This window comes from Salmo salar, chromosome 17, assembly GCF_965601325.2.
Source record: "Salmo salar chromosome 17, fSalSal1, whole genome shotgun sequence".
Taxonomy (NCBI): domain Eukaryota; kingdom Metazoa; phylum Chordata; class Actinopteri; order Salmoniformes; family Salmonidae; genus Salmo; species Salmo salar.
The window spans coordinates 72,523,480-72,592,865 of record NC_138307.1 but is presented as its reverse complement, the minus strand read 5'-3'; the positions used below and the strand labels follow the sequence as shown (position 1 = coordinate 72,592,865).

Here is a 69,386-nt window from a genome sequence, read left to right as displayed (position 1 = left end):
TACAAGAAACAACACTTCTGTAGCTTGTCAACTATGTGTCTGTCTATCCCTGTTCTCTCCCCTCTGCACAGGCCATACAAACGCTTCACACCGCGTGGCCGCTGCCACTCTAACCTGGTGGTCCCAGCGCGCACGACCCACGTGGAGTTCCAGGTCTCCGGCAGCCTCTGGAACTGCTGGTCTGCGGCCAACAAGGCAGAGTTCATCTCAGCCTATGCTACCCTCCAGTCCCTAGACTTCCTGGCGCTGACGGAAACATGGATTACCACAGATAACACTGCTACTCCTACTGCTCTCTCTTCGTCTGCCCACGTGTTCTCGCATACCCCTAGAGCATCGAGCCAGCGGGGTGGTGGCACTGGAATCCTCATCTCTCCCAAGTGGACATTCTCTCTTTCTCCCCTGACCCATCTGTCTATCTCCTCATTTGAATTCCATGCTGTCACAGTTACCAGCCCTTTCAAGCTTAACATCCTTATCATTTATCGCCCTCCAGGTTCCCTTGGAGAGTTCATCAATGAGCTTGACGCCTTGATAAGTTCCTTTCCTGAGGATGGCTCACCTCTCACAGTTCTGGGTGACTTTAACCTGTTGGGTCTAGGGGGCAGCATTTGCACGTCTGGATAAAAAAAATGTACCCGATTTAATCTGGTTACTAATCCTACCCAGTAACTAGAATATGCATATACTTATTATATATGGATAGAAAACACTCTAAAGTTTCCAAAACTGTTTGAATGGTGTCTGTGAGTATAACAGAACTCATTTGGCAGGCAAAACCCTGAGACATTTTCTGACAGGAAGTGGATACCTGATGTGTTGTATTGACTTTAAACCTATCCCATTGAAAAACACAGGGGTTTAGGAATATTTTGGCACTTCCTATTGCTTCCACTAGATGTCACCAGCCTTTACAAAGTGTTTTGAGTCTTCTGGAGGGAGATCTGACCGAACAAGAGCCATGGAACGGTGATGTCCCATTAGACACCTGGCGCGCTACTTCATGTTGGGTACCCTCGTTCCAATATGTTATAAAAGAGTATGCATTCGTCCACCTTGAATATTATTCATGTTCTGGTTAAAAAAGGCCCTAATGATTTATGCTATACAACGTTTGACATGTTTGAACGAACGGAAATATATTTTTTCCCCTCGTTCATGACGAGAAGTCCGGCTGGCTTACATCATGTGCTAACGAGACGGAGATTTTTGGACATAAATGATGAGCTTTTTTGAACAAAACTACATTCGTTATGGACCTGTGATACCTGGAAGTGACATCTGATGAAGAGAATCAAAGGTAATGGATTATTTACATAGTATTTTCGATTTTAGATCTCCCCAACATGACGTCTAGTCTGTATCGCAACGCGTATTTTTCTGGGCGCAGTGCTCAGATTATTGCAAAGTGTGATTTCCCAGTAAGGTTATTTTTAAATCTGGCAAGTTGATTGCGTTCAAGAGATGTAAATCTATAATTCTTTAAATGACAATATAATATTTTACCAATGTTTTCTAATTTTAATTATTTAATTTCTGACGCTGACTTGACTGCCGGTTATTGGAGGGAAACGATTTCCTCAACATCAATGCCATAGTAAAACGCTGTTTTTGTATATAAATATGAACTTGATAGAACTAAAAATGCATGCATTGTCTAACATAATGTCCTAGGAGTGTCATCTGATGGAGATTGTAAAAGGTTAGTGCATCATTTTAGCTGGTTTTATGGTTTTGGTGACCCTGTCTTTGACTTGACAAAACATTACACACAACTCTTGTAAATGTACTGTCCTAACATACTCTAAATTTATGCTTTCGCCGTAAAACCTTTTTGAAATCGTAAAACGTGGTTAGATTAAGGAGATGTTTATCTTTCAAATGGTGTAACATAGTTGTATTTTTGAAAAATTTGAATTTTGACATTTATTTGGATTCAAATTTGCCGCTCTTGAAATGCACCTGCTGTTGATGGAGTGCACCACGGGTGGCACGCTAGCGTCCCACCTAGCCCCAAGAGGTTAACCTCCCCACGTCTACCTTTGACTCATTCCTCTCTGCCTCCTTCTTTCCACTCCTCTCCTCTTTTGACCTCACCCTCTCACCTTCCCCCCCTACTCACAAGGCAGGCAATACGCTTGACCTCATCTTTACTAGATGCTGTTCTTCCACTAATCTCATTGCAACTCCCCTCCAAATCTCCGACCACTACCTTGTATCCTTTTCCCTCTTGCTCTCATCCAACACTTCTCACTCTGCCCCTACTCGGATGGTATTGCGCCGTCCCAAACTTCGCTCTCTCTCTCCCGCTACTCTCTCCTCTTCCATCCTATCATCTCTTCCCTCTGCTCAAACCTTCTCCAACCTATCTCCTGATTCTGCCTCCTCAACCCTCCTCTCCTCCCTTTCTGCATCCTTTGATTTTCTCTGTCCCCAATCCTCCAGGCCGGCTCGGTCCTCCCCTCCTGCTCCGTGGCTCGACGACTCACTACGAGCTCACAGAACAGGGCTCCGGGCAGCCGAGCGGAAATGGAGGAAAACTCGCCTCCCTGCGGACCTGGCATCCTTTCACTCCCTCCTCTCTACATTCTCCTCTTCTGTCTCTGCTGCTAAAGCCACTTTCTACCACTCTAAATTCCAAGCATCTGCCTCTAACCCTAGGAAGCTCTTTGCTACCTTCTCCTCCCTTCTGAATCCTCCTCCCCCTCCCCCCCCTCCTCCCTCTCTGCGGAAGACTTCGTCAACCATTTTGAAAAGAAGGTTGACGATATCCGATCCTCGTTTGCTAAGTCAAACGACACCGCTGGTCCTGCTCACACTGCCCTACCCTGTGCTTTGACCTCTTTCTCCCCTCTCTCTCCAGATGAAATCTCGCGTCTTGTGACGGCCGGCCGCCCAACAACCTGCCCACTTGACCCTATCCCCTCCTCTCTTCTCCAGACCAATTCCGGAGACCTTCTCCCCTACCTCACCTCGCTCATCAACTCATCCTTGACCGCTGGCTACGTCCCTTCCGTCTTCAAGAGAGCGAGAGTTGCACCCCTTCTGAAAAAACCTACACTCGATCCTTCCGATGTCAACAACTACAGACCAGTATCCCTTCTTTCTTTTCTCACCAAAACTCTTGAACGTGCCGTCCTTGGCCAGCTCTCCTGCTATCTCTCTCAGAATGACCTTCTTGATCCTAATCAGTCAGGTTTCAAGACTGGGCATTCAACTGAGACTGCTCTTCTCTGTGTCACGGAGGCTCTCCGCACTGCTAAAGCTAACTCTCTCTCCTCTGCTCTCATCCTTCTAGACCTATCTGCTGCCTTTGATACTGTGAACCATCAGATCCTCCTCTCCACCCTCTCCGAGTTGGGCATCTCCGGCGCGGCCCACGCTTGGATTGCGTCCTACCTGACAGGTCGCTCCTACCAGGTGGCGTGGCGAGAATCTGTCTCCGCACCATGCGCTCTCACCACTGGTGTCCCCCAGGGCTCTGTTCTAGGCCCTCTCCTATTCTCGCTATACACCAAGTCACTTGGCTCTGTCATATCCTCACATGGTCTCTCCTATCATTGCTATGCAGACGACACACAATTCATCTTCTCCTTTCCCCCTTCTGATAACCAGGTGGCGAATCGCATCTCTGCATGTCTGTCAGACATATCAGTGTGGATGATGGATCACCACCTCAAGCTGAACCTCGGCAAGACGGAGCTGCTCTTCCTCCCGGGGAAGGACTGCCCGTTCCATGATCTCGCCATCACGGTTGACAACTCCCTTGTGTCCTCCTCCCAGAGTGCTAAGAACCTTGGCGTGATCCTGGACAACACCCTGTCGTTCTCCACTAACATCAAGGCGGTGACCCGATCCTGTAGGTTCATGCTCTACAACATTCGCAGAGTACGACCCTGCCTCACACAGGAAGCGGCGCAAGTCCTAATCCAGGCACTTGTCATCTCCCGTCTGGATTACTGCAACTCGCTGTTGGCTGGGCTCCCTGCCTGTGCCATTAAACCCCTACAACTCATCCAGAACGCCGCAGCCCGTCTGGTGTTCAACCTTCCCAAGTTCTCTCACGTCACCCCGCTCCTCCGCTCTCTCCACTGGCTTCCAGTTGAAGCTCGCATCCGCTACAAGACCATGGTGATTGCCTACGGAGCTGTGAAGGGAACGGCACCTCCGTACCTTCAGGCTCTGATCAGGCCCTACACCCAAACAAGGGCACTGCGTTCATCCACCTCTGGCCTGCTGGCCCCCCTACCTCTGAGGAAGCACAGTTCCCGCTCAGCCCAGTCAAAACTGTTCGCTGCTCTGGCACACCAATGGTGGAACAAGCTCCCTCACGACGCCAGGACAGCGGAGTCAATCACCACCTTCCGGAGACACCTGAAACCCCACCACTTTAAGGAATACCTAGGATAGGATAAAGTAATCCTTCTAACCCCCCCCCTTAAAAGATTTAGATGCACTATTGTAAAGTGGTTGTTCCACTGGATATCATAAGGTGAATGCACCAATTTGTAAGTCGCTCTGGATAAGAGCGTCTGCTAAATGACTTAAATGTAAATGTAAATGTAATGAGTATTCATGGAGTATTTTGTGTAGATAAATGACAAAAACTATACAATTACATATTTTTCAATCCCACTTTGTAACACAACAAAATGGAGGTGTAGACTTTCTTTAGGCCTGTACGTTTGATGTGTCCACCTACAGAATTGAAGTGTAGAGTATTCACATGCATAAAGATGGCAGCCTCCTCTGCTGAGAAAAACAGCCTAGACCAGGACGAGACTGTTGACGATGCTGGTGACCAGCCTTCGCTGTGTTTCCGTGGTCTCTTTGTTGTGTTTTTGTGATGACCAGACTTCAGTGTGTTTTTGATGGTGACCAAAATAAGCCAGTCACCAGAATCAAGTCACGTCATGCTAGCTTGAAAAGGGATGTTTAATTCCTATCAGAATCCAGCCAGAGTGGGGATATCAACAATTTTGAACTTTTCTTCTCACACAATATGCATCCAGAATGACTACCCAAACTGTTGGACGTGGTCAGACCAGCTTGACCAGCTTCGTCACCAGTATAACAGCATCACCATTATAAGCTTGTATGTGTCCAAAATTCAGTGAAGGTTTGTCACCTGTGTCAAAAACACAGTGAATGAAGGCTTGTCACTATTGTCCAAAATACACTGAAGGCTTGTCACTAGCAAAACCAGCTAGACCATGCTAGTCAGACCAGCTAGAACATGATGTCTACCACCTGCTGTCTACCACCTGGCTGTGGATGATAGTGTTCTGAGGGGTATGGGGTTAATGCCTGAAATCAATACACATATCTTTAGTGTTTGTCACATTCAGTTGTAAGAATAAACTGTCGCATCAATGTACAAAATCATCAGCAGTTTTAACTGCATGAAGGACTATTACTGAGTCGTCCACAAACAACAGGTTGAGTTGGTTCTCGTACACTCTTAGAAAAAAAGGTGAGATCTAGAACCGAAAAGGGTTCTTCAGCTGTCCCCATGGGAAAATCCTTTGAAGAACCCTTTTTGGTTCCAGGTAGAACCCTTTTGGGAGGTCCTACATGGAGCCCAAAAGAGTTCTATCTGGAACCAAAAAGGGTTCTACTTTGAATCAAAAATAGTTATTCTATGGGGACAGCCAAACAACCCTTTTGGAACCCTTTTTTCTAAGAGTGTAGTGGCTACGACAGAATATACAGTATATATCAGAGTGGTGAGAGGAAGTCCCAGAGGTGAGCCTGTTGATGATGCCAGCTCCCCTGACAGGCACCCATTTACCCTCAACCTCTGGCTTCTGATGGTAAAAACGTCAAGTGTCCAGCCCACTAGATGAGTCCACACCTACAAGTGAAAGTCACCCAGTAAAATAGTCCTTGAGTAATAGTCTAAATATACTATCAAAATTAAAAGTACAAATAATTTTGCATTCCTTATATTATGCAAAGCAGACGGCACAAAACGACATCTGCACACACAATACCCCATAACGACAAAGCAAGATTTTTTTCTTCACATTTGTTGAATATAAAAAATATTAATACCTTATTTACACAAGTATTCAGACCCTTTGATACGAGACTCATTTTGAGCTCAGGTGCATCCTGTTTTCATTGATCATCCACCTGTTGTAAATTCAATTGATTGGACATGATTTGGAAAGGTACAAACCTGTCTATATCAGGTCCCACAGTTGACAGTGCATGTCAGAGCAAAAACCAATTCATGATATCAAAGGAATTGTCTGTAGAGCTCTGAGACAGGATTGTGTCGAGGCACAGATATAGGGAAGGATACCAACACATTTCTGCACCATTGAAGGTCCCAAAGAACACAGTGAGATTACATTTATTGGACATTGATTGGACTAAATCGTTTTTGGTATATTTTAGTATATTAGTTGTCACTGTATTAGACTAAGCATAGGGGATTTGATGTTAAAATGTTGAAGATTAAATGGTGCTGGAATAGTGAAGGCAGCTCCTGTTTATTTTTTTATACTTGCGGGTAACGTGGTTCTAAATCAATAGTTGTTTAGTGGTCTGAAAATGATGAAACAAAGGTGTGGTTGAATTTATTCTGTCACGGTGTATTCTTATTGCCTCGGCCTTAGGCATACATGTCAAGGCATATGAACTAACATGTTATAGAGCAAACAACTCAACTATCACAAAACATAGGTTGTAATATGGCTAAATAAACTTCAGTTAGTGATAAATACGGCTGGTAGAATCCTGACTAGAACCAAAAAAAATTGATCATATTACTCCAGTGCTAGCCTCCCTACACTGGCTTCCTGTTAAGGCAAGGTCTGATTAAGGTTTTACTGCTAACCTACAAAGCATTACATGGGCTTGCTCCTACCTATTTTTCCGATTTGGTCCTGCAGTACATACCTACACGTACGCTACGGTCACAAGACACAGGCCTCCTAATTGTCCCTAGAATTTCTAAGCAAACAGCTGGAGGCAGAGCTTTCTCCTATAGAGCTCCATTTTTATGGAATGGTCTGCCTACCCATGTGAGAGACGCAGACTCGGTCTCAACCTTTAAGTCTTTACTGAAGACTCATCTCTTCAGTAGGTCCTATGATTGAGTGTAGTCTGGCCCAGGAGTGTGAAGGTGAACGGAAAAGCTCTGGAGCAACGAACCGCCCTTGCTGTCTCTGCCTGGCCAGTTCCCCTCTCTCCACTGGGATTCTCTGCCTCTAACCCTAGTACAGGGGCTGAGTCACTGGCTTATTGGTGTTCTTCCATGCCGTCCCTAGGAGGGGTGCGTCACTTAAGTGGGTTGAGTCACTGACGTGGTCTTCCTGTCTGGGTTGGCGGCCCCCCTTGGGTTGTGCCGTGCCAGAGATCTTTGTGGGCTATACTCGGCCTTGTCTCAGGATGGTAAGTTGGTGGTTGAAGTTATCCCTCTAGTGGTGTGGGGGCTGTGCTTTGGCAAAGTGGGTGGGGTTATATCCTGCCTGTTTGGCCCTGTCCGGGGGTATCATTGGATGGGGCCACAGTGTCTCCTGACCCCTCCTGTCTCAGCCTCCAGTATTTATGCTGCAGTAGTTTGTGTGTCGGGGGGCTAGGGCCAGTCTGTTATATCTGCAGTATTTCTCTTATCCGGTGTCCTGTGTGAATTTAAGTATGCTCTCTCTAATTCTCTCTCTCGGAGGACCTGAGCCCTAGGACCATGCCTCAGGACTACCTGGCATGATGACTCCTTGCTGTCCCCAGTCCACCTGGCCGTGCTGCTGCTCCAGTTTCAACTGTTCTGCCTGGGGCTATGGAACCCTGACCTGTTCACTGGACGTGCTACCTGTCCCAGACCTGCTGTTCTCAACTCGCTACAGACAGCAGGAGCGGTAGAGATACTCTCAATGATCGGCTATGAAAAGCCAACTGACATTTAGTCTTGAGGTGCTGACTTGTTGCACCCTCGACAACTACTGTGATTATTATTATTTGACCGTGCTGGTCATTTATGAACATTTGAACATCTTGGCCTTGTTCTGTTATAATCTCCACCCGGCACAGCCAGAAGAGGACTGGCCACCCCTCATAGCCTGGTTCCTCTAGGTTTCTTCCTAGGTTTTGGCCTTTCTAGGGAGTTTTTCCTAGCCACCGTGCTTCTACACCTGCTTTGCTTGCTATTTGGGGTTTTAGGCTGGGTTTCTGTTCAGCACTTTGAGATATCAGCTGATGTAAGAAGGGCTATATAAAAACATTTGATATGATTTACAGCTAAAGGCTATCAAATCTGGTCGTCTAGTGCATTGGGGACAGAGAATAAAAGGAGCAGATTTCTGGGTGTGGTAGAAAAGATTCAGGGCATAATGTACAGACAGGGGTTTGGTAGGGTGCGGGTACAGTGGAGGTAAACCTAGGCATTGAGTGACAATAAGAGGTTGCATCTCTGGAGGCGCTAGTTATGCTAGTTGAGGTCACCCTATTTGTGGGAGGTGGGGCAAAAGCGGTATCTGAGTCATGTTGAGTGGGGATAGGGGCTCCGCAGTAAAATAAAACAATGATAACTACCCTAAACAACAGTATACAAGGCATATTGACATTAGAGAGAGACATAAAGCGAGGCATAAAGCAATCACAGGTGTTGATTGGGTGAGCTAGCTAAGACAACAATGAGTAAGACAGCAACAGCTAATCAGCTAAGACAACAACAACAGGTAAAATGGCGATGAATGGGCAGAGAGGGTCAGTTAACTACACACAGGGCCTGAGTTCGAAGTCTGGGGCCGACAGATAAACAAAATGGAGTACCGTAATTAATGAACAGTCCAGCAGGCATCAGCTATGAAGCCAGATATCATAGGGTCCAGTGAACAGAAATAAATGAAACAGGGAAGTCGTTACTACGCTAACAAGCAGGAGACACAGCGTTCATAAAGGTTAGCAGGCCGGTGCTAGCAGAACCGACATCCGACAAAGGGCGGTTGAGGGAACATCGGACTGAATTACGTCGGCAGACCAGACGTGATGGATCGGCGGGGCTCCGTGTCGACAAAGGGTCCAGGTGAATTGGTTAAAGAGGTATTGTAGCTGGAGTAATTTTGTTTGCTAGCCGGGAGATGCGCCTGGCTCGGGGCTAACTTGTACTAGCTTCGGGACAAAGGCGTTAGCCACTCGGTAGCAGCTAGCTAGTTGCGATGATCCGATGCAAAGGTCCAGAGCTTACGGCAGGAATCCGGCGATGTAGTGGCTTCTAGTCGTGTTAGTGAAGAGTCCGGGGGGCATCAGCTGTGTAGCCGAGTGATCATAGGGTCCACTGAGCAGGCCGGGAGATGGGCCTGGCTCAAAGGCTAGCTTCGGGGCTGGGCCACTCGGTAGCAGCTAGCTAGCTGTGGTGATCTGGAGTAATGGTCCAGTAATGGAGTAATGGTGGAGAAAAGCAGTCCAATAATTCTCAGGGTTGATATTGCACTGAGCAGACTGGCGGGTTTTATCCAGGGTAAAAGCGGCTGGTGTCTGAGCTAGAGGTAAAGGCCGCTAGCAGTGGCTAACAATGACTAAATAGCTGGTAGCTAATTAGCTGGCTAGCATCTGATGGCTATCTTCTGATGGAGGTTCTAGCTGTAAGGTCTAAAAAAAATAGCGGATCCGTATCACATTGGGTGAGGCGGGTTGCCGGAAGGTATATTTAATTTAAAAATGGAAAAAGAGATTGAAATATATACAAAAGACGAAAAAAGACAATTTACACAGGACAACGACAAACACGTCTGCACTGCTACGCCATCTTGGATCACTATGTGATACTACGTTGAAGAATCTAAAATATATTTTCATTTGTTTAACATTTTTTGGTAACTACACGATTCCATATGTGTTATTTCACAGTTTTGATGTCTTCACTATTATTCTACAATGTAGAAAATAGTAAAACTAAAGAAAAAACCCTTGAATGAGTAGTTGTGTCCTAACTTTTGACTGGTACTGTAGGTGTATGGAAAATTGTTGACTGAGACATGGAAATGAAGAAAGTTTACATTCTGTCAAACATGTTATTGTTGAATCTCATGTATCCTAAGGGGGGAAGCACAGGGCAAATGTCTGGTTTCAGTCACAGATAAGGGAGGACAGGTGTGGATTAAGGAGGAGAGAGGAATTCGGCCCAGGTCACAGGTCAGATGGAGTGAGAAGGAACAGACCACAAAGGTTTTAGCGTCAGGCGGGGCCATGACTACACCAGTGAGAGGAACCAAACAAGTTCTTGACTAGCAACAGAGATGTATTGGCTGTCTAGATGTGCAAGGAGTTGATTCCGGCTAGTAGGAGGACAAAAATATATGTGTATGTGCAATCATGTTTTTGTATTTTGCAGTTGTTTAACCCAGTGGGTGAATGAACTTAGTTTGAGCTTTTCGTGAGTTTTTACTCTGTTTGTTCAGAACCTAACACAACCTTACCTAGTATAAATATCACCCAAAAAATTGACCCCACTACCATCAGTTGCCACCTCAATCATAAAAAGCTTGCCGTCAATGGGACTCCACCCGTTGTTTAGGCAGTCTTGATTCAGCTGGAAACAAACAGATTCAATCAGTGTTTTAGGACAATTTCAACAGTTATAATATGAAACAGTTTTAAAATAACTGACACTCTTCATCCTCTACTACTCTACTCCAGCTCTCACACTCTTTCCCAGATCTTACACTAATTAAGTAGATATCATCATTCTTGTTCACTGCCCAGCAGCCAAAGGGTCCACAACTGTAGTACTTCATACTTCCTGGCACTCTTGTCCATGGAAGGGGTGTCTGGTCCCTTGTGCGTGTCCGACAGTATGGAGTATCGTCCAACAATAAACTGAACACCTCCAGCATCCACCTGCTTCAGAAGGCCTGAAGACAACAAAGACAGACGGACAGACAAGCAAACGGGAGCACGTATCTGTGAATTCTGCCAAATGACTTACATGTTAAAATTGTAAAACATTAATCATTTTTTCAACACCCTGATGGTATCAGGAAAGCTAAGAAGCAGGTGTCCTCTGGATAAATATTGAGCAGTGCTCTCCACTTACCTGCAGCTTGCACCCAGTTACTGGCCACACACTTGTGAATTGAGTCTGCCTTGTTGATACCCCAGATCCCTGCTGGTCCTACAGTGATATGATTCAGGGAACCAGACAGGCAGACCCAATTATCACCTACCGGGTAGTAGGAAATTTTACTTGTGTCCGTTGCAACCACTTGCCCAGTCCTACATCAATCTGCATCAGATTCTTGATGTCCACTAGCTCCTGATTGTCCCATGCTATAGAGTCAAAGACATATGAGTAGATTGCACCAATAAAATCTTGATCAATTCCAAGTTCATCAAGCATGTTTCAGATGATGGTAACTTACCGTGACTGATGGTCAGGAGACAGAGGACCAATAGGACGGCTGCAGCGGCTCTCATGGTCTCTGTAGATCTACAGTATAAATTGAGATTTTACACCAGACTTCAATCGTCCCATTGCAGGGCTTTGCGCTTTAATAGCCCGGCACATAGCTTTAAAAGCAATGATGGCTTCCTGTTCCACCTGTTTATCAAAGAGTTGATGGGAGGCTGGACCGAGACAGGCTTTTCTGGTTCTTCTTTAATGGTTAGGGTAAATACAGACAATTAATGGATAGGTGAAAGACCTCGTTACCTAACTTCTACTGCAGCCCCGCTACTTAACTGCTGCAGCCCGGCTACCAAACTGCTGCAGCACCGCTCCCTAACTAATACTGCCCCGCTACCTAACTGCTGCAGCCCCGCTACCTAACTGCTGCAGCCCTGCTACCTAACTGCTGCAGCCCCGCTACCTAACTGCTACTGCCCTGCTACCTAACTTCTACTGCAGCCCCGCTACCTAACTAATACGGCCCCGCTACCTAACTGCTGCAGCCCCGCTACCTAACTGCTGCAGCCCTGCTACCTAACTGCTGCAGCCCCGCTACCTAACTGTTGGAGCGCCGCTACCTAACTGCTGCAGCTTCGCTACCTAACTAATACGGCCCCGCTACCTAACTGCTACTGCCCTGCTACCTAACTGATACTGCTGCAACTTAAAGGGAAACGCAACGCTGTTTTGTCAATCTCTCATATCAGTATCATGTTGAAATGGAATGTTATAACTATTTCTCCAGGCACGACAAGACTCTGGCTTCTATGAAACCTGGCCTGAGTAACCACAGACCAGATAAACAGATACAACAATCTCACTAGTGTAGACAGGGCAAACCCGTTTTCACAATTTCTGTTAGTTCCATTTATAGTACAATTATTTATTTTTTTATCAATATGCACAAACAGTTTGTGATCCATTGAAAAGCTAATGTACTCAGATTACTTGTATTCTTTTTTAACTAACACATTATCAACTGCATATGCGCCAAGAACCCTGTTGTTTTGACAAGTGGCATTTGATCAGATCAAACACAACTGACAAATCTGGTGAATTATTTGTTTATCACTGGTAAGAAGAGAATTTGCTAAAGGCAGTCATCTACATTTTAGAGTGTCGGATGGAGATTCAGGGAGGCTGCCGAAACAGGGAAGGAAACCAAATCTGTTGCTTTTTATTTAACCACAAGTCACAATCGCTATCTTCGAACTCAAGATCATAAATAAACCAAGGCACAGCGTGCATGGAATTCCACATCTTTTTAATGAAAATGAAATTCACCAAAACAACAAACAGGAGCAAACCGAAAACGTGACGTTCTGGGGCTGCTCAAAGGCAGCTACACAAAAACAAGATCCCACAACTAAAGGTGGGGGGAAAAAGGGCTGCCTAAGTATGATTCCTAATCAGAGACAACGATAGACAGCTGCCTCTGATTAGGAACCATACTCAGCTCAACACAAAGAAATAGACAAACTAGATTGCCCACCCCACATCACACCCTGACCTAACCAAACTAGAGGAAAATAAACGTCTCTCTAAGGTCAGGGCGTGACATCACAACCATACAGGGTATATCAACATTGACAAGACTTGGCTGTTATTTCAGTGGTAGCAGACTGGGAAATATTTTAATGAGACATGTATTTTCAGCCAACAGAGTATTCTAAAGTTGTCAGTCTCAGCAAATTATACTCTCTTGTTTGATCCACTCAGCTATCTGTGTTGCAAAGGCAAACTTCAATATTTAAGTTCAAAAATGTTTTACACTGAGCAGAAATCATTGGGTTGATGGAGTATTCCATGTCTGCTGAACAATTACCCAATTTTAACTACAGCCATATCGAAGCTCACTGGACTTTTTTCAAGTGAAATGTTTTAAAGTGTACATTTATGTAAGGTGTTTATGTCGTGTCTGCGACCTAACTATTTGAACATTGATTGATGAGTAGTTATGGGATGCCTATTATGCTGCCTAGTTATGGGATGCTGATTGCTCATCTAAGATTGAACTATGAACATTTGAACCTTGACTGAGTGCCTAGTTATTGCACACTGATGGTAGATCGGGCTATGATCATGATGTAATATGAGAGATGATGAGCTATGACAAGGATTGCATTCTCAAGTGCCTTGCTCATACAGAATGATGGATGTTTTTGCCCACTACTAATTATTCTCAATGTGTGCACTGCATTGTGAAGCCAGACGTGGAGACGACCCAAAGACGACACAGGTCGTAGGTCACGTGCTTCATGCACATCAAGGATTTACATTAAAGTCTGAAAGGCACCTGCCCATAGAGCAAGTCAGGAGTATTTTTTTGGTTACCTGAAGATTGGATCACTTGCCTGAAAATGTAAATGAGCTGTTTATACTCAGAAGTGCCTTTTAACTACACATAGGGGTGGACTCATGTATTTTGGTTGTTATGTAAAAGAAATCTCAGAACAGGCTCAACTAGCCTGACTGCCATACATTGTCTGTCTTTCACTACACTTAAATGTAGAGGAACCAGAAAGATTTGTTTTAGGTTAGGACTACTGGAGTTAGTTTCAGTTGGCTTGAATTCACTTTTTTATATCACCGGCCCAATGATGCTACCTCAGAGCAGTGGGGCTAACTCAGAGCAGTGGGGCTACCTCAGAGCAGTGGGGCTACCTCAGAGCAGTGGGGCTACCTCAGAGCAGGCTTAACTTGCTTGACTGGTCAGTTCACTTTCCCCAGGAGGCAATAGGACAATCCTTACCGTCAATCCCTGCACATTTAGACATTGCTCCATCCAGTGCCCTCTGGTTTACTGGCTGTGATGCTGACTCTGTGTTGAAGAAAGAGGTGGGGTTCATGTGTTCAAAATGCCTTGAATCCCACAATATAATTTCCGTGATTTAGTGCTTCCAACCCCTTTGAAAAATTGAGTGTTTGAGCTGCATTGCATGAGTCTATTTATTCTGCATCTATTGAGACCAACCATATGTCTGTGTGACTAACGGGGGCTGAGCTAGAGCAGTGCTTGTGAGACCAGGGCAGACCCTGAAAACGGTTCTTCTCACAAAAACGTCTATAAAGTCTGAAGGGTTTGAGCTACAAATGATTACTGCTTTATTTTTATGAAATAGACTCCATTCTGAGTTGTGTGCTTGTCTTAATTATGAATATCTTTCTTTTACCGCAGTCGTACCCTGTACCTACCCTCTAAGCAGGGCCGGCCCGCTCATTAGGCAGGAATATTTTTATATCTTTATTTGACCTTTATTTAACCAGGTAGGCAAGTTGAGAACAAGTTCTCATTTGCAACTGCGATCTGGCCAAGATAAAGCATAGCAATTCGACACATACAACAACACAGAGTTACACATGGAATAAACAAAACATACAGTTAATAATACAGTACAAAAAAAGAAAACAAAAAGTCTATATACAGTGAGTGCAAATGAGGTAAGATAAGGGAGATAAGGCAATAAATAGGCCATGGTGGCGAAGTAATTACAATATAGCAATTAAACACTGGAATGGTAGATGTGCAGAAGATGAATGTGCAAGTAGAGATACTGGGGTGCAAAGGAGCAAGATAAATAAAATAAATACAGTAAGGGGATGAGGTAGATAGATGGGCTGTTTACAGATGGGCTATGTACAGGTGCAGTGATCTGTGAGCTGCTCTGACAGCTGGTGCATAAAGCTAGTGAGGGAGATATGAGTCTCCAGCTTCAGTAATTTTTGCAGTTCGTTCCAGTCACTGGCAGCAGAGAACTGGAAGGAAAGGCGACCAAAGGAGGAATTGGCTTTGGGGGTGACCAGTGAAATATACCTGCTGGAGCCCGTGCTACGAGTGGGTTGCTGCTATGGTGACCAGTGAGCTGAGATAAGGCGGGGCTTAACCTAGCAGAGACTAGATAACCTGTAGCCAGTGGGTTTGGCGACATGTATGAAGCGAGGGCCAACCAACGAGAGCGTACAGGTCGCAGTGGTGGGTAGTGTATGGGGCTTTGGTGACAAAACGGATGGCACTGTGATAGACTGCATCCAATTTGTTGAGTAGAGTGTTGGAGGCTATTTTATAGATGACATCGCCGAAGTCGAGGATCGGTAGGATGGTCAGTTTTACGAGGGTATGTTTGGCAGCATGAGTGAAGGATGCTTTGTTGCGATATAGGAAGCCAATTCTAGATTTCATTTTGGATTGGAGATGCTTAATGTGAGTCTGGAAGGAGAGTTTACAGTCTAACCAGACACCCAGGTATTTGTAGTTGTCCACGTATTCTAAGTCAGAGCCGTCCAGAGTAGTGATGCTGGACGGGTGGTTGGTGCGGGCAGTGATCGATTGAATAGCATGCATTTAGTTTTTCTTGCATTTAAGAGCAGTTGGAGGCCACGGAAGGAGAGTTGCATGGCATTGAAGCTCGTCTGGAGGTTAATTAACACAGTGTCCAAAGAGGGGCCAGAAGTATACAGATTAGTGTCTTATTCGTAGAGATGGATCAGAGAATCACCAGCAGCAAGAGCGAAATCATTGATGTATACAGAGAAGAGAGTCAGCCCGAGAATTGAACCCTATGGCACCCCCATAGAGACTGCCAGAGGTCCGGACAACAGGTCCTCCAATTTGACACACTGAACTCTATCAGAGAAGTAGTTGGTAAACCAGACGAGGCAATCATTTGAGAAACCAAGGCTGTCGAGTCTGCCAATAAGAATGTGGTGATTGACAGAGTCGAATGCCTTGGCCAGGTCGATGTATACGGCTGCACAGTAATGTCTCTTATCGATGGCTGAGGTGCACCCATGACCAGCTCTGAAACCAGATTGCATAGCGGAGAAGGTACGGTGGGATTCAAAATGGTCGGTAATCTGTTTGTTAACTTCGCTTTCGAAGACCTTAGAAAGACAGGGTAGGATAGATATAGGTCTGTAGCAGTTTGGGTCTAGAGTGTCACCCCCTTTGAAGAGGGGGATGACCGTGGCAGCTTTCCAATCTTTGGGAATCTCAGACGATACGAAAGAGAGGTTGAACAGGCTAGTAATAGGGGTTGCAACAATTTCAGCAGATAATTTTACAAAGATAGTGTCCAGATTGTCAAGCCCGGCTGATTTGTAGGGGTCCAGATTTTGCAGCTCTTTCAGAGCATCAGCTATCTGGATTTGGGTGAAGGAGAAATGGTGGGGGCTTTGGCGGGTTGCTGTGGAGGGTGCCGGGCAGTTGACCGGGGTAGCGATAGCCAGGTGGAAAGCATGGCCAGCCGTAGAGAAATGCTTGTTGAAATTCTCAATTATAGTGGATTTATCGGTGGTAACAGTGTTTCCTAGCCTCAGAGCAGTGGGCAGCTGGGAGGAGGTGCTCTTATTCTCCATGGACTTTACAGTGTCCCAGAACTTTTTTGAGTTTGTACTACAGGATGCAAATTTCTGTTTGAAAAAGCTAGTCTTAGCATTCCTAACTGCCTGTGTATATTTGTTCCTAACTTCCCTGAAAAGTTACATATCACAGGGGCTGTTCGATGCTAATGCAGAACGCCACAGGATGCTTTTGTGCTGGTCAAGGGCAGACAGGTCTGAAGTGAACCAAGGACTATATCTATTCCTAGTTCTACATTTTTTGAATGGGGCATGCTTATTTAAGATGGTGAGGAAGGCACTTTTAAAGAATAACCAGGCATCCTCTACTGACGGGATGAGGTCAATGTCATTCCAGGATACCCCGGTCAGGCCGATTGGAAAGGCCTGCTCGCAGAAGTGTTTTAGGGAGCGTTTGACAGTGATGAGGGGTGGTCGTTTGGTCGCAGACCCATTACGGATGCAGTCAATGAGGCAGTGATCGCTGAGATAGAAAACAGCAGAGGTGTATTTGGACGACGAGTTAGTTAGGATGATGTCTATGAGGGTGCCCGTGTTTACGGATTTGAGGTTGTACCTGGTAGGTTCATTGATAATTTGTGTGAGATTGAGAGCATCAAGCTTAGGTTGTAGAATGGCCGGGGTGTTAAGCATGTCCCAGTTTAGGTCACCTAGTAGCACGAGCTCAGAAGATAGATGGGGGGCAATGAATTCACATATGGTGTCGAGGGCACAGCTGGGGGCAGAGGGTGGTCTATAGCAAGCGGCAACAGTGAGAGACTTGTTTCTGGAAAGGTGCATTTTTAGAAGTAGAAGCTCGAATTGTTTGGGTACAGACTTGGATAGAAATACAGAACTCTTATGCTGCCGTCTATGGAAGCACATGAAACCGCATTCATAAAATGCGGTTTCAGGCGACACTGTAGGCTACGTTATACCGTAAATTTGATTGGACTGATCATGTCAACATCATACTTTCCAAATCTTAGCTAGCATGCTAGCTAGCAAGACAAGCATTCATCATCATGAATCACATTGACAATCTACTGGGAAATACTTTCCAATCCTTGTCATATGAAGATAAATTATAAATAAAACATCTCTTTGCTCATCGGCCACTGGACATAAACATTACACGACAAGTTGAAAATCACAAATTCAACAATGAGTGGTTTGGAAGGAATCAGTGGCTAATTGCAAGTGCCGCAAAGCAATCACTATTTTGCTTTCCCTGCCTGCTATTCGGTGGAGATGGTGTGTGGTCCAAGTCTAGGTTTAAGGTTTGAAAACATCTTTCTGAAAGGGTCTCATTATCAAGCTTAAAAGGATAAACATTCACACGCAACACTATGGGCCAGAAAAGGTTGAAATCATTGGCCATGCACCAATCCAGCATGACTTCATCCAGAGAATGCCAGACTTTGATGACAAAGTTTCATGATGACAAAGTTTGCCCACAAGAGGGACTGCCATGCCACCTTCCTGTTCAAGTGAGCACAGCACAACAATGGTGAGTCCAAAAATATTTATTGTAAACTGCTGCATAAATTATGTAGTATGCCAGGGAGATATGTAAACTGTAGCTGAGAAAGTAACACTTACTGTATGTTGTGTAGTATGCCGGTAGCCCATGTGTCACCATAAGAACTTGTTCCCTCTCCCCCTCAAAACTTAGCTGAATGTTCTGACGGGTGGTGCACCTGTAGCCAATAGCCAGTTTTAGAGAACTGTCATCATTGAATATTGTAGGAGCTTTTATTGTCTGCTTATATGCCCCTGTTATTTATCCTACGGTTCTGACTTGGTGTATAGGGAGAATACTGTAAGAACGGCCCATTCTGTTGCTGTCCATTTCAAAAGTGCTGAAACAAATAGGCATATCAACTACGTCCATTTAAACTCGCTCATTAATGTCTTAATCAAAATGATGGCTTCCCTCTTATCCGCTCATTGTTCCCTTATGCTGTATTTTGTACATCTCAATTGTTATGTTGCTTATATAGGTCTATCTCATTAGTATATTGTTCATAATTTTAGGTAATTTTTGACTTATGCATTTAATTGTTTTGCTTACTTTGTGTATTATAATTAGCTCAGGTGTTTTTCTCCATGAGGAGGGGACACTATACAATGTTGTTGGGTCTGTAACCATGTTTGCCAGTGACAGTCTCTTTCCATTCAAATATTTATTTTCAACAAAAAGTTTGTTTATAGACCCATGTAATTCCAGTTGATTTTGCAAGTGTTGTTTTGTTTGCTCAATGCGCTGTCTGAGAGTCGGTATATTGCCTATAAAAGTGCATCCTCGTGATTGTATTTTCCTTCCTTTTTAGACCACAAAGGCCTAATAAAATACTTGAAATGGTAGGCTAACCGTCTCTCTCTCTCTCTCTCTCTCTCTCTCTCTGTGTGTGTGTGTGGTGATTTAAAGAAGAGTAAAGGTATTAACCTCTCTAGGGCCAGTGGGACGATTTCGTCCCACCTACGTAACAGCCAGTGGAATCCCGGGGCGCGTTATTCAAATACCTTAGAAATGCTATTACTTCAATTTCTCAAACAAATGACTATTTTACACCATTTTAAGGCCTCAGCACATTGCTGAATTTATCTGAACTAACATCTGAATTTCAGTCAGTGTCCATTTTGAAAGTACTGAAGGAATAGGCCTACCTCGTCGCAGCTCGTTTGCTAATGATCAGAACAAACATGATTCATTTACTGAACATGAATGTAATAATGTTTGTGTATGGTTCAAAGTCTAAACTCATGTCGGCATTCACTATTATTGAAGCAGATAGTGATTCTTATCAAGTTACACAAATCCACAAGGAATCAATGTAAACCATATTTATTTAAGCAAATCAGCCATATCAGCTATGTTTTAAAAAATGCAGTAAATTAGGCCGAATGAACTGTATTGCTGCCAGACGAGGCTCAGCCTGGTCTCATAAACGTAAGTCTGGGACACTCAAATGAGTATGATATGTTAGGTTTGGTATGACATATGATTACTTAAGTCTGGGTGGATGGGTGGGCGTATAACGCGTTTGAATCTCATCACGGCTAGCTTTAGCAATTTAGCTAATTAGCAACTTCAACTACTTACTATTTATTAGGTACTTTAAAACTACTGAACATGTTAGCTAACCCTTCGCCTAACCTTAAACCTTTTAGCTAACCGTTCCCCTAATCTTAACCCTTTAACCTAACTCCTAAACTTAATCCCTAACCTAGCCTAGCTAACATTAGTCTGCTAGCTAACGTTAGCCACCTAACCAGAATATGTAACACATTGTACGCTTTGCAAATTCGTAAAATATAATACAAATTATAATTCGTAACATATCGTGTGAAAATGGTAATGGACATCCACAAATGAATAAATCCCATACGAAATGTAACATATCGTACTAAATAGTGGTCTCGGATTTACGTACAGAATAATACTAATTACTCTGAGACCAGGTTGCCAGGCTCCGCTGATAGCCAGGTGTATTGGTGGTAAGGATTCACTCCATGGTGCTGAAAGGAAAGCTCTGCTGTCGGGATAGCTTTATGTAGGCCCTAGTTTGTGGGCACTGTCTGTCACCCTTATACTGCAATTAATGGATTGTTTAATGCAGTGGTGTAAAGTATTTAAGTAAAAATACTTTAAAGTACTACTTAAGTATTTTGGGGGGTATCTGTACTTTACTTTACTATTTATATTTTTGCCAACTTGTACTTTTACTTCACTACATTCCTAAAGAAAATAATGTGCTTTTACTCCATACATTTTCCCTGACACCCAAAAGCAAATAGTCCGATTCACACCCTGATCAGAGAACATCCCTGGTCATCCCTACTGCCTCTGAACTGGTGGACTCACTAAACACACATGTATTGTTTGTAAATGTTGTCTCAGTGTTCAAGTGTGACCCTAGCGATCCGTCAATTTATTGTGCCGTCTGGTTTGCTTAAAATAAGGAATTTTTACTTGTACTTTTGATACTTATGTACATTTTAGCAATTCCATTTACTTTTAATACTTAAGTATATTTCAAACCAAATACTTTTAGACTTTTAATCAAGTAGTATTTTACTTGGTGACTTTCACTTGAGTCATTTTCTATTAAGGTATCTTTACTTTTACTCAAGTATGACAATTGAATACCTTTTACACCACTGGTTTAATGTTGTGTTGTGTCGTGGCGTTGCTGGAATGTATCTAAAACAATTTGTTCAGTTTGCCCCACCAACATGTACAGTCGTGGCCAAACATTTTGAGAATGACACAAATATAAATTTTCAAAGTCTGCTGCCTCAGTGTCTTTAGATATTTTTGTCAGATGTTACTATGGAACACTGAAGTATAATAAAGCATTTCATAAGTGTCAAAGGCTTTTATTGACAATTACATTAAGTTGATGCAGAGTCAATATTTGCAGTGTTGACCCTTCTTTTTCAAGACCTCTGCAATCCACCCTGGCATGCTGTTAATTAACTTCTGAGCCACATCCTGACTCATCGCAGCCCATTCTTGCATAATCAATGCTTGGAGTTTGTCAGAATTTGTGGGTTTTTGTTTGTCCACCCGCCTCTTGAGGATTGCCCACAAGTTCTCAATGGGATTAAGGTCTGGGGAGTTTCCTGGCAATGGTCCCAAAATATCGATGTTTTGTTCCCCGAGCCACTTAGTTGCCACTTTTGCCTTATGGCAAGGTGCTCCATCATGCTGGAAAAGGCAGTGTTTGTCACCAAACTGTCCCTGGATGGTTGGGAGAAGAAGTTGCTCTCGGAGGATGTGGTAGATACCATTTTTTATTCATGGCTGTGTTCTTAGGCAAAATTGTGAGTGAGCCCACTCCCTTGGCTGAGAAGCAACCCCAAACATGAATGGTCTCAGGATGCTTTACTGTTGGCATGACACAGGACTGATGGTAGCGCTCTCCTTGTCTTCTCCGGACAAGCTTTTTTCCGGATGCCCCAAACAATCGGAAAGGGGATTCATCAGAGAAAATGACTTTACCCCAATCCTCAGCAGTCCGATCCCTGTACCTTTTGCAGAATGTTAATCTATCCCTGATGTTTTTCCTGGAGAGAAGTGGTTTCTTTGCTGCCCTTCTTGACACCAGGCTATCCTCCAAAAGTCTTTGCCTCACTGTGCGTGCAGATGCACTCACACCTGCCTGCTGCCATTCCTGAGCAAGCTCTGTACTGGTGGTGCCCAGATCCCGCAGCTGAATCAACTTCAGGAGATGGTCCTGGCGATTGCTGGACTTTCTTGGTCGCCCTGAAGCCTTCTTCACAACAATTGAACCGCTCTCCTTGAAGTTCTTGATGATCCGATAAATGGTTGATTTAGGTGCAATCTTAATGGCAGCAATATCCTTGCCTGTGAAGCCCTTTTTGTGCAAAGCAATGATGCCAGCACGTGTTTCCTTGCAGGTAACCATGAATGACAGAGGAAGAACAATGATTCCAAGCACCACCCTCCTTTTGAAGCTTCCAGTCTGTTAAACGAACTCAATCAGCATGACAGAGTGATCTCCAGCCTTGTCCTCGTCAACACTCACACCTGTGTTAATGAGAGAATCACTGACATGATGTCAGCTGGTCCTTTTGTGGCTGGGCTGAAATGCAGTGGAAATGTGGGGGATTCAGTTCATTTGCATGGCAAAGAGGGACTTTGCAATTAATTGCAATTCATCTGATCACTCTTCACAACATTCTGGAGTATATGCAAATTGCCATCATACTAACTGAGGCAGCAGACTTTGAGAGTGGTTACATTTGTCTAGCTACATACCTCAGATGTTTACCAAAACAAGTGGTGGGATGTCTGTGTACTACAAACTGTAGCTTTAAAGGACATCCAACTTTTACATATTTTACCTTACACTGTCTACACATTTCTTTATAAGTCTATTATATGTTTAGATCTGATTTCACTTGCCAGAATTGATATATGTATCTATTTAAGTGTTTCTGTAAAGAGCTTCACAAAGAATGTACAGTAAGTATAAGATTTATACATAAAGAATAATAAGTATAAGTTATTACTACAACTGGAGGGGAAAAGGGTGGAACTATTCACATAGTTCAGTAGCAACCTTACCTGGTATAAACACTACCCGCAGAGTTGACCCCAAAGACACTACCATCAGTTGCCACCTCAATCATGGAAAGCTTGCCTTCAATGTGACTCCACCCCTTGTTTTGGCAGTCTTGATTCAGCTGGAAACAAACAGATTCAATCAGGGTTTTAGGACAATTTCAACAGTTATAATATGAAACAGTTTTAAAATAACTGACACTCTCCATCCTCTACTACTCTACTCCAGCTCTCCCACTCTTTCCCAGATCTTACACTCATTAAGTAGATATCATCATTCTTGTTGACTGCCCAGCACCCAAAGGGTCCGCAGCTGTAGTACTTCACAGCTCCTGGCAATCCTGTCCATGGAAGGGGTGAGCCTGGACCCTTGTAGCCAACTGTGGCACTACTTGTCAGACAGAATGGAGTATCGTTCATGTTAGCCCCCACAATAAACTGTTCACCTCCAGCATCCAACTGTTTCAGAAGGCCTGAAGACCACAAAGACAGACTGACACACAGACAATCAAACAAGTAGCACTTATGTGTGAGTACTGCAAAATGACTTGCAATAACAATGTTAAACTTGTAAAACATGAATAATTTTTCCAAGAACACCCTGATGGTATCAGGAAAGCTAAGAAGCATGTGTCTTCTGGATAAATATTGAGCAATGCTCTCCACTTACCTGCAGCTTGCACTCAGTTACCGGTGACATACTTGTAGATTGAGTTGGCCTTGTTGATTAAACAGCATGATCATTACACAGGTGCTGGGGAGAATAAAAGGTCAGTTTTGTCACACAACACAATGTCACAGATATCTCATGTTTTGAGGGAGCGTGCACTTGACAAGCTGACTGCAGTAATGTTCACCAGAGCTGCTGCAAGATCATTTTATGTTAATTTCTCTACCATAAGCCGCCTCCAAAGTCTTTTTAGAGAATTTGTCAGTATCTCCATCTGGCCTAATGCAGTCCATCTGTATGCCTTTGTGTGGGCGAGCGGTTTGCAGTGAAACGAGTGCAGGTAGGGTTATGGTATGCGCAGGCATAAGCTACAGACAACGAACACAAGTGCATTTTATCGATGGCAATTTCAATGTAAAGAAATACCATGATGACATCCTGAGGCCCATTGTGAGGCCCACTTTTTTTTATGGCATCTGTGACCAACAGATTCATATCTGTATTCCCAGTCATGTGAAATCCATAGATTAGGACCTAATTATTTCCTAAAATGAACTGTAACTCAGTAAAATCTTTGAAATTGTTGCATGTTTTTGTTCAGTATAGATAGCTACAATAGTTGTCTTGGTAACCAAACAGAGACTTACCAGTTTAGCTAACCAAACCATCAGTTGTGGCCTGCTATTATGATAATCAAATTCAACAATGCCAATAATGTTTTGAATTGAACTTTTGTAGGTTCAAAAGCAGCTCAAATGTAGAACATGTAAGAATGAACTTGCCATTGAATTGTAATGTTTTGATATACCGTTCGTTAGAGAGAAATAATGCACGCTCTAGAATGCCCTTCAAGACAATTAAAAACGAGTATTCGAAGATGCCATGATATAAGTGATTTTAAAGCTTCCGTTGTTTTCCTTTGTGACCCTCCTACTGTACTTGGTAGGTGGTATATTTGTAGAGTTGTTTGATAAGGTTGCTAAGCACCAAAGTGTTATAGTCTGGCACATGAGGAATTGAAAAGTTGTATGGTTGAGAGGGATGAGGCAAAAGAGATAGCAAATAGGTCTGGCTGTAATACCGATTGGCAAACATACCATAAATAGAGAAATCATGTGACTAAACTGAATAGAAAGAAGAAGAAACTACACTATGAAACAAAGATAAATAGCTTAAAGAATTATAGTAAAATGTTTTGGAGTTCCTTCAATGAAAATTTGGGCAAAAAGGCAAACTCCTCTCCATCATTCATTGAATCAGATTGCTCATTCATCACAAAACCCACCTGTATTGCCAACTACTTTAATGAATTTTTCATTGGCAAGAATAGCAAACTTAGGCATGACATGCCAGAATTTTATTTTTTATTTTTTGTCTATCAACAATGACAAGTCACCGAGGTCTGACAACTTGGATGGAAAATTACTTAGGATAATAGCGGACGATATTGCCACTCCTATTTGCCGTATCTTCATTAGAAAGTGTGCGCCCTCAGGCTTGGAGGGAAGAAAAAGTTATTCCCCTAACTAAAAATAGTAAAGCCAACTAGCTAACGTTAGACATTTAGCCAGAATGTGTAACATATTGTACGCTTTGCACATTTTTAACATATACTACCAATTGTAATTCGTAACATATCATACTAAATGGTAATGGACATCCACAAATGAATACATCCCATACAAAATGTAACATATCATACTAAATTGAGTGGATCGGATTTACGTACAGAATAATACTAAATACTCTGAGACCAGGTTGCCAGGCTCCGCTGAGAGCTAGGTGTAGTGGTGGTAAGCATTCTCTCCATGGTGCTGAAAGGAAGCTCTGCTGTTGGGATAGCTTTATGTAGGGCCTAACAGTTTGTGGGCAGTTTGTGTTGTGCAGTGGCTTTGCTGGCATGTATCTAAAAAAAAATTGGTTGAGTTTGCCCCACCAAGATTTCGATGCTAAAATCACCACTGGCAGAGCAACCTAAAATCCCTCTGTTCAATATCATAAAAAAAAACAATAACACAGAAATTACAATAGTTTCAAAATGAATGCTTTATTTTTGCAGGAAATGATTATATAATGAGATAATAAACAATGACAAGGATTCCATCCAATCCTATTGATGACCTCTGAAGCACAGCAAAACCCATGTGGATTGTGAGCAACATGACCATGCCCTAGTTTACACTACACTTAAATAGCCTCCATGGCAAAGATCTATTGAAGTGTTAATCAAGGAGTGGTCAAGAAAATATAACATCTTCATTGATATTTTTTTAAATGGCAATAAGATAATTGAAGAACTGAAAATAATAGGTAGAGCAATAGGTTTTAAAATGAAGGATTTTTATGAACTAATGAACTAAAGGCTTTTCCAGAAAGAGAGATCAATGAGTTCGCAAGTGAACTTTAGACACATCCCGAACGGCCTTCAGCTACAGAGAAGAGGCTAATGTGTGCACACCATGGTGCCGCCAGACTTGGAGACGACCCAAAGACGGCCCAGGTCGTAGGTCACGTGGCCCATGAGCATGCCCATTGGGATATTGCTCCATCCGGTGCCCTCTGGTTTACTGGCTGTGATGCCGTCTCTGTGTTGAAGAAAGGGTTGGGGTTCATGTTTTAAAGCTTATCCATTTTTTTTAAGTACATCCATTTTTGGACTTTAATAATTAAATATAGCCATAGATTTTTGAAGAATATAACTTCTGCATCTTGAGCTTTATTCAACCACATTAGAAGCCAAAATGTAAGCTTTTACTCAATTGTTTGTAAACAATGTTATTGTAAACAAACAATGTTTAGCTTTAAAAGAAAATATAAACTTTTTTTTTTTTTAAATAAAAAAATTGTTGTGTCTTTGCATCCGTAGCTCCATGTATGAATGTGAGAGTGGTTACATTTCTCTAACTACATTCCTCAGCTGTTTACCAGAACAAGTGGTGGGGTGTCTGGGAAGTTGTTGTTTTTTATCCCAAACTGTAGCTTTACAGGACATCCAACTTTTACATATTTTATCATACACTGTCTACACATTTCTTAATAAGTCCTATAAGTTTAGATCTGATTATATTTAACTGATTTTATTTATGTACCTACAATATTTTAGTTTTTGTGTAAGGAGATTCACATAGCATGTACTGTAAGGATCAGAGTTATAATTAAAGGTATACCATTATTATTCTAAGTTATTATTACAAGTCATTTTCAAGTTAATACTGTTGGGGGGGGGGGGTGGTGGACCATACACATAGTTCAGTAGCAACCTTACCTGGTATAAACACTACCCGCAGAGTTGACCCCAAAGACACTACCATCAGTTGCCACCTCAATCATGGAAAGCTTGCCATCAATGTGACTCCACCCGTTGTTTTGGCAGTCTTGATTCAGCTGGAAACAAACAGATTCAATCAGGGTTTTAGGACAATTTCAACAGTTATAATATGAAACAGTTTTAAAATAACTGACACTCTCCATCCTCTACTACTCTACTCCAGCTCTCACACTCTTTCCCAGATCTTACACTCATTAAGAAAATATCATCATTCTTGTTGACTGCCCAGCACCCAAAGTGTCCGCAGCTGTAGTACTTCACAGCTCCTGGCAATCCTGTCCATGGAAGGGGTGAGCCTGGACCCTTGTAGCCAACTGTGGCACTACTTGTCAGACAAAATGGAGTATCGTCCATGTTAGCCCCCACAACAAACTGGTTACCTCCAGCATCCAACTGTTTCAGAAGGCCTGAAGACCACAAAGACAGACAGACGGACGGACAAGCAAACAAGGAGCACATATCTGTGAGTACTGCCAAATTACCTACAAGTTACAATTTAAAATATCAATCGTTTTTTCAACAGCCTGATGGTTTCAGGAAAGCTAATAAGCAGGTGTCCTCTGGATAAATATTGAGTAATGCTCTCCACTTACCTGCAGCTTGAACCCAGTTACCGGCCACATACTTGTAGATTGCATAGTCCTTGTTGACACCCCAGATCCCTGCTGGTCCTACAGTGATATGCTTCAGGGAACCAGGCAGACGGATCCATTTATCACCTACCAGGTAGTAGGGGATTTGACTTGTGTCCGTAGCAACCACTTGCCCCAGTCCTGCATCGATCTGCATCAGATTCTTGATGTTTACTACCTCCTGACAGTCCCATGCTATGGAGACAAAGACATATGAGTAGAGTATACCAAGAAAAACTTCAACTCCAAGTTGATCAAGCATGTTTCAGATGATGGTAACTTACCATGACTGATGGTCAGGAAACAGAGGACCAATAGGACGGCTGCAGTGGCTCTCATGATGTCTATGTAGATCTACAGTATACGTTTGGTTGTACACCAGACTTCAATTGTCCCATTGGAAGACTTTGCGCTTTTATAGCCCTGCACACAGCTGTCAGCAATGATGGCTCCTGTTCCACCTGTTTAGCGAAGACTTGATGGTGTCCGGTGTCTGGGAGAGGGGAGAGGAGAGTTCCTTTGTTCTTCTCACGTTTTCTCTGTTTACATTTTGAAATACAGTGCCTATAGAAAGTCCACACCCACCTTGGATTTCTTCAGATTGTATTCACAAAGTGGGATTAAAACGGATATAATAGCAATATAATGACAATTTTATCGTCAACAACCTACACAAAATACTCTGTAGTGTCAAAGTGAAAGAAATCTAATATACTTTGAAATGAATGCAAAATAAAACACAAATGTACCTCGATTATATAAGTTTTCACCCCCCTGAGAGGGAAGTGTTATTTTTACTGTACTTTTTGGTACCTTTTTGAATAATGTATTGTATGGTTGTATTTTACATGTCTGCTGGACTCGTAAGCTTTTCAAATAAACTTTTGTCCAGGTTCTAAACGTGTCCAGGTTCTAAAACACTGGACCAGTGGGTATCTGGATGTCGTGGCGGTCCACAGTGGTTCTTCCTGTTCACCTTACAGTGAAATGCTTAATTACAAGCCCTTAACCAACAAACTAGTTGAAATAAATAAGTATTAAGTAAAAAATGGATAAGTAAAAAATAAAAATAATAAATAATTAAAGAGCAGCAGTAAAATAACAGTAGTGAGGCTATATAGAGGGGGTACCGGTACATAGTCAATGTGTAGCACAGGTTAGTCGAGGTAATTGAGGTGGCAGTCTGAAGGATGAATCTGGGTTTGGCGGATGCCAGGAGAGAGTTACCTGCCCGAATGCATATTGCCAACTGTAAAGTTTGGTGGAGGAGAAATAATGGTCTGGGGGTGGTTTTCGTGGTTTGGGTTAGGCCCCACTATGTTATATAGTTTATGTAAAGGTGTTGTGGATCATGGCTAGACTGCAATTTGCAAGTGTTGCCACAGATTTCCAAGCAGACTTAACTCAAAACTGTAACTTGGCCACTCAGGAACATTCACTGTCTTCTTGGTAACCAACCAATGTAGATGTGTCTTAGTGTTGTCTTAGTGCCGCCCCCGGCAAGATGCCTCCCTGGGCGGCTGTCCATGTCGCCTATACCTAAATCCGCCACTGTATGTATGGGGGACAGAGGAAGGGTCAGCCCCCTATTATTTCACACAGAGTGAGTCCATATAACTTATGTGATTTGTTAAGCCACATTTTACTTTTGAACTACTTACGCAACAACTATATTTTAGTTCATTAATGGTTATTAATTTGTAAAACATTTCAGATTAGTTTTTTTTACTTTGACATTATGGAGTATTCATGGAGTATTTTGTGTAGATAAATGACAAAAACTATACAATTACATATTTTTCAATCCCACTTTGTAACACAACAAAATGGAGGTGTAGACTTTCTTTAGGCCTGTACGTTTGCTGTGTCAACCTACAGTAAATCACAAGCGCTGTGTGATCAACAATTGAAGTGTAGAGTATTCACATGCATAAAGATGGCAGCCTCCTCTGCTGAGAAAAACAGCCTAGACCAGGACGAGACTGTTGACGATGCTGGTGACCAGCCTTCGCTGTGTTTCCGTGGTCTCTTTGTTGTGTTTTTGTGATGACCAGACTTCACTGTGTTTTTGATGGTGACCAAAATAAGCCAGTCACCAGAATCAAGTCACGTCATGCTAGCTTGAAAAGGGATGTTTAATTCCTATCAGAATCCAGCCAGAGTGGGGATATCAACAATTTTGAACTTTTCTTCTCACACAATATGCATCCAGAATGACTGCCGGGGTTAGAAATAATACTAAATACGACTACCCAAACTGTTGGACGTGGTCAGACCAGCTTCACCAGCTTCGTCACCAGTATAACAGCATCACCATTTTAAGCTTGTATGTGTCCAAAATCCAGTGAAGGTTTGTCACCTGTGTCGAAAACACAGTGAATGAAGGCTTGTCACCATTGTCCAAAATACACTGAAGGCCTGTCACTAGCAAAACCAGCTACACCATGCTAGTCAGACCAGCTAGAACAAGAATAAACTGTCGCATGAATGTACAAAATCATCATCAGTTTTAACTGCATGAAGGACTATTACTGAGTCGTCCACAAACAACAGGTTGAGTTGGTTCTCGTACACTCTTAGGGAAAAAAAGGTGAGATCTAGATCCAAAAAGGGTTCTTCAGCTGTCCCCATAGGAACATTTTTTGAAGAACCCTTTTGGTTCCAGGTAGAACCCTTTTGGGAGGTCCTACATGGAGCCCAAAAGAGTTCTATCTGGAACCAAAAAGGGTTCTACTTTGAATCAAAAATAGTTATTCTATGGGGACAGCCAAACAACCCTTTTGGAACCCTTTTTTCTAAGAGTGTAGTGGCTACGACAGAATATACAGTATATATCGGAGTGGCGAGAGGAAGTCCCAGAGGTGAGCCTGTTGATGACGCCAGCTCCCCTGACAGGCACCCATTTACCCTCAACCTCTGGCTTCTAATGGTAAAAACGTCAAGTGTCCAGCCCACTAGATGAGTCCACACCTACAAGTGAAAGTCACCCAGTAAAATAGTCCATGAGTAATGGTCTAAATATACTATCAAAATTAAAAGTACAAATAATTTTGCATTCCTTATATTATGCAAAGCAGACGGCACAAAACGACATCTGCACACACAATACCCCATAACGACAAAGCAAGATTTTTTTCTTCACATTTGTTGAATATAAAAAATATTAATACCTTATTTACACAAGTATTCAGACCCTTTGATACGAGACTCATTTTGAGCTCAGGTGCATCCTGTTTTCATTGATCATCCACCTGTTGTAAATTCAATTGATTGGACATGATTTGGAAAGGTACAAACCTGTCTATATCAGGTCCCACAGTTGACAGTGCATGTCAGAGCAAAAACCAATTCATGATATCAAAGGAATTGTCTGTAGAGCTCTGAGACAGGATTGTGTCGAGGCACAGATATAGGGAAGGATACCAACACATTTCTGCACCATTGAAGGTCCCAAAGAACACAGTGAGATTACATTTATTGGACATTGATTGGACTAAATCGTTTTTGGTATATTTTGGTATATTAGTTGTCACTGTATTAGACTAAGCATAGGGGATTTGATGTTAAAATGTTGAAGATTAAATGGTGCTGGAATAGTGAAGGCAGCTCCTGTTTATTTTTTTATACTTGCGGGTAACGTGGTTCTAAATCAATAGTTGTTTAGTGGTCTGAAAATGATGAAACAAAGGTGTGGTTGAATTTATTCTGTCACGGTGTATAATTATTGCCTCGACCTTAGGCATACATGTCAAGGCATATGAACTAACATCTTATAGAGCAAACAACTCAACTATCACAACACATAGGTTGTAATATGGCTAAATAATAAACTTCAGATAGTGCTAAATACGGCTGGTAGAATCCTGACTAGAACAAAAAAATGTGATCATATTACTCCAGTGCTAGCCTCCCTACACTGGCTTCCTGTTAAGGCAAGGTCTGATTAAGGTTTTACTGCTAACCTACAAAGCATTACATGGGCTTGCTCCTACCTATTTTTCCGATTTGGTCCTGCCGTACATACCTACACGTACGCTACGGTCACAAGACACAGGCCTCCTAATTGTCCCTAGAATTTCTAAGCAAACAGCTGGAGGCAGGGCTTTCTCCTATAGAGCTCCATTTTTATGGAATGGTCTGCCTACCCATGTGAGAGACGCAGACTCGGTCTCAACCTTTAAGTCTTTACTGAAGACTCATCTCTTCAGTAGGTCCTATGATTGAGTGTAGTCTGGCCCAGAAGTGTGAAGGTGAACGGAAAAGCTCTGGAGCAACGAACCGCCCTTGCTGTCTCTGCCTGGCCAGTTCCCCTCTCTCCACTGGGATTCTCTGCCTCTAACCCTATTACAGGGGCTGAGTCACTGGCTTATTGGTGTTCTTCCATGCCGTCCCTAGGAGGGCTGCATCACTTAAGTGGGTTGACTCACTGACGTGGTCTTCCTGTCTGGGTTGGCGCCCCCCCTTGGGTTGTGCCGTGCCAGAGATCTTTGTGGGCTATACTCGGCCTTGTCTCAGGATGGTAAGTTGGTGGTTGAAGTTATCCCTCTAGTGGTGTGGGAGGCTGTGCTTTGGCAAAGTGGGTGGGGTTATATCCTGCCTGTTTGGCCCTGTCCGGGGGTATCATTGGATGGGGCCACAGTGTCTCCTGACCCCTCCTGTCTCAGCCTCCAGTATTTATGCTGCAGTAGTTTGTGTGTCGGGGGGCTAGGGCCAGTCTGTTATATCTGGAGTATTTCTCTTATCCGGTGTCCTGTGTGAATTTAAGTATGCTCTCTCTAATTCTCTCTCTCGGAGGACCTGAGCCCTAGGACCATGCCTCATTACTACCTGGCATGATGACTCCTTGCTGTCCCCAGTCCACCTGGCCATGCTGCTGCTCCAGTTTCAACTGTTCTGCCTGCGTCTATGGAACCCTGACCTGTTCACCGGACGTGCTACCTGTCCCAGACCTGCTGTTTTCAACTCTCTAGAGACAGCAGGAGCGGTAGAGATACTCTCAATGATCGGCTATCAAAAGCCAACTGACATTTACTCTTGAGGTGCTGACTTGTTGCACCCTCGACAACTACTGTGATTATTATTATTTGACCATGCTGGTCAATTATGAACATTTGAACATCTTGGCCTTGTTCTGTTATAATCTCCATCCCGCACAGCCAGAAGAGGACTGGCCACCCCTCATAGCCTGGTTCCTCTCTAGAAATCGTCCTAGGTTTTGGCCTTTCTAGGGAGTTTTTCCTAGCCACCGTGCTTCTACACCTGCATTGCTTGCTGTTTGGGGTTTTAGGCTGGGTTTCTGTACAGCACTTTGAGATATCAGCTAATGTAAGAAGGGCTATATAAATACATTTGATTTTGATTTGATTTACAGCTAAAGGCTATCAAATCTGGTGGTCTAGTGCATTGGGGACAGAGAATAAAAGGAGCAGATTTCTGGGTGTGGTAGAAAAGATTCAGGGCATAATGTACAGACAGGGGTTTGGTACGGTGCAGGTAGAGTGCAGGTAAACCTAGGCATTGAGTGACGATAAGAAAGGTTGCATCTCTGGAGGCGCTAGTTATGCTAGTTGTGGGAGGTGGGGCAAAAGCGGTATCTGAGTCATGTTGAGTGGGGCTAGGGGCTCCGCAGTGAAATAAAATAATGATAACTACCCTAAACAGTATACAAGGCATATTGACATTAGAGAGAGACATAAAGCAATCACAGGTGTTGATTGGGAGAGGTAGCTAAGACAACGAGTAAGACAGCAACGGCTAATCAGCTAAGACAACAACAATAGGTAAAATGGCGATGAATGGGCAGAGAGGGTCAGTTAACTACACACAGGGCCTGAGTTCGAAGTCTGGGTCCAAAAGATAAACAAAATGGAGTACCGTAATTAATGAACAGTCCAGCAGGCATCAGCTATGAAGCCAGATATCATAGGGTCCAGTGAACAGCAATAAATGAAACAGGGAAGTCGTTACTACGCTAACAAGCGGGAGACACAGCGTTCATAAAGGTTAGCAGGCCGGTGCTAGCAGAAGCGTCTTCACCGACATCCGACAAAGGGCGGTTGAGGGAACATCGGACTGAATTACGTCGACAGACCAGACGTGATGGATCGGCGGGGCTCCGTGTCGACAAAGGGTCCAGGTCAATTGGTTAAAGAGGTATTGTAGCTGGAGTAATTTTGTTTGCTAGCCGGGAGATGCGCCTGGCTCGGGGCTAACTTGTACTAGCTTCGGGACAAGGGCGTTAGCCACTCGGTAGCAGCTAGCTAGTTGCGATGATCCGATGCAAAGGTCCAGAGCTTACGGCAGGAATCCGGCGATGTAGTGGCTTCTAGTCGTGTTAGTGAAGAGTCCGGGGGGCATCAGCTGTGTAGCCGAGTGATCATAGGGTCCACTGAGCAGGCCGGGAGATGGGCCTGGCTCAAAGGCTAGCTTCGGGGCTGGGCCACTCGGTAGCAGCTAGCTAGCTGTGGTGATCTGGAGTAATGGTCCAGTAATGGAGTAATGGTGGAGAAAAGCAGTCCAATAATTCTCAGGGTTGATATTGCACTGAGCAGACTGGCGGGTTTTATCCAGGGTAAAAGCGGCTGGTGTCTGAGCTAGAGGTAGCAGTGGCTAACAATGACTAAATAGCTGGTAGCTAATTAGCTGGCTAGCATCTGATGGCTATCTTCTGATGGAGGTTCTAGCTGTAAGGTCTAAAAGAATAGCGGATCCGTATCACATTGGGTGAGGCGGGTTGCCGGAAGGTATATTTAATAAAAAAATGGAAAAAGAGATAGAAATATATACAAAAGACGAAAAAAGACAATTTACACAGGACAACGACAAACACGTCTGCACTGCTACGCCATCTTGGATCACTATGTGATACTACGTTGAAGAATCTAAAATATATTTTGATTTGTTTAACACTTTTTTGGTAACTACACGATTCCATATGTGTTATTTCACAGTTTTGATGTCTTCACTATTATTCTACAATGTAGAAAATAGTAAAACTAAAGAAAAACCCTTGAATGAGTAGTTGTGTCCTAACTTTTGACTGGTACTGTAAGGTGTATGGAAAATTGTTGACTGAGACATGGGAATGAAGAAAGTTTACGTTCTGTCAAACATGTTATTGTTGAATCTCATGTATCCTAAGGGGGGAAGCACAGGGCAAATGTCTGGTTTCAGTCACAGATAAGGGAGGACAGGTGTGGATTAAGGAGGAGAGAGGAATTCGGCCCAGGTCACAGGTCAGATGGAGTGAGAAGGAACAGACCACAAAGGTTTTAGCGTCAGGTGGGGCCATGACTACACCAGTGAGAGGAACCAAACAAGTTCTTGACTAGCAACAGAGATGTATTGGCTGTCTAGATGTGCAAGGAGTTGATTCCGGCTAGTGGGAGGACAAAAATATATGTGTATGTGCAATCATGTTTTTGTATTTTGCAGTTGTTTAACCCAGTGGGTGAATTAACTTAGTTTGAGCTTTTCGTGAGTTTTTACTCTGTTTGTTCAGAACCTAACACAACCTTACCTAGTATAAATATCACCCAAAAAGTTGACCCCACTACCATCAGTTGCCACCTCAGTCATAAAAAGCTTGCCGTCAATGGGACTCCACCCGTTGTTTAGGCAGTCTTGATTCAGCTGGAAACAAACAGATTCAATCAGTGTTTTAGGACAATTTCAACAGTTATAATATGAAACAGTTTTAAAATAACTGACACTCTTCATCTTCTACTACTCTACTCCAGCTCTCACACTCTTTCCCAGATCTTACACTCATTAAGTAGATATCGTCATTCTTGACTACCCAGCAGCCAAAGGGTCCACAACTGTAGTACTTCATACTTCCTGGCGCTCTTGTCCATGGAAGGGGTGTCTGGTCCCTTGTGCGTGTCCGACAGTATGGAGTATCGTCCAACAATAAATGGAACACCTCCAGCATCCACCTGCTTCAGAAGGCCTGAAGACAACAAAGACAGACGGACAGACAAGCAAACGGGAGCACGTATCTGTGAATTCTGCCAAATGACTTACATGTTAAAATTGTAAAACATTCATCATTTTTTCAACACCCTGATGGTATCAGGAAAGCTAAGAAGCAGGTGTCCTCTGGATAAATATTGAGCAGTGCTCTCCACTTACCTGCAGCTTGCACCCAGTTACTGGCCACACACTTGTGAATTGAGTCTGCCTTGTTGATACCCCAGATCCCTGCTGGTCCTACAGTGATATGATTCAGGGAACCAGACAGGCAGACCCAATTATCACCTACCGGGTAGTAGGACATTTTACTTGTGTCCGTTGCAACCACTTGCCCAGTCCTACATCAATCTGCATCAGATTCTTGATGTCCACTAGCTCCTGACTGTCCCATGCTATAGAGTCAAAGACATATGAGTAGATTGCACCAATAAAATCTTGATCAATTCCAAGTTCATCAAGCATGTTTCAGATGATGGTAACTTATCGTGACTGATGGTCAGGAGACAGAGGACCAATAGGACGGCTGCAGCGGCTCTCATGGTCTCTGTAGATCTACAGTATAAATTGAGATTTTACACCAGACTTCAATCGTCCCATTGCAGGGCTTTGCGCTTTAATAGCCCGGCACATAGCTTTAAAAGCAATGATGGCTTCCTGTTCCACCTGTATATCAAAGAGTTGATGGGAGGCTGGACCGAGATGATCGTGGACTTCAGGAAATAGCAGAGGGAGCAACCCCCTATCCACATCGACGGGACCACAGTGAAGAAGGTGGAAAGATTCAAGTTCCTCGGCGTACACATCACTGACAAACTGAAATGCTCCACCCACACAGACAGTGTGCTGAAGAAGGCGTAAATGCGCCTCTTCAACCTCAGGAGGCTGAAGAAATTTGTCTTGACACCTAAAACACTCACACACTTTTACAGATGCACAATTGAGAGCATCCTGTCGGGCGGCAACTGCACCAACCGCAACTGCAGGACTTGCTGCACTGTCGGAACTAGAAGCACAAGCATTTTGCTACACTTGCATTAACATCATGTGTACGTGACCAATAACATTTGATTTGAAGAACACTTTTAAGGCGTTACATACTGTAGCACCTTTGTTTTCTAAGAGTGAAGGCTTTTTAACTCTGGTATATTGAAATGACCATCGAACAGCAGGACATCTCCCAGATTCATCCTTTAGTGTTTGTGAAGTTCTATGCAGGTGTCCCCATCTGCTGCATGTTAATACATGTTCAGTATTGGGGGGGGGATTAGTCCGTCTATTTACAGAGCAATATGGTCTACAAAGAGTGTTCACAATGTACTGTTGGCAACTAGTCATTTGTTAATAATAAACTACACATGTCCGTCAAAGAGTAGTGTAGTGATTAGTGGGTAGTTACACATCTTTAATAGAGCACACTATAAAAGGTGTTGTCAAATATGTACCTGACACTACATAAATAAGGCACCTGTCAATCAAACTATGCATCAGGGACCTAAAGGTTCACCAGTTCCTGCACACTGTAGCACTGTAGTACTCTAGTCATATTTAACCTTCTGAGTAAGAAGATTCACAAAACAGATCTTTAACTGGATCTTTGCAGAGCTACCTTAAATCCCCCTGTTCAATATGATTTAAAACACACTGAAATGAGTTTCAAAATGAATGCTTTATTTGCGGGAAAATATGATATAATGAGATAATGACAAGGACTCCATTCAATCCTATTGATGACCTCTGAAGCACAGCAAAACCCATGTGGATCGTGACCGTGCCCAAGTTTACACTACGATCAAATAGCAGCCATGGCAAAGCTCAATTGAAGTGTTAATCAAGAATAAACTTTTATAACGTTATTGCTTGCCAAATTGTGTAAGAAAACATCATTGATAAATTCTTTATATCATTAAGATCAGTGTTTACTATTGATAGAGATAAAGTACTGAAAAATATAGTTAGAGCAATGGGTTTTAGAATGAAGGATTCTTGTGAATTAATGTTGAGAATTGAGATTGTTCCAGACAGAGAGATCAATGAGTTAGCAAGTGAACTTGTCAGATCCCGAACGGCCTTCAGATGCAGAGGAGAGGCTAATGTTTGCACACCATGGTGAAGCCAGACTTGGAGACGACCCAAAGACGGCCCAGGTCGTAGGTCACGTGCTTCATTGGCATGTACATTGGGATATTGCTCCATCCGGTGCCCTCTGGTTTACTGGCTCTGATGCCGTCTCTGTGTTGAAGAAAGGGGTGGGGTTTGCGTTCAAAGTTTATAAAACATTTGTGGACTTTAATAATTCTATATAGCTATTGATTTTTATAAGAATATCACCAATAACTCTAGAGCTTAACACAACTGCATCAGAAGCCAAAATGTAAGCTTTTATTCAATTGTTTCTAAACAATGTTATTTCAAAAAAAATGTGTAGCCCTTTGTATGAATTTGAGAGTGGTTATCTGTTTACCAAAACAAGCATGTACTGTAAGAACCAGAGTTATTCATAAAGGTATATCATTATTATTCTTAGTTATCATTACAAGTCATTTTCAAGTTAATACTGTTGGGGGGGGGTGGTGGACCCGGACCTGCTTTTCTGGTTCCTCACTAACGGTTAAGTAAAAGACAGACAATTTATGGTAAGGTGAAAGACCACCCTTCTTAACTGCTGCTACCCAGATACCTAACTGCTGCAGCGCTGCTACCTAACTGCTGCTGCCATGCTACCTAACTGCTGCTGCCATGCTACCTAACTGCTGCAGCGCCGCTACCTAACTGCTGCTGCCATGATACCTAACTGCTGCTACCCCGCTACCTAACTGCTGCAGCGCTGCTACCTAACTGCTGCTGCCATGCTACCTAACTGCTGCTGCCATGCTACCTAACTGCTGCTGCCCTGCTACCTATCTGCTGCTGCCCTGCTACCTAACTGCTGCTACCCCGCTACCTAACTGCTGCAGCGCTGCTACCTAACTGCTGCTGCCATGATACCTAACAGCTGCTGGCCCACTACCTAACTGCTGCAGCGCTGCTACCTAACTGCTGCTGCCATGCTACCTAACTGCTGCTACCCCGCTACCTAACTGCTGCAGCGCTGCTACCTAACTGCTGCTGCCATGATACCTAACAGCTGCTGGCCCACTACCTAACTGCTGCTGCCCCGCTACCTAACTGCTGCAGCGCCGCTACCTAACTGCTTCTGCCATGCTACCTAACTGCTGCAGCGCCGCTACCTAACAGCTGCTGGCCCGCTACCTAACTGCTGCTGGCCCGCTACCTAACTGCTGCAGCCCCGCTACCTAACTGCTGCTGCCCCGCTACCTAACTGCTGCAGCACCGCTACCTAACTGCTGCTGCCATGCTACCTAACTGCTGCAGCGCCGCTACCTAACAGCTGCTGGCCCGCTACCTAACTGCTGCAGCCCCGCTACCTAACAGCTGCTGGTCCGCTACCTAACTGCTGCAGCCCCGCTACCTAACAGCTGCTGCCATGCTACCTAACCGCTGCAGCGCCGCTACCTAACAGCTGCTGGCAACCTACCTAACTGCTGCAGCCCCGCTACCTAACAGCTGCTGGCCCGCTACCTAACTGCTGCAGCCCCGCTACCTAACTGCTGCTGCCATGCTACCTAACTGCTGCAGCACCGCTACCTAACAGCTGCTGGCCTGCTACCTAACTGCTGCTGCCCCGCTACCTAACTGCTGCAGCCCGCTACCTAACTGCTACTGACCTGCTACCTAACTGCTGCTGCCATGCTACCTAACTGCTGCTGCCATGCTACCTAACTGCTACTGCCATGCTACCTAACTGCTGCAGCCCCGCTACCTAACTGCTGCAGCCCCGCTACCTAACTGCTGCTGCCCCGCTACCTAACTGCTGCTGCCCCGCTACCTAACTGCTGCTGCCATGCTACCTAACTGCTGCAGCCCCGCTACCTAACTGCTGCTGGCCCGCTACCTAACTGCTGCAGCGCCGCTACCTAACTGCTGCTGCCATGCTACCTAACTGCTGCAGCGCCGCTACCTAACAGCTGCTGGCCCGCTACCTAACTGCTGCAGCCCCGCTACCTAACAGCTGCTGGCCCGCTACCTAACTGCTGCAGCCCCGCTACCTAACAGCTGCTGCCATGCTTCCTAACCGCTGCAGCGCCGCTACCTAACAGCTGCTGGCCCGCTACCTAACTGCTGCAGCCCCGCTACCTAACAGCTGCTGGCCCGCTACCTAACTGCTGCAGCCCCGCTACCTAACTGCTGCTGCCATGCTACCTAACTGCTGCAGCGCCGCTACCTAACAGCTGCTGGCCCGCTACCTAACTGCTGCTGCCCCGCTACCTAACTGCTGCAGCCCGCTACCTAACTGCTACTGCCCTGCTACCTAACTGCTGCTGCCATGCTACCTAACTGCTGCTGCCACGCTACCTAACTGCTACTGCCATGCTACCTAACTGCTGCTGCCATGCTACCTAACTGCTGCAGCCCCGCTACCTAACTGCTGCTGGCCCGCTACCTAACTGCTGCTGCCCCGCTACCTAACTGCTGCTGCCATGCTACCTAACTGCTGCAGCCCCGCTACCTAACAGCTGCTGGCCCGCTACCTAACTGCTGCTGGCCCGCTACCTAACTGCTGCAGCCCCGCTACCTAACTGCTGCTGCCCCGCTACCTAACTGCTGCAGCACCGCTACCTAACTGCTGCTGCCATGCTACCTAACTGCTGCAGCGCCGCTACCTAACAGCTGCTGGCCCGCTACCTAACTGCTGCAGCCCCGCTACCTAACAGCTGCTGGTCCGCTACCTAACTGCTGCAGCCCCGCTACCTAACAGCTGCTGCCATGCTACCTAACCGCTGCAGCGCCGCTACCTAACAGCTGCTGGCCCGCTACGTAACTGCTGCAGCCCCGCTACCTAACAGCTGCTGGCCCGCTACCTAACTGCTGCAGCCCCGCTACCTAACTGCTGCTGCCATGCTACCTAACTGCTGCAGCGCCGCTACCTAACAGCTGCTGGCCCGCTACCTAACTGCTGCTGCCCCGCTACCTAACTGCTGCAGCCCGCTACCTAACTGCTACTGACCTGCTACCTAACTGCTGCTGCCATGCTACCTAACTGCTGCTGCCATGCTACCTAACTGCTACTGCCATGCTACCTAACTGCTGCAGCCCCGCTACCTAACTGCTGCAGCCCCGCTACCTAACTGCTGCTGCCCCGCTACCTAACTGCTGCTGCCCCGCTACCTAACTGCTGCTGCCATGCTACCTAACTGCTGCAGCCCCGCTACCTAACTGCTGCTGGCCCGCTACCTAACTGCTGCAGCGCCGCTACCTAACTGCTGCTGCCATGCTACCTAACTGCTGCAGCGCCGCTACCTAACAGCTGCTGGCCCGCTACCTAACTGCTGCAGCCCCGCTACCTAACAGCTGCTGGCCCGCTACCTAACTGCTGCAGCCCCGCTACCTAACAGCTGCTGCCATGCTTCCTAAACGCTGCAGCGCCGCTACCTAACAGCTGCTGGCCCGCTACCTAACTGCTGCAGCCCCGCTACCTAACAGCTGCTGGCCCGCTACCTAACTGCTGCAGCCCCGCTACCTAACTGCTGCTGCCATGCTACCTAACTGCTGCAGCGCCGCTACCTAACAGCTGCTGGCCCGCTACCTAACTGCTGCTGCCCCGCTACCTAACTGCTGCAGCCCGCTACCTAACTGCTACTGCCATGCTACCTAACTGCTGTAGCCCCGCTACCTAACTGCTGCAGCCCCGCTACCTAACTGCTGCTGCCCCGCTACCTAACTGCTGCTGCCCCGCTACCTAACTGCTGCTGCCATGCTACCTAACTGCTGCAGCCCCGCTACCTAACTGCTGCTGGCCCGCTACCTAACTGCTGCTGGCCTGCTACCTAACTGCTGCTGCCCCCCTAGCTAACTGCTACTGCTGCAATGGATTATCTGGATTATCTCTTCTATTATGTCAATCTCTCATATCAGTATCATGTTGAAATGGAGTGGAATGTTAAAACTATTTCTCCAGGCACGATGTCACATTCTGACCTGTAAAGGTGTTATTTGTTAGTGTTTAGTTTGGTCAGGACGTGGCAGGGGGGATTTGTTTTATGTGGTTCAGGGTGGTTGTGTGTATGTGTCCATGTAGAGAGGGGTATTTGATTTATTAGTCAAGGGTTTTTGTTATTGTTCTATGTTAGTTTATTTCTATGTTCTGTCTAGTCATTTGTATTTCTATGTTTAGTTAATTGGTGTTGGGGCCTTCAGTTGGAGGCAGCTGTCTATCGTTGCCTCTGATTGAAGGTCCTATAATTAGGGGTGTGTTTGTATTGTGGGTAGTTGTAGTCTGTTTTGTGCTTGTCACCTGACAGAACTGTTAGTGTTGTTTCTGTTAATTGTATACGTGTTTATTTTTGTTTCTCCTTCTTATATTAAAAAGAGAAGATGAGTATACACTTCCCTGTTGCGTCTTGGTCCTCCACACACGACACTCGTTACACACGACAAGACAGTGAGTTCTATCAAATCTTTAACCACAGATCAGATAAAGAGATACAACATTCTCATTAGTGTAGCCAGGGCAAACCCATTTTCACGATTTCTGTTAGTTCCATTTATAGTCCAAAAAAATATGTTAAAAAAAAGAAACAATCTATTATCAACTTCAACGAATCACAACCTTACATAGAATATCAACATTGACAATTGTTGGCTGTTATTTCAGTGATAGCACACTGGGAAATGTGTTAATGAGACATGCATTTTAAACCAACAGAGTTTTCTAAAGTTTTGGGTCTGAATACTTTCCGAATGCACTTCTATTCTCATAGATTATATATATTTTAAATTAAAAATGATGAAAAATAATCATTTTTGCTAAGAGTATTATTACATTACTGACTATGACTTTTTAAACCACCAAGCTGTAACACGGGTCGTATAAAGGGGACCAAGGCGCAGCGTGTAGAGTGCTCATATTTACTTTTAATGAATATACTTAAACAAAACGACCGACAACAGTTCCGTCAGGTGACATACACTAAACAGAAAACCACTACCCACAAAACCCAGGAAGAAAAACCCCTACTTAAATACGATCTCCAATCAGAGGCAACGAGGATCAGCTGCCTCCAATTGGAGATCAACCCAAACAACCCCAACATAGAAATAGAAAAACTAGAACTAAAACATAGACATAGATAAACCCAAAACACCCTCTGTCACGCCCTGACCTACTCTACTATAGAAAATGACATCTTACTAGGGTCAGGACGTGACACAAGCAGTCTCTGCAAAATATACTCTCGTGTGATCAACTCAGCTATTTGTGTTTCAAAGTTCAATATTTAAGTTTACAAATTATTTTTAAAAATTCCACATTGATTAGAATGGGTTGATGGAGTATTCCATGCCAGCTCAACAATTTCCCAATTTTAGGTACAGCCATATCTAAGCTCACTGGACTTTTTCTAAGTTACATTTTTTTAATTTTACATTTATGTCGTGGCTGCGACCTAACTATTTCAACATTGATTGATGCCTAGTTATGGGATGCTGAATCCTCATGTAAGATTGAACTATGAACATTGACTGAGTGCCTAGTTATTGGACACTGATGGTAGATCGGGCTATGATCATGATGAAATAATGAGAGATGATGAGCTATGACAAGGATTGGATTCACAAATGCCTTGCTCATATCGAATTATGGATGTTTTTGCCCACTACTAATTATTATGAATGTGTGCACTACATGGTGAAGCCAGACTTGGAGATGACCCAAAACTCTATCGATGACATGGTGTGAATCAAGGAATGACAATATTAACATAGAGTGCTGAAATAAAGTATTACCATGAATGGACTAAATACAGAAATACATTTTAGAATAAAATAGTCTTACAAACAAAATGTCTGGTTACTGTAACAACATGTGAGAGCTTTGTCTAAATTTTCCAGTGACAAACAGCTGTGAGACTCAAAAGATAAACTTGACTGTAAAATATGATCTTAGATCAGCTTTAAAACTAGCGTTACAACTCCACAGACAGCTGTACAGGAGAGGGTCAACTAGCAATACAACCCCTCAGACAGCTGTATAGGAGAGGGTCAACTAGCATTACAACCCCTCAGACAGCTGTACAGGAGAGGGTCAACTAGCATTACAACCCCTCAGACAGCTGTATAGGAGAGGGTCAACTAGCATTACAACCCCCCAGACAGCTGTATAGGAGAGGGTCAACTAGCATTACAACCCCCCAGACAGCTGTACAAGAGAGGGTCAACTAGCATTACAACCCCTCAGACAGCTGTATAGGAGAGGGTCAACTAGCATTACAACCCCCCAGACAGCTGTACAAGAGAGGGTCAACGAGCATTACAACCCCTCAGACAGCTGTACAGGAGAGGGTCAACTAGCAATACAACCCCTCAGACAGCTGTATAGGAGAGGGTCAACTAGCATTACAACCCCCCAGACAGCTGTACAAGAGAGGGTCAACTAGCATTACAACTCCTCAGACAGCTGTACAAGAGAGGGTCAACTAGCATTACAACCCCCCAGACAGCTGTACAAGAGAGGGTCAACTAGCATTACAACTCCTCAGACAGCTGTATAGGAGAGGGTCAACTAGCATTACAACTCCTCAGACAGCTGTACAAGAGAGGGTCAACTAGCATTACAACCCCTTAGACAGCTGTATAGGAGAGGGTCAACTAGCAATACAACCCCTCAGACAGCTGTACAGGAGAGGGTCAACTAGCATTACAACCCCTCAGACAGCTGTACAGGAGAGGGTCAACTAGCATTACAACCCCTCAGACAGCTGTACAGGAGAGGGTCAACTAGCATTACAACCCCCCAGACAGCTGTACATGAGAGGGTCAACTAGCATTACAACCCCCCAGACAGCTGTACATGAGAGGGTCAACTAGCATTACAACCCCCCAGACAGCTGTACATGATAGGGTCAACTAGCATTACAACCCCGCCAGACAGCTGTACAGGAGAGGGTCAACTAGCATTACAACCCCTCAGACAGCTGTACAGGAGAGGGTCAACTAGCATTACAACCCCTCAGACAGCTGTATATGAGAGGGTCAACTAGCAATACAACCCCTTAGACAGCTGTATAGGAAAGGGTCAACTAGCATTACAACCCCTCAGACAGCTGTATAGGAGAGGGTCAACTAGCATTACAACCCCCCAGACAGCTGTACAGGAGAGGTTCAACTAGCATTACAACCCCTCAGACAGCTGTACAAGAGAGGGTCAACTAGCATTACAACCCCCCAGACAGCTGTACAAGAGAGGGTCAACTAGCATTACAACCCCCCAGACAGCTGTACAGGAGAGGGTCAACTAGCAATACAACCCCTCAGAGAGCTGTACAGGAGAGGGTCAACTAGCATTACAACCCATCAGACAAGTACATACTGTAGAAACAACATGTGAGAATACCAAAGTCAGGATGATTGATTTGAAGTTATTCATGTAGTAAGTACATGGTAATAGATAAATAAAAGTATCTTGTACTTATAAGGTCCTCAATACTAACCTTTAGGACTAAAGATGACTACTATATAATTACATTGTATTACTTTGTATTTACTGAGTCAGTATGTACAGTTGGATGTTTACCTGTGAATTCACTGTATCACAATTCCAGTGGGTCAGAAGTTTACATACACTAAGTTGACTGTGCCTTTAAACAGCTTGGAAAATTCCAGAAAATGATATCATGGCTTCCTGACAGACGAATTGACATAATTTGGGTCAATTGAAGGTGTACCTGTGGATGTATTTCAAGGCCTACCTTCAAACTCAATGCCTCTTTGCTTGCCATCATGGGAAAATCAAAAGAAATCAGCCAAGACCTCAGAATTTCTTTGTTGTTTACCTCCACAAGTCTGGTTCATCCTTCAGAACAATTCCCAAACGCCTGAAGGTACCACGTTCATCTGAACAAACAACAGTATGCAAGTATAAACACCTTGGGACCACGCAGCCGTCATACCGCTCAGGAAGGAGATGCGTTCTGTCTCCTAGAGATGAATGTACTTTGGTGCGAAAAGTGCAAATCAATCCCAGAACAACAGCAAAGGACCTTGTGAAGATGCTGGAGGAAACAGGTACAAAAGTATCTATATCCACAGTAAAACGAGTCCTATATCGACATAACCTGAAAGGCCGCTCAGCAAGGAAGAAGCCACTGCTCCAAAACCGTCAGAAAAAAGCCAGACTATGGTTTGCAACTGCACATAGGGACAAAGATCGTACTTTTTGGAGAGTCAACTGGAGGTGGGGAGAGCTGCCACTTTCAAGGTGTGGGACTCTAACCCAGAAGTTTATAAGAAATCCTGCTATGCCCTGCGACGAACCATCAAACAGGCAAAGCATCAATAAAGGGCTAAGATGGAATCATACTCCACCTGCTTCGACGCTCGTCCTAAGTGGCAGGGCTTGCAAACTATTACAGACTACAAAGGGAAGCACAGCCGCAAGCTGCCCAGTGACACGAGCCTACTAGACGAGCTAAATTACTTCTATGCTCGCTTCAAGGCAAGCAACACTGAGGCATGCGTGAGAGCATCAGCTGTTCTGGACGACTGTGTGATCACACTCTCCATAGCCGAAGTAAGACCTTTAACCTCCCTGGGCAAGGTGGGACGCTTGCAAAAACCAAAACCACAGCTAAATGCAGCACTAACCTTTGATGATCTTCATCGGATGACACTCCTAGGACATTATGTTATACAATACATGCATGTTTTGTTCAATCAAGTTCGTATTTATATCAAAAACCAGCTTTTTACATTAGCATGTGATGTTCAGAACTAGCATACCCACCGCAAACTTCCGGTGAATTTACTAAATTACTCACGATTAACATTCACAGAATACATAACAATTATTTAAAGAAGTATAGATACAGAACTCCTTTATGCAATCGCGGTGTCAGATTTTAAAATAGCTTTCGGCAAAAGCACATTTTGCAATATTCTGAGTAGATAGCCCAGCCATCACGGCTAGCTAATTTGACACCCACCAAGTTTGGCCCTCACCAAACTCAGATTTACTATAAGAAAAATTGGATTACCTTTGCTGTTCTTCGTCAGAATGCACTCCCAGAACTTCTACTTCAACAACAAATGTTGTTTTGGTTCCAAATAATCCATAGTTAAATTGAAATAGCTCCGTTTTGTTCGTGCGCCGGCATTTCGTGACAATTGTTTTCAAAATATTTCATTACCGTACTTCGAAGCATGTCAAACGCTGTTTAAAATATATTGTTATGCGATTTTTCTCGTAAAATGGCGATAATATTCCAACCGGGCGACATTGTATTCATTCAAAGACTGAAAGAAAAACATGGAGTCCTCTCGTGGACGCTCATCTCCAGTGTCATTGTTCCCTACCTGACCACTCACAAAAACTCCTGCTGTTTTTCGCCCAGAGACTGCAGAGACATCATTCCACTTTCTGGCGCCTTCTGAGAGCCAATGGAAGCCTTAGAAAATGTCACGTTACAGCAGACATGCTGTATTTTTGATAGAGATGCCACAGAAGGAGAACAAATTGTCAGACAGGGCACTTCCTGTATGGAATCTTCTCAGGTTTTGGCCGGCCATATGAGTTCTGTTATACTCACAGACACCATTCAAACAGTTTTAGAAACTTTAGAGTGTTTTCTATCCAAATCTACTAATTATATGCATATTCTCATTACTGGGCAAGAGTAGTAACCAGTTTAAATCGGGTACGTTTTTTATCCGGCCGTGCAAATACTGCCCCCTAGCCCCAACAGGTTTTAAACAGGTCAACATTCACAAGGCTGTGGGGCCAGACGGATTACCAGGACGGGTGCTCCGGGCATGTGCTGACCAACTGGCAGGTGTCTTCACTGACATTTTCAACATGTCCCTGATTGAGTCTGTAATACCAACATGTTTCAAGCAGACCGCCATTGTCCCTGTGCCCAAGAACACGAAGGCAGCCTGCCTAAATTACTACAGACCCGTAGCACTCACGTCCGTAGCCAGGAAGTGCTTTGAAAGGCTGGTCATGGCTCACATCAACACCATTATCCCAGAAACCCTATACCCATTCCAATTTGCATACCGCCCAAACAGATCCGCAGATGATGCAATCTCTATTGCACTCCACAGTGCCCTTTCCCACCTGGACAAAAGGAACACCTATGTGAGAATGCTATTCATTGACTACCGCTCAGCATTCAACACCATAGTACCATCATAGCTCATCGCAAAGCTAAGGATCCTGGGACTAAACACATCCCTCTGCAACTGGAACCTGGACTTCTAGACGGGCTGTCCCAAGGTGGTGAGGGTAGGTAGCAACACATCTGCCACGCTGATCCTCAACACTGGAGCCCCCCAGGGGTGCATGTTCAGTCCCCTCCTGTACTCCCTGTTCACCCATGACTGCATGGCGAGGCACGACTCCAACACCATCATTAAGTTTGCAGATGTCACATCAGTGGTAGGCCTGATCACTGACAACGACGAGACATCCTATAGGGAGGAGGTCAGAGACCTGGCCGGGTGGTGCCAGAATAACAACCTATCCCTCAAAGTAACCAAGACTTCCGACCACCCCCCCATTCTCATCGATGGGGGTGTTGTGGAGCAGGTTGAGAGCTTCAAGTTCCTTGGTGTCCACATCACCAACAAACTTGAATGGTTCAAACACATCAAGACAGTCGTGAAGAGGGCACGACAAAGCCTATTCCCCCTCAGGAAACTAAAAAGATTTAGCATGGGTCCTGAGATCCTCAAAAGGTTCTACAGCTGCAACGTCGAGAGCATCCTGACTGGTTGCATCACTGCCTGGTACGGCAATTGCTCGGCCTCCGACCGCAAGGCACTACAGAGGGTAGTGCGTACGGCCTGTACATCACTGGGGCTAAGCTGCCTGCCATCCAGGACCTCTACACCAGGCGGTGTCAGAGGAAGGCCCTAAAAATTGTCAAAGACCACAGCCACCCCAGTCATAGACTGTTCTCTCTACTACCACATGGCAAGCGGTACCAGAGTGCCAAGTCTAGGCCAAAAAGGCTTCTCAACAGTTTTTACCCCCAAGCCATAAGACTCCTGAACAGGTAATCAAATGGCCACCCGGACTATTTGCATTGTGACCCCACCCCAACCCCTCTTTTACGCTGCTGGTACTCTCTGTTCATCATATATGCACAGTCACTTTAACCATATCTACATGTACATACTACCTCAATCAGCCTGACTAACCGGTGTCTGTATGTAGCCTCGCTACTTTTATAGCCTCGCTACTGTATATAGCCTCGCTACTGTTATTTTCCCTGTCTTTTTACTGTTGTTTTTATTTCTTTACTTACTTATTGTTCACCTACTACCTTTTTTGCACTATTGGTTAGAGCCTGTAAGTAAGCATTTCACTGTAAGGTCTACCTGTTGTATTTGGCGCACGTGACAAATACACTTTGATTTGATTTGAAATGACCTCTGGTCTGATGAAACTAAAATAGAACTGTTTGGCCATAATGACCACCGTTATGTTTGAAGGAAAAAGGGGGAGGTGTCAGGTGTGTGCGTACTGGTAGCGAAGTCAGGTGCAGGAGAGCAGAGATTTGTGAACAGGTGCACACTTTATTGAGGCAAAGGTGCAAAACGCGCAAAACAGTCACAAGAATTATGTTTAACAATAAACATCTTCGTGAAAATACCATGGAAGAAACAAACCAGTCTGGTGCGTCAACAATAAACAGGTAACACAAACAATCTTTCACAAAGACATGGGGAACAGAGGAATAAATACATGTAGATTGATTGGGGAATGAAAACCAGGTGTGCAGGGAACAAGACAAAACAAATGGATACATGAAAAATGGAGCGGCGATGGCTAGAAAGCCGGTGATGTCGACCGCCAAACACCGTCCGAACAAGGAGAGGAGCCGACTTCGGCGGAAGTCGTGACAGGAGGCTTGCAAGTCGAAGAACACCATCCCAACCGTGAAGCACGGGGGTGGCAGCATCATGTTGTGGGGGTGCTTTGCTGCAGGAGGGACTGGTGCACTTCACAATATAGATGGCATCATGAGGAGGAAAATTACATGGATATATTGAAGCAACATCTCAAGACATCAGTCAGGAAGTTAAAGCTTGGTCGCAAATTGGTCTTCCAAATGGACAATGACCCCAAGAATACTTCCAAAGTTGTGGCAAAATGACTTAAGGACAACAAAGTCAAGGTATTAGAGTGGCCACCATAAAGCACTGACCTCAATCCCATAGAAAATGTGTGGGCAGAACTGAAAAAGTGTGTGCGAGCAAGGAGGCCTACAAACCTGACTCAGTTACTTCAGCTCTGTCAGGAGGAATGGGCCAAAATTCACCCAACTTTTTGTGGGAAGCTTGTGGAAGGCTACCCAAAACTTTTGACCCAAGATAAACAATTTAAAGGCAATGCTACCAAATACTAATTGAGTGTATGTAAACTTATGACCCACTGGGAATGTGATGAAAGAAATAAAGTTGAAATAAATCATTCTCTCTACTGAAATTCTGACATTTCACATTCTTAAAATAAAGTGGTGATCCTAACTGACCTAGGACAGGACATTTTTACAAGGATTAAATGTCAGGAATTGTGAAAAACTGAGTTTAAATGTATTTGGCTAAGGTGTATGTAAACTTCCGACTTCAACTGTAGTCCTTACTTGTTTGCTACCAAGTAAATACGTGGGGACTAAATAGTTAGCAACAATTCTTTTTTGTTACTAAGTATTTACCTAGTTATTGCCTAGTAATAACCGGGCTGTAAAATGAAGGCTTACGTAAATTAGCAATTTGCCTATTTGCCTAGCAATATGTTGTGGAAACCATTTGTAGACCATGTTTGTATTGTTGGCAACTAGTCGTCTGTTAATATACTGAACAAAAATATTAATGCAACACGCAACCATTTCAAATATTCTGTAACTGAATCTATAACTGAGTAAAATATTTGAAATGGTTGCGTGTTGCATTAATATTTTCGTAAGGAAATCAGTCCCAAATCTATATATTTTTCACATGACTGGGAATACAGATATGCATCTGTTGGTCACAGATACCTTTAAAAAAGATAGCTGCGGGATCAGAAAGCCAGTCAGTATCTGGTGTGACCAACATTTGCATCAAGCAGCGTGACACATCTCCTTCGCATTGTGTTGATCAGGCTGTTGATTGTGGCCTGTGGAATGTTGTCCCACTCCTCTTCAATGGCTGTGCAAAGGTGCTGGATATTGTTGGGAACTGGAACACACTGTCATGCACATTGCTCGAGAGCATTCCAAACATGCTCAACTGGTGACATGTCTGGTGAGTATGCAGGCCATGGAAGAACTGGGACATTTTTAGCTTCCAGGAATTGTGTACAGATCCTTGCGACTTTATCATGCTGAAACATGAGGTGATGAATCACACGGCAATGGGCCTCAGGAGCTTGTCACGATATCTCTGTTAGTTGTCCGTACTTTATGCCTGCCCATACTATAAGCCCATGCCACCATGAGGCACTATGTTCACAACGTTGACATCAGCAAACCGCTCGCCCTACACAACACCATATACGTGGTCCTGCCAAAACGATGTTGGAGGAGGCTTATGGTAGGGAAATTAACATTACATTATCTGGCAACAGCTCTGGTGGACATTCCTGCAGTCAGCATGCCAATTGCATGCTCCCATAAAACTTGAGACATCTGTGGCATTGTGTTTGTGAGAAAACTGCACATTTCAGAGTGGCCTTTTATTGTCCCTAGCACAAGGTGCACCTGTGTAATGATCATGCTGTTTAATCAGCTTCTTGATATGCCACACCTGTCAAGTGGATGGATTATCTTGGCAAAGTAGAAATGCTCACTAACAGGGATGCAAACAAATTTGTGCACAGAAATTGAGAGAAATTAACTTTTTGTGCTTATGGAACATTTCTGGGATCTTTTATTTCAGCTCATGAAACATAGGACCAACACTTTACATGTTGCAGTCATATTTTTGTTCAGTATAATAAATTACACATTTACCCAACTTTAATAGAGCAGACTGTGTGAAAGGTGTTGTCAAATGCTTTATTTAAATCAACATAACAAATATGTACACTACTGTTCAAAAGTTTGGGGTCACTTAGAAATGTCCTTGTTTTTGAAAGAAAATGAATTTTTTTTGTCCATTAAAATAACACCAAATTGATCAGAAATACAGTGTAGACATTGTTAATGTTGTAAATGACTATTGTAGCTGGAAACAGCAGATTACTTTTGGAATATCTACGTAGGTGTACAGAGGCCCATTATCAGAAACCATTTATTAGACCACTTCCCTTTATCCACATTTTTTTACGTTACAGCCTTATTCTAAAATAGATGTATGTAAAAATCATCAATCTATAAACAATACCCCATAATGACGAAGCGATAACAGGTTTTTAGAAATGTTTGCAAATGTATTAAAAATAAAAAAACAGAAATACCTTATATACACCGCTCTAAAAAATAAAGGGAACACTAAAATAACACGTCCTAGATCTGAATGAATGAAATAATCTTATTAAATACTTTTTTCTTTACATAGTTGAATGTGCTGACAACAAAATCACACAAAAATAATCAATGAAAATTCAATTTATCAACCCATGGAGGTCTGGATTTGCAGTCACACTCAAAATTAAAGTGGAAAACCACACTACAGGCTGATCCAACTTTGATGTAATGTCCTTAAAACAAGTCAAAATGAGGCTCAGTAGCGTGTGTGGCCTCCACGTGCCTGTATGACCTCCCTACAACGCCTGGGCATGCTCCTGATGAGGTGGCGGATGGTCTCCTGAGGGATCTCCTCCCAGACCTGGACTAAAGCATCCGCCAACTCCTGGACAGTCTGTGGTGCAACGTGGCGTTGGTGGATGGAGCGAGACATGATGTCCCAGATGTGCTCAATTGGATTCAGGTCTGGGGAACGGGCGGGCCAGTCCATAGCATCAATGCCTTCCTCTTGCAGGAACTGCTGACACACTCCAGCCACATGAGGTCTAGCATTGTCTTGCATTAGGAGGAACCCAGGGCCAACCGCACCAGCATATGGTCTCACAAGGGGTCTGAGGATCTCATCTCGGTACCTAATGGCAGTCAGGCTACCTCTGGCGAGCACAGGGAGGGCTGTGCGGCCCCCCAAAGAAATGCCACCCCACACCATGACTGACCCACCGCCAAACCGGTCATGCTGGAGGATGTTGCAGGCAGCAGAATGTTCTCCACGGCGTCTCCAGACACTGTCACGTTTGTCACATGTGCTCAGTGTGAACCTGCTTTCATCTGTGAAGAGCACAGGGCGCCAGTGGCGAATTTGCCAATCTTGGTGTTCTCTGGCAAATGCCAAACGTCCTGCACGGTGTTGGGCTGTAAGCACAACCCCCACCTGTGGACGTCGGACCCTCATTCCACCCTCATGGAGTCTGTTTCTGACCGTTTGAACAGACACATGCACATTTGTGGCCTGCTAGAGGTCATTTTGCAGGGCTCTGGTAGTGCTCCTCCTGCTCCTCTTTGCACAAAGGCAGAGGTAGCGGTCCTGCTGCTGGGTTGTTGCCCTCCTACGGCCTCCTCCACGTCTCCTGATGTACTGGCCTGTCTCCTGGTAGCGCCTCCATGCTCTGGACACTACGCTGACAGACACAGCAAACCTTCTTGCCACAGCTCGCATTGATCTGCCATCCTGGATGAGCTGCACTACCTGAGCCACTTGTGTGGGTTGTAGACTCCGTCTCATGCTACCACTAGAGTGAAAGCACCGCCAGCATTCAAAAGTGACCAAAACATCAGCCAGGAAGCATAGGAACTGAGAAGTGGTCTGTGGTCACAACCTGCAGAACCACTCCTTTATTGGGGGTGTCTTGCTAATTGCCTATAATTTCCACCTGTTGTCTATTCCATTTGCACAACAGCATGTGAAATTTATTGTCAATCAGTGTTGCTTCCTAAGTGGACAGTTTGATTTCACAGAAGTGTGATTGACTTGGAGTTACATTGTGTTGTTTAAGTGTTCCCTTTATTTTTTTGAGCAGTGTACATAAGTATTCAGACCCTTTTTCTTTGAGACTCAAAATTGAGCTCAGGTGAATCCTGTTTCCATTGATCATCCTTGAGATGTTTCTACAACTTGATTGGAGTCCACCTGTGGTACTTTCAATTCATTGGACATGATTTCGAAAGGCACACACATGTCTATATAAGGTTGACAGTGCATGTCAGAGCAAAAACCAAGCCATGAGGTTGAAGGAATTGTCCGTAGAGCTCCGAGACAGGATTGTGTCGAGGCACAGATCTGGGGAAGGGTATCAAAAAATGTCTGCAGCTTTGATGGTCCCCAAGAACACAATAGCCTCCATCATTCTTAAATGGAAGAAGTTTGGAACCACCAAGACTATTCCTAGAGCTTGCCACCCAGCCAAACTGAGCAATCGGAGAAGGGCCTTGGTCAGGGAGGTGACCAAGAACCCGAGTTCCTCTGTGGAGATGGGAGAACAGCATTCCACCAATCAGGTCTTTGTGGTAGAGTGGCCAGACGGAAGCCACTCCTCAGTAAAAGGCACATGACAGCCCGCTTGGAGTTTGCCAAAAGGCCCCTAAAGGATTCTCAAAACATGAGAAACAAGATTCTCTGGTCTGATGAAACCAAGATTGAATGCCAAGCGTCACATCTGGAGGAAACCTAGGCACCATCCATATGGTGAAGCATGGTGGTGGCAGCATCATGCTGTGAGGATGATTTTCAGCGGCAGGGACTTGGAGACTAGTCAGGATCAAAGGAAAGATGAACAAAGGAAAGTACAGAGAGATCCTTGATGAAAACCTGCTCCAGAGCGCTCAGGACCTCCGACTGGGGCCCAGCTTCACCTTCCAACAGGACAACGACCCTAAGCACACAGCCAAGATAGCGCTGGAGTGGCTTTGGGACAAGCCTCTGAATGTCCTTGAGTGGCCCAGCCAGTTCCTGGACTTGAACCCGATCGAACATCTCTGGAGACACATGAAAATAGCTGTGCAGTGACGCTCCCCATCCAACCTGACAGGGCTTGAGAGGCTCTAAAGAGAAGTATGGGAGAAACTCCCAAAAAAAAGGTGAGCCAAGCTTGTCGAGTCATACCCAAAAAGACTCGAGGCTGTATTCGCTGCCTAAGGTGCATCAACAAAGTACTGAGTAAAGGGTCTGAATACTATGTAATTGTGATATTTCCGTTTGCAAATAATTCTAAAAACCTGTTTTTGCTTTGTCATTATGGGGTATTGTGTGTAGATAGATAAGGATAAAAAAAACAATTTAATCCATTTTAAAATAAGGCTGTAACATAACAAAATGTGGAAAAAGTCAAGGGGTCTGAATACTCATTAGTATCTTATTCATAATTTTAGGTAATGTTGGAATGATGCTTTTCATTGTTTTGCATACTTTGTGTCTTATAATAAGTTAATGTGCTTTTCTCCACGAGGAGGGGATACTATATAATGTTGTTGGGTCTTTAACCATGTTTGCCAGTGACAGTCTCTTCCCATTCAAATATTGTTTTCAACAAAAAGTTCAGTAATAGACCTATGTAATTCCAGTTGATATTGCAAGGGTTGTTTTGTTTGTGCAATGTGTCTGTATATTGTCTATAAAGGTGGATCCTCATTATTGTATTTTCCTTTCTTTTTAGACCTTATAGGCCTATTAAAATACTTAAAATGGTAGGCTAACCGCATCTCTCTCTCTCTCGCTCTCTCTCTCTGTGGTGACTTAAATTAAATGTTGAGGCCTCTTCTTTAAGGCCTCAACATCTTGCTGAATTTATCTGAACTAACATCTATCTGAATTTCTGTCTGTGTCCGTTTTGAAAGTGCTTAAGGAATAGGCCTACCTCATCGCAGCTCGTTTGCTTGCACTTGCTTATACTTAAAGATAAGTGTTAATGACCAGAACAAACATGAATTTACTGAACAGAAATGTAATAATGTTTGTGTATGATTCAAAAGTCTAGATTAATGTCAGCATTTGTTATTATTGAAGGAGAATGTGGTTCTTATCGAGTTACACAAATCTACAAGGAGTCACTAGAAACCATATTTATTTAAGTCAGCCATATCAGCTACGTTTTTTTTAAATGCAGTAAAAGAAGTTGAATAAACTGTTTCGCTGCCAGACGATGCTTAGCCTGGTCTCATAAACATATGTCCAGGACTCAACAATTTGTATGATATGTTAGGTTTGGTATTGTTAGACAAGACAGATGGTTACTTAAGTCGGGGTGGATGTGTGGGCGTATAAAGGGAGCATCTAGAAAACCAAAGGTTGCTAGTTCAAATCTCATCACGGATTACTTTAGCATTTTAGCGAATTGGCAAATTGAACTACTTACTACTGTTTAGCTACTTTGCAACTACTTAGCATAACCCTTCTCCTAACCTTTAACCTAACTCCTAAACTTAACCCCTAACCTAGCCTCGCTAACATTAGCCATCTATCTAACGTTAGCCACCTAGCCAGAATTCGTAACATATTGTACGCGTTGCAAATTCATAACATAATACCAATTGTAATCTGTAATATATCATACGAGATGGCTGATGGACATCCACAAATGAATACATACCATACGAAATGCAACATGTCATACTAAATGGACTGTTTAGATTCATGGTGCCGTGTGGCTCAGTTGGTAGAGCATAGTGTTTGCAACGCCAGGGTTGTGGGTTCGATTCCCACGGGGGACCAGTACGGGAAGAAAAAAAAAATGTATGAAGTGTATGCATTCACTACTGTAAGTGGCTCTGGATAAGAGCGTCTGCTAAATGACTAAAAAGTAAATTTACATACTGAATAATACGGAATGCTCTGAGACCAGGTTGCCAGGCTCTGCTGAGAGCCAACTCTAGTGGTGGTAAGGAAATACTCCATGGTGCTGAAAGGAAAGCTCCGCTGTTGGGACAGCTTTATGTAGGCCCTAACAGTTTGTGGGCACCGTTTCTCACCCTTATAGTGCAATTAATGTATTTTTTAATGTTGTGTTGTGTAGGGGCTTTGCTGGCATGTATAAAAAGAAATTGGTTGAGTTTGCCCCATCAAGATTTACATGCTAAAATTAACACTGGCAGAGCAACCTAAACTTCCCCCTGTTCAATAAGATTATACAAAAATTACAAGTTTAAAACTGAATGATTTATTTTTGCGGGAAATTATTATATCATAAGATAATAAGCAATGAGAAGGATTACATTCAACCCTATTGATGACCTCTGAAGCACAGCAAAACATGTGGATTGTGACCAACATGACCTTGCCCAAGTTTACATTATGATCTAATAGCCTCCATGGCAAAGATCTATTGAAGTGTTAATCAAGAAGTGATCAAAAAATGTATGATTTAAAAAAAATGTCAGTAAGATCAGTGATTACTATTGATAGAGATAAAGTACTGTACAGACTTGGAGACGACCCAAAGACGGCCCAGGTCGTAGGTCACGTGGCCCATGAGCATGCCCATTGGGATATTGCTCCATCCGGTGCCCTCTGGTTTACTGGCTGTGATGCCGTCTCTGTGTTGAAGAAAGGGTTGGGGTTCACGGTTTAAAGCTTATCCTTTTTTTAAGTACATACATTTTCGGACTTTAATAATTGTATATAGCCATTGATTTTTGAAGAATATAACTTCTGCCTCTTGGGCTTAATACAACCGCATCAGAAGCTAAAATGTACATTTTTACTAAATTGTTTGTAAACAATGTTATTGTAAACAAACAATGTACAGCTTTAATAAACATGTTTCAAAGAAAAATAAAAAATACATTTGTCTGTCTGTGCATTCATAGCTCTATGTATAAATTTGAGAGAGGTTACATTTGTCTAGCTACATGTGACTGTTGTCTAGCTACATGTGACTGCTGTCTGTGACATTCAACTTTTACATATTTTACCTTACACTGTCTATACATTTCTTTATAAGTCTGTTATATGTTTAGATCTGATTTAATTTGACAGATTTTATTTATGTATCTATTTAAATGTTTCTTTAAAGAGCTTCACTGTCACGCCCTGACCTTAGAGAGCCTTTTTATTCTCTATTTTGGTTAGGTCAGGGTGTGACTAGGGTGGGTACTCTAGTTTTTTGTATTTCTATGTTGGCCTGGTATGGTTCCCAATCAGAGGCAGCTGTCTATCGTCGTCTCTGATTGGGGATCATATTTATGGTTACTCTTTATTGTTTTGTTGCCGGTTATCATAAATAAAATTATGATTAACCTATCCCACGCTGCATCTTGGTCCGACCATCATTACAACGACATTCGTGACACTCACAAAGCATGTACAGAGTCGTGTCTTTGGCATCATTAAAACTGAAGACTTATTTATCAAATAACTCTCTGTAATTATTATTACGCGATTAACCTGATTCATCATGTAACTGTAATTAACTAGGAAATCGGGGCACCAAGGAAAATATTCAGATTACAAAGTTATAATTTTCCTAATATAACTTTCAGATATTTTAATATGTGATCAATTAGCCTTCGAATTAATTAATTATTATTTACCTCGCGTTAGTCTCATTCCAAACGTCGTAAATTGTTGGTTATCTGCACGAACCCAGTCTTCACTATGAGTCATCCATACATCAATTGTCTTAAAATCATTTATTTACTAACTAAGTAATTCACAGAAATGCATAACAAACAGTAGATATGGTTACAAAGAAATGATAGAGGAATGTGCCCTAGTGGGCTAAACCGGCATGGCGGCTTGTTAGACAAACGGGGAGTGGGGGGTCAGCTGAGGAGACACTACAGAGTTGAATATTATAACAATTGAAATGCTAATCCTTTGCACATGAACGCTCACTCATTCGGGCACAATTGCAATCAATATATATATTTATGCTCAGTGTGTCGTCGGGATCTCTGTTGAAACGTTCGTTTCTGTTGAAGAGTCTGTCCGCCCTCTCTCGCTCTCTGTCGTGGTTAGAATGGATAGTTCAGAGTGACATTCATTCATGTCGTTATAGGATAGGTGTTTCGGCGGTTGTCGGTCTTCCCGTTCAATGATACCGAATTCCTAGCTGCAGACTAGTAATTAGTACCAAAGACTTGTTCTAATTCTGTCGGTATCAATAGTCTAAGAGTATAACCACATGGGATGGTTAAAAGATTCAGCAAGAGAAATGCAGGGTCTGCAACCTTTAGCCATCTCATTATCGAGGTAAGCTGGTCTCCTCTCAAACCTTGGCCCTCTCGTTATCGAGGTAAGCTGGTCTGAAGTGGGAAAACCCAGGTGGGGATTTTATTCGGAACATCGAAAAGGCTGTCTCATGACGCCAGGTCCTGTCTGTGCCCCTAGGGGCGTGCCAATGACTTAGTGAAACTTTAAACAGAAATACAATTCTCTCACATTAACATCATTACATAGCATCCCATCACCTCACAAATAGCTTCATCCTTATTCATTCATTTTATACAACCATTAGATGTAAGTCTCATACCTGAGACTCTTCTATAAACATGGTTATGGTAATGTGGCTGTATTGTTTCTCATGAATTTCACAAAATTGAACCAAACGGACCAGTTCGTAGCTGGATTCTTCACCGATCTTTTATACCTTCTCCAGAACCTGAATATTGTTCGGTTGTCAAGTTCTGTGAGGTGGAAGAAATTCCTTTGTTCTCTCTATGAAAACTCACTCTCTCTATACTGTCTGGCCATGAGGCAGGATCTTCTCTAGGAATTTACGACCTCTTCTGACCACAGCAGCCTGGGTGTGGGAGACAGAGGTAGGGGGATGGTGCATAGAAAAAGGCTGTTGCAGAGGGAGGGGGGGAATAGTGCTCGCTGTACCCAAAGAGGGCAACGTCATGACAACAGTAAGGATCAGAGTTATTCATAAAGGTATATCATTATTATTGTAAGTTCTTATTACAAGTCATATTCAAGTTAATAATGTTGAGGGGGAAAGGGTGGAACTATACACATAGTTCAGTAGCAACCTTACCTGGTATAAACACTACCCGCAGAGTTGACCCCAAAGACACTACCATCAGTTGCCACCTCAATCATGGAAAGCTTGCCATCAATGTGACTCCACCCCTTGTTTTGGCAGTCTTGATTCAGCTGGAAACAAAATGATACAATCAGGGTTTTAGGACAATTTCAACAGTTATAATATGAAACAGTTTTAAAATAACTGACACTCTTCATCCTCTACTACTCTACTCCAGCTCTCACACTCTTTCCCAGATCTTACACTCATTAAGAAGATATCATCATTCTTGTTGACTGCCCAGCACCCAAAGCGTCCGCAGCTGTAGTACTTCACAGCTCCTGGCAATCCTGTCCATGGAAGGGGTGAGCCTGGACCCTTGTAGCCAACTGTGGCACTACATGTCAGACAGAATGAAGTATCTTTCATGTGGACCCCCACAATAAACTGTTCACCTCCAGCATCCACCTGCTTCAGAAGGCCTGAAGACCATAAAGACAGACTGACACACAGACAATCAAACAAGTAGCACTTATATGTGAGTACTGCAAAATGACATACAATAACAATATTAAACTTGTAAAACATGAATAATTTTTCAAGAACACCCTGATGGTATCAGGAAAGCTAAGAAGCATGTGTCCACCGGATAAATATTGAGTAATGCTCTCCACTTACCTGCAGCTTGCACTCAGTTACCGGTGACATACCTGTAGATTGAGTTGGCCTTGTTGATTAAACAGCATGATCATTACACAGGTGCTGGGCAGAATAAAAGGTCAGTTTTGTCACACAACACAATGTCAGAGATATCTCAAGTTTTGAGGGAGCGTGCACTTGGCAAGCTGACTGCAGTAATGTTCACCAGAGCTGCTGCAAGATCATTTTATGTTAATTTCTCTACAATAAGCCGCCTCCAAAGTCTTTTTAGAGAATTTGGCAGTATGTCCATCTGGCCTAATGCAGTCCATCTGTATGGCTTTGTGTGGGCGAGCGGTTTGCAGTGAAACGAGTGCGTGTAGGGTTATAGTATGCGCAGACATAAGCTACAGACAACGAACACAAGTGCATTTTATTGATGGCAATTTCAATGTAAAGAAATACCATGATGACATCCTGAGGCCCATTGTGGGCCCCTTTTTTTATGGCATCTGTGACCAACAGATGCATATCTGTATTCCCAGTCATGTGAAATCCATAGATTAGGACCTAATGATTTCCTAAAATGAACTGTAACTCAGTAAAATCTTTGAAATTGTTGCATGTTTTTGTTCAGTATAGATAGCTACAATAGTTGTCTTGGTAACCAAACAGAGACTTACCAGTTTAGCTAACCAAACCATCAGTCGTGGTCTGCTATTATGATAATCAAATTCAACAATGACAATAATGTTTTGAATTGAACTTTTGTAGGTTCAATAGCAGCTCAAATGTAGAACATGTAAGAATGAACTTGCCATTGAATTCTAATGTTTTGATATACCATTCGTTAGAGAGAAATAATGCACGCTCTAGAATGCCCTTCAAGACAATTAAAAACGAGTATTCGAAGATGCCATGATATAAGTGATTTTAAAGCTTCTGTTGTTTTCCTTTGTGACCCACATACTGTACTTGGTAGGTGGTATATTTGTAGAGTTTTTTGATAAGGTTGCTAAGCACCAAAGCGTTATAGTCCGGCACATGAGGAATTGAAAAATTGTATGGTTGAGAGGGATGAGGCAAAAGTGATGGCAAATAGGTCTGGCTGTACAACCGATTGGCAAACATACTGTAAATTGAGAAATCATGTGTCTAAACTGAATGAAAAGAAGAAACTACACTATGAAACAAAGATAAATAGCATAAAGAATTATAGTAAAATGTTTTGGAGTACCTTCAATGAAAATTTGGGCAAAAAGGCAAACTTCTCTCCATCATTCATTTAATCCGATTGCTCATTCATCACAAAACCCATTGGTATTGCCAACTACTTTAATGATTTTTTCATTGGCAAGAATAGCAAACTTAGGCATGACATGCCAGAAACAATTTTTTGTTTGTTGTTAAATGTCTATCAACAATGACAAGTCACTGGGGTCTGACAACTTGGATGGAAAATTACTTAGGATAAATCCTCTTGACGTTACCCTAGGATAGGGGGCACCACAGCGCATTTTGGAAAAAATACGTGCCCATTTTCAACGGCCTACTAATCAAACTCAGAAGCTAGGATATGCATATGATTAATACCTGTGGATAGAAAACACCCTAAAGTTTCTAAAACTGTTTGAATGGTGTCTGTGAGTATAACAGAACTCATATGGCAGTCAAAACCCCGAGACCGATTGAAACAGGAAGTGGAATTCTGAATTGTGGACTCAACTTCACGTCGTTGCCTATTATTCACACCGTGAGCTATCGTTCATTGAGCACTTCCTATTGCTTCCACAAGAGGTCCCCAGTCTTTACAAAGTGTTTTGAGCCTTCTACTGTCGAAACTCAGTGAATGAGACCCGTTGGAAATTGGTCACAGGGGGAGGGCCATCACCATTATGACGCCGGCGGCCCTGTCTACCCCCACCTTTCGAAATGTTTTGAAACACAATGCAATCGTCCCCCTCGAATCTTATTGGCTCTCTTGTTGAAACAGGCCCTGAAGATTTATGTTATACAACGTTTGACATGTTTGAACGAACCTAAATGGGAAAAAAAATATATATTTTGAAATGTAGCCCGGCAGAGCATTTGGATACAGCATTCAGAAGCGCTAACAACAGCAAGCTAATGGAACATAAAGGATGGACTTTTTCGACCGAAAATACATCTGTTGTGGACCTGGGATTCCTGGAAGTGCTTTCTAATGAAGACAACTAAAGGTAAGCGATTATTGACAATATTATACAAGATTAGATGTGATATGCGATTGTTCCAAGATGGCGCCGAGCTCGGTTTACTAGCTCATTTTCTGAGTATCGCATCCCCTTTTATCGCTAAGTGTGATTACCCAGTAAAGTTATTTTTAAATCTGGTATGACAGGTGCTTTCAAGAGATATTCATCTATAAATCTTAGAATGACAATATTACATTTTAAAAATGTTTTCGAATAGTAATTCAGTAAATTGTAGCACTGTTTCCCTGGATGCATTTGACGGGAAAATAGTTAGTCAACGTCAGACGCCGATGTAAAATGCTGTTTTCATATATAAATATGAACTTTATTGAACAAAAGAATGCATGCATTGTGTAACATGATGTCCTAGGTGTGTCATCTGATGAAGTTTGTAAAAGGTTAGTGCTGCATTTAGCTGTTTTTTGGTTATTTGTGATGCATGTGGTTGGTCGGAAAATGGCTATGTTGCTGCTTTTACAATGGACTCCTCTAACATAATCTAATGATTTGCTTTTCCTGTAAAACCTTTTTGAAATCGGACGACGTGGGTCGATTCAGGAGAGGTGTATCTATAAAACGATATGAGACGGTCCTATATTTGAAAAAAGAAAAATATTACATTTCGTTATGCTAATGTCGCTAGGAGTTTTCCCTGGATTTTGATCCCGCATACGGGACGGGACGCTGGAGAGGATAATAGCGGACGATATTGCCACTCCTATTTGCCGTATCTTCATTAGAAAGTGTGCGCCCTCAGGCTTGGAGGGAAGAAAAAGTTATTCCCCTAACTAAAAATAGTAAAGCCAACCAGCTAACGTTAGACATTTAGCCAGAATGTGTAACATATTGTACGCTTTGCAAATTTTTTACATATACTACCAATTGTAATTCGTAACACATCATACGAAATGGAAATGGACATCCACAAATGAATACATCCCATACGAAATGTAACATATCATACTAAATTGAGTGTCTCGGATTTACGTACAGAATAATACTAAATACTCTGAGACCAGGTTGCCAGGCTCCGCTGAGAGCTAGGTGTAGTGGTGGTAAGGATTCTCTCCATGGTGCTGAAAGGAAGCTCTGCTGTTGGGATAGCTTTATGTAGGGCTTAACAGTTTGCGGGCAGTTTGTGTTGTGCAGTGGTTTTGCTGGCATGTATCTAAAAAAAAATTGGTTGAGTTTGCCCCACCAAGATTTCGATGCTAAAATCACCACTGGCAGAGCAACCTAAAATCCCTCTGTTCAATATCATAAAAAAAAAAAACAATAACACAGAAATTACAATAGTTTCAAAATGAATGCTTTATTTTTGCAGGAAATGATTATATAATGAGATAATAAACAATGACAAGGATTCTTTCCAATCCTATTGATGACCTCTGAAGCACAGCAAAACCCATGTGGATTGTGAGCAACATGACCGTGCCCTAGTTTACACTACACTTAAATAGCCTCCATGGCAAAGATCTATTGAAGTGTTAATCAAGGAGTTGTCAAGAAAATATAAAATCTTCAATGATATTTTTTTTAAATGTCAATAAGATCATTGAAGAACTGAAAATAATAGGTAGAGCAATAGGTTTTAAAATGAAGGATTTTTATGAACTAAAGGCTTTTCCAGAAAGAGAGATCAATGAGTTCGCCAGGGAACTTTAGACAGATCCCGAACGGCCTTCAGCTACAGAGAAGAGGCTAATGTGTGCACACCATGGTGACGGCAGACTTGGAGACGACCCAAAGACGGCCCAGGTCGTAGGTCACGTGGCCCATGAGCATACACATTGGGATATTGCTCCATCCGGTGCCCTCTGGTTTACTGGCTGTGATGCCGTCTCTGTGTTGAAGAAAGGGTTGGGGTTCATGTTTTAAAGCTTATCCATTTTATTAAGTACATCCTTTTTGGGACTTTAATAATTAAATATAGCCATTGATTTTTGAAGAATATAACTTCTGCCTCTTGAGCTTTATTCAACCACATCAGAAGCCAAAATGTAAGCTTTTACTCAATTGTTTGTAAACAATGTTATTGTAAACAAACAATGTATTGCTTTAAAAAACATGTTAAAAAGAATGTAAACAAAAAATTGTTGTGTCTTTGCATCCGTAGCTCCATGTATGAATGTGAGAGTGGTTACATTTCTCTAACTACATTCCTCAGCTGTTTACCCAGAACAAGTGGTGGGGTGTCTGGGAAGTTGTTGTTTTTTATCCCAAACTGTAGCTTTACAGGACATCCAACTTTTACATATTTTATCGTACACTGTCTACACATTTCTTAATAAGTCCTATAAGTTTAGATCTGATTATATTTAACTGATTTTATTCATGTACCTACAGTATTTTAGTTTTTGTGTAAAGAGATTCACATGGCATGTACTGTAAGGATCAGAGTTATAATTAAAGATATACCATTATTATTTTAAATTATTATTACAAGTCATTTTCAAGTTAATACTGTTGGGGGGGGGAGTGGACCATACACATAGTTCAGTAGCAACCTTACCTGGTATAAACACTACCCGCAGAGTTGACCCCAAAGACACTACCATCAGTTGCCACCTCAATCATGGAAAGCTTGCCATCAATGTGACTCCACCCCTTGTTTTGGCAGTCTTGATTCAGCTGGAAACAAAATGATACAATCAGGGTTTTAGGACAATTTCAACAGTTATAATATGAAACAGTTTTAAAATAACTGACACTCTCCATCCTCTACTACTCTACTCCAGCTCTCACACTCTTTCCCAGATCTTACACTCATTAAGTAGATATCATCATTCTTGTTGACTGCCCAGCACCCAAAGGGTCCGCAGCTGTAGTACTTCACAGCTCCTGGCAATCCTGTCCATGGAAGGGGTGAGCCTGGACCCTTGTAGCCAACTGTGGCACTACTTGTCAGACAGTATGGAGTATCGTTCATGTTAGCCCCCACAATAAACTGTTCACCTCCAGCATCCAACTGTTTCAGAAGGCCTGAAGACCACAAAGGCAGACAGACAAGCAAACAAGGAGTACTGCCAAATTACCTACAAGTTACAATTTAAAACATCAATCGTTTTTTTCAACAGCCTGATGGTATCAGGAAAGCTAATAAGCAGGTGTCCTCTGGATAAATATTGAGTAATGCTCTCCACTTACCTGCAGCTTGAACCCAGTTACCGGCCACATACTTGTAGATTGCATAGTCCTTGTTGACACCCCAGATCCCTGCTGGTCCTACAGTGATATGCTTCAGGGAACCAGGCAGACGGATCCATTAATCACCTACCAGGTAGTAGGGGATTTGACTTGTGTCCGTAGCAACCACTTGCCCCAGTCCTGCATCGATCTGCATCAGATTCTTGATGTTTACTACCTCCTGACAGTCCCATGCTATGGAGACAAAGACATATGAGTAGAGTACACCAACAAAAACTTCAACTCCAAGTTGATCAAGCATGTTTCAGATGATGGTAACTTACCATGACTGATGGTCAGGAGACAGAGGACCAATAGGACGGCTGCAGTGGCTCTCATGATGTCTATGTAGATCTACAGTATACGTTTGGTTGTACACCAGACTTCAATTGTCCCATTGGAAGACTTTGCGCTTTTATAGCCCTGCACACAGCTGTCAGCAATGATGGCTCCTGTTCCACCTGTTTAGCGAAGACTTGATGGTGTCCGGTGTCTGGGAGAGGGGAGAGGAGAGTTCCTTTGTTCTTCTCACGTTTTCTCTGTTTACATTTTGAAATACAGTGCCTATAGAAAGTCCACACCCACCTTGGATTTCTTCAGATTGTATTCACAAAGTGGGATTAAAACGGATATAATAGCAAGATAATAGCAATTTTATTGTCATCCATCTACACAAAATACTCTGTAGTGTCAAAGTGAAAGAAAACTGATATACTTTTAAATGAATGCAAAATAAAACACAAATGTACCTCAATTATATAAGTTTTAACCCCCCTGAATCAATACATGGTAAAAACACCTTTGGCAGCGATTACAGTGGTGAGTCTTCTTGGGTTAGTCTCATAAGAGCCTTGCACACCTATATTGTGCAATATTTACCCATTTCTCTTTTAAAAACTTCTTAAAGCAACACTATATATACAAAGTATGTGGACACCGACAAATTTGTGGATTCAGCTATTTCAGCAACACCCATTGCTGACAGGTGTCTAAAATCGAGCAAACAGCCATGCAATCAACATAAACAAACATTGGCATTAGAATGGCCTTACTGAAGAGCTCAATGACTTTCAACTTGGCACAGTCATAGGATGCCACCTTTCCAACAAGTCAGTTCGTCAAATTTCTGCCCTGCTAGAGCTGCCCCGGTCAACTGTAAGTGCTGTTATTGTAAAGTGGAAACATCTAGGAGCATCAACGGCTCAGCCATGATGTGGTAGGCCAAACAAGCTCACAGAACTGGACTGCCAAGGTGCTGAAGTGTGTAGCACGTAAAAATAGTCTGTTCTCGGTTGCAACACTCACTATCGAGTTCCAAACTGCCTCTGAAAGCAATGTCATCGTTCTCTTGAGTGATGAATTCCGCCTCACCATCTCAAATAAAATAGAATTGTGTTTGTCACATGCGCCGAATACAACAGGGGTAGACCTTACAGTGAAATGCTTACTTACAAGCCCTTAACCAACAATGCAGTTGAAATAAATAAGTATTAAGTAAAAAATGGATAAGTAAAAAATAACAAATAATTAAAGAGTAGTAAAATAACAGTAGTGAGGCTATATAGAGGGGGTACCGGTACAGAGTCAATGTGTAGCACAGGTTAGTCAAGGTAATTGAGGTGGCAGTCTGACGGATGAATCTGGGTTTGGCGGATGCCAGGAGAACGCTACCTGCCCAAATGCATATTGCCAACTGTAAAGTTTGGTGGAGGAGAAATGATGGTCTGGGGACGGTTTTCATGGTTTGGGTTAGGCCCCACTATGTCATATAGTTTATGTAAAGGTGTTGTGGATCATGCCTAGACTGCAATTTGCAAGTGTTGCCATAGATTTTCAAGCAGACTTAACTCAAAACTGTAACTTGACCACTCAGGAACATTCACTGTCTTCTTGGTAACCAACCAATGTAGATGTGTCTTAGTGTTGTATTAGTGCCGCCCCCGGCAAGATGCCTCCCTGGGCGGCTGCCCATGTCGCCTATATCTAAATCCGCCACTGTATGTATGGGGGACAGAGGAAGGGTCAGCCCCCTATTATTTCACACAGAGTAAGTCCATATAAGTTATATGATTTGTTAAGCCACATTTTACTTCTGAACTACTTACGCAACAACTATATTTTAGTTCATTAATTGTTATTAATTTGTAAAACATTTCAGATTAGTTTTTTTTACTTTGACATTATGGAGTATTCTTTGAGCAAATTTGAGCAGCAGCAGCTGAAAAATGAGCTCCTACAAATATTGAAATTTACATGGTTTTTAGAGTGAAGTACATCGGAAAAAAGCAAAAGAAAACTGCAAGACTGAATAGGAGAAAAAACAAGCAACAAACAAAGAAGATAGGCTTTTGAAAAATAACTATTTTTCATAAAATTGTAGTTATCTTAGCTAGCTGAATTGTTTACCAGTTGCTAAGCAGTTGCTAGGGACTCTTTTGGAAGAAGCTAGCTAGCTAACGAAGAACAACAAAGAATATCTAGTTAACAGAAGAAAAGAAAGAGAAAATCAGGACAGAAGAAAAAGGATATCAAAGTGAAACAGTTCTCTAAAGACACAAGAGACAATAATACAAGAAACAACACTTCTGTAGCTTGTCAACTATGTGTCTGTCTATCCCTGTTCTCTCCCCTCTGCACAGGCCATACAAACGCTTCACACCGCGTGGCCGCTGCCACTCTAACCTGGTGGTCCCAGCGCGTACGACCCACGTGGAGTTCCAGGTCTCCGGCAGCCTCTGGAACTGCTGGTCTGCGGCCAACAAGGCAGAGTTCATCTCAGCCTATGCTACCCTCCAGTCCCTAGACTTTCTGGCGCTGACGGAAACATGGATTACCACAGATAACACTGCTACTCCTACTGCTCTCTCTTCGTCTGCCCACGTGTTCTCGCATACCCCTAGAGCATCGAGCCAGCGGGGTGGTGGCACTGGAATCCTCATCTCTCCCAAGTGGACATTCTCTCTTTCTCCCCTGACCCATCTGTCTATCTCCTCATTTGAATTCCATGCTGTCACAGTTACCAGCCCTTTCAAGCTTAACATCCTTATCATTTATCGCCCTCCAGGTTCCCTTGGAGAGTTCATCAATGAGCTTGACGCCATGATAAGTCCCTTTCCTGAGGATGGCTCACCTCTCACAGTTCTGGGTGACTTTAACCTCCCCACGTCTACCTTTGACTCATTCCTCTCTGCCTCCTTCTTTCCACTCCTCTCCTCTTTTGACCTCACCCTCTCACCTTCCCCCCCTACTCACAAGGCAGGCAATACGCTTGACCTCATCTTTACTAGATGCTGTTCTTCCACTAATCTCATTGCAACTCCCCTCCAAATCTCCGACCACTACCTTGTATCCTTTTCCCTCTTGCTCTCATCCAACACTTCTCACTCTGCCCCTACTCGGATGGTATTGCGCCGTCCCAAACTTCGCTCTCTCTCTCCCGCTACTCTCTCCTCTTCCATCCTATCATCTCTTCCCTCTGCTCAAACCTTCTCCAACCTATCTCCTGATTCTGCCTCCTCAACCCTCCTCTCCTCCCTTTCTGCATCCTTTGATTTTCTCTGTCCCCTATCCTCCAGGCCGGCTCGGTCCTCCCCTCCTGCTCCGTGGCTCGACGACTCACTACGAGCTCACAGAACAGGGCTCCGGGCAGCCGAGCGGAAATGGAGGAAAACTCGCCTCCCTGCGGACCTGGCATCCTTTCACTCCCTCCTCTCTACATTCTCCTCTTCTGTCTCTGCTGCTAAAGCCACTTTCTACCACTCTAAATTCCAAGCATCTGCCTCTAACCCTAGGAAGCTCTTTGCTACCTTCTCCTCCCTCCTGAATCCTCCTCCCCCTGCCCCCCCTCCTCCCTCTCTGCGGATGACTTCGTCAAC

The 69,386-nt window shown here is 43.4% G+C and overlaps 1 protein-coding gene, 1 long non-coding RNA gene and 1 pseudogene across 3 annotated transcripts; all 3 read right to left on the bottom strand.

Annotated features, from left to right (window-relative positions):
- Positions 1–26,787: 26,787 nt before the first annotated feature.
- Positions 26,788–27,885, bottom strand: LOC145861418 (uncharacterized). Its single transcript, XR_014381213.1, has 3 exons — positions 27,738–27,885; positions 27,011–27,648; positions 26,788–26,877 (listed from the first exon to the last, which is right to left on the bottom strand). It is a non-coding gene; the product is annotated as an uncharacterized LOC145861418 (long non-coding RNA).
- Positions 27,886–37,074: 9,189 nt separating this feature from the next.
- On the bottom strand, positions 37,075–60,160 carry LOC145861337 (fish-egg lectin-like). Its single transcript, XM_082963342.1, has 4 exons — positions 60,131–60,160; positions 59,465–59,583; positions 56,910–57,020; positions 37,075–37,656 (listed from the first exon to the last, which is right to left on the bottom strand). Exons 1-4 carry the CDS (start codon positions 60,158–60,160, stop codon positions 37,515–37,517), a joined length of 402 nt encoding a protein of 133 aa, XP_082819468.1. The 3' UTR covers positions 37,075–37,514.
- A 3,452-nt stretch (positions 60,161–63,612) lies between these two features.
- On the bottom strand, positions 63,613–65,953 carry LOC123723659 (fish-egg lectin-like; annotated as a pseudogene). The gene is made up of 5 exons (XR_014381212.1): positions 65,796–65,953; positions 65,473–65,706; positions 65,090–65,307; positions 64,838–64,956; positions 63,613–64,168 (listed from the first exon to the last, which is right to left on the bottom strand). The product of XR_014381212.1 is annotated as a fish-egg lectin-like (transcript).
- Between the last annotated feature and the right edge of the window lie 3,433 nt (positions 65,954–69,386).

Excerpts from the sequence above, each read along its gene's own strand:
- LOC145861337 (XM_082963342.1), bottom strand. The coding sequence starts at position 60,160 with ATGTCACCGGTAACTGAGTGCAAGCTGCAG. Across the intron at positions 57,021-59,464 it reads GCGGGTAGTGTTTATACCAG|AGACGGCATCACAGCCAGTA; the intron begins GTAAGGTTGCTA and ends TCTTCAACACAG. Across the intron at positions 37,657-56,909 it reads CGTCTTTGGGTCGTCTCCAA|AGACGGCATCAGAGCCAGTA; the intron begins GTCTGTACAGTA and ends TCTTCAACACAG.